Source organism: Lepus europaeus, chromosome 22, assembly GCF_033115175.1.
Source record: "Lepus europaeus isolate LE1 chromosome 22, mLepTim1.pri, whole genome shotgun sequence".
Lineage (NCBI taxonomy): Eukaryota > Metazoa > Chordata > Mammalia > Lagomorpha > Leporidae > Lepus > Lepus europaeus.
The window spans coordinates 32701618-32772010 of record NC_084848.1 but is presented as its reverse complement, the minus strand read 5'-3'; the positions used below and the strand labels follow the sequence as shown (position 1 = coordinate 32772010).

General features: G+C 54.8%; 1 protein-coding gene across 1 annotated transcript; it reads left to right on the top strand.

Annotated features, from left to right (window-relative positions):
• The first annotated feature begins 42772 nt into the window (after window positions 1-42772).
• Window positions 42773-43851, top strand: LOC133751309 (zinc finger protein 296-like). The gene is given in 2 exon segments (XM_062181291.1): window positions 42773-43766; window positions 43769-43851. Coding segments are annotated over 2 exon segments (1023 nt in total). The 5' UTR covers window positions 42773-42826.
• The last annotated feature ends 26542 nt before the right edge of the window (window positions 43852-70393 follow it).

Here is a 70393-nt window from a genome sequence, read left to right as displayed (position 1 = left end):
ACCAAACGGCCAGTTCTAACTGTCCAACACTCCAAGCTAGGAGCCTCTTCCCAAAGTTCCCTGGGAAGCCCGTGGGTCCCGAATTCCAGAGCCGACCCAGTGTGGACTGTCTCTACAAAGACATGATCCCTCCCACTTGAAGACGTACCCTGCCTCTTTAAACGAGTCCCATGGTTTGCAATAACTTTTGCTTACACCACAAAATTGTCATAGATTCTGGAAACACAAAGGCCTTGGAAAAAGAAAGACCCCGCGTCCCTGGAAGTCATTAGTTCTTCGTTTAGCAATTGCTGAGTTAAGCACCATAAATATGGTTCCCATCCTGCTCCCTCCCCCCGGCCCGCCACGCGTGCGCCCGTGCACACACACACACACACGCACACACACACGGTCTGCTGGGCATATGTTCAGAAGAAAGCAGAGACGCGGGGGTGGGAGAAGAAGATTCACATGTCCTCACTCCAGAGCCTGTGCATTTGAAGAGAAAAGCGGGGGAAGGGAGGGGCCGCAAGGCCGCCCTGGAAATGGAATGGTCAAAGGATTTATGGCCTTGGAGGTTCTCACAAGGCATTAGTTTTTTTCATAAAAATCTGTAGCTTATGGCATTTTTTTCATATAGGGCAGTAAACAAGAACCCTGAAAGGGGAAGGAAGCCAGGAGAAAGCCAGCTCCATTAGTCATGCAGCTGTGTATCCTGTCACAAAGGACCCCAGTTGAGTAATCGCCCAAAATATGCCTGTTATTTTTTTTTGTCGGAAAAAAAAAAAAAAAAAACAGGGCCTGCCAAAATGTACTGTAAAGAAGAAGAAGAAGAAGAAAAAAATCTGGTCTCACAGCCCCAGAGGGGGAAAAGGAAAATAAAAAAGAAACAGCTGTAGCTGCTCAGCACGCCCGGGGCTCCCCAGTTTCTCTTTGAAAGGAAAGGCCCTCAGAAGCTACACCACGGCGGAGCCCGCCAGCCCGAAGATAGCAAACAGCAAGAGGGTCCCGGGTCTCCGCGCCCCTGCCATCCGCAGTGCCAAGGGCTCAGAGGACGGGAGGAAGAGACGGTGCGGAGAGGGTATGCAGGGGAGAAGGAGACGAGACCAGGGCACCGAAGTCCCTTGATGGACCTAGGCAGGTGAGCTCCTGGTTCCAGAAGAATCCCGTGGCAGCCCACCCCGGCTCCCGAGCAGCGTCCGAGCCCTGCACGGCCCCCTGACCCCAGAGCTGGCCCAGGCTCCGCCGTGCCCCCGCAAGCGTGGGGAATGTTTTTCCTGCCCAGATGTCTATCATCATTCAAGGGCGCTGCTATAGATTGATGGAATTGTGAGTCCCACCTGTGGTTGCCTTGACAGGGCCAAACCAAACGATTTCGTGGTCCTTAAGCAGCCCACGGGCTGGACACTCGTTGCCCCGTGGGCCTAGAGTGAGAACTGTGTGTGAGGATGTCCGCCTTGGGCCGGCAGGGAGGGACTGGACGGGCAGAGCTGCCTGCAGCCCCAGGTGTGCTTCCTGGATGGATTTCCCAATAGTCCCGGGGGACAGGCTCCTGGTGGGGAAACTGAGGCTCGGCAAAGAGAGGTATTCCGAAGTCACCACTTCCACCCCTCTGCCCATGGGTTTCAGAACCAGGATGTGAGGGATGTTCAGTCCAAGAGCAGAGCACTCTGGAAAGTCACAATTGCTCCGCCTCTATCATTCTAACCAGTCAGATGTGGCCTCGGGGAAGGAGAATTTCCATACCCAAATAACTGGGGAAAAAGCAATGGAGGGCTCGGCATTGTGGTGCAGCGAGCTAAGGACGGCCTGTGAGGCCAGTGGTTCATACGAACTCAGGTTCGAGTCCCGGCTGCTCCACTTCCTGTCCAGCTCCCTGCTAATGCGCCTGGGAGAGCAGCAGAGGAAAGCTCAACTCCCAGATGGATTTCCTGACTCCTGGCTTCCTTGCAGCCATCTGGGAAGTGAACTAGCAAATAGAAGATCTTTCTCTCCCCTTCTTGCTCTGTAATTCTGCCTTTCAAATAAACAAATAAATATGGGGGGAAAAAAGCCAACAGAGGGCAGGTTAAGCTGCAGCCCAGGGACACTGGTGCCTGATTCAAGTCCTGGCTGCTCCACATTTCCTGGGAGGTAACAGATGGTGATGGTGGGAAGCTGGGTTCCCAGCATCCACATAGGAGACCTGGATGGAGGTCCAGGCTTCAGGCTACTGCCTGACCAAGACTTGGCTGTTGTGGGCATTTGGGGAGTGACCCAGTGGATAGAATCTCTCTCTCTCTCTCTCTCTCTCTCTCTCTCTGCCTGTCTGACTGCCTTTCCAAGTAAATGCATAAGTCTTTAAAAACAACAAAAGACAACAGAGGAGGAATAAGTCAGATGCCATTCTGGGGCTCCCTCCAAGGGTTGCTAGTCCCAGTCCTGCCTGCACTCCACAGGGCCGGGCTGGGAGAAGACCTTTCCTGGGAGGCCTCCAAGGACTTGGGTCCTAACACGTGGTGGCTTGGCCATTATGGGTCAGGGGAACTCCTGCCCCAGCCCTGGAACCAAGTCGGTGCCTGGGCGGATTGCTGGAGGGAGGCCTGAGTTTACCAAAATCAGGTCCTCTCCAGCTCTTCTACACCTTCACACCTACCCAGCCTGTCGGAGGCGAGGTCCCAAAGCCAGTCCTGCGCTCCAGGACTGGGGCCTTCCCTGGCCACTGCTTCTCCTGGGGGCGTGGCTTCCTGCATCATGGGAGGGCAGATTCTCCCCCTTGCTTGTCCCTCACTGATTCGCTGGGAATTTCAGGCAACTCACATGAATGCCCTGTGACTTTTTTTTTCCCTCCCTTCAAGATTTATCCACTAGGGGCCGGCGCTGTGGCGCAGTAGGTTAAGCCTCCACCTGCGGCGCAGGCGTCACATATGGGCTCTGGTTCAAGGCCTGGCTGCTCCTCTTCCCATCCAGCTCCCTGCTAATGACCTGGGAAAGCAGTGGAAGATGGCCCAAGTCCTTGGGCCCCTGCACCCACGTGGGAGACCCAGAGGAAGCTCTTGGTTCCTGGCTTCTGATAGACCCAGCTATGGCCACTGTGGCCATCTGGGGAGTGAACCATTGGATGGAAGGCCTCTCTCTCTGTCTCTACCTCTGTCTGTCTGTAATTCTGCCTCTCAAATACATCAATAAATCTTAAAAAAAAAAAACAGATTTATCAATGAGTAATCAGAGGCTCTGAAGGCCATGGGCAGGGTCCTGAGGATTCAACAGTGAACAGAGCAGATATAATAAAGCCCAGGCATCCATTTCCATTCCTTCTTCCTTTTTTGTTTTTGTTTTTGCTTATATTTATCTATTTTATTCATTTGAAAGGCAGAGAGGAGAGAGAGAGAGAGATCTCCCATTTGCTGATTTACTTCCCACATGCCTGCATCAGACACAGTTGGGTCTGGCCAAAGCCAGGAGCCAGAAACTCAATCCAAGTCTCCCATGTGGGTGGCAAGGACTCAGCCACTTGTGCCATCACGGATGCCTCCCAGAGCCTGCGCTGGCAGGAAGCTGCCACTGAGAGCAGAGCTGGGACAAGAACCCATGCCCTTCAACATGGGATGTGAGTGCCCCAAGCAACGCCCCGCCCACTGTGCCAAATGCCTGACCCCTTCCTTCTCCCTTGGCTTCCTGATGTCAGCTCCTTGCGTGGAGTTAAGCTGGCCAGGATTGGGAGGGCGGGGAGTAAAAATAAAAGAGAGCAAAATATGAACCCACACACACTGCAGAAAGCCATGTGCTAACGCTAGTGTTTCCAAAATGCTTATAGATAGATGACAGCTCCTTAGCAACCAGACCATAATGAAAATTCCACAAGGGCACCTGGAATTGACTCTCCCAGACATTCCAGCTTATCAGGAAATGGAGAGCACCGGGACTGTCTTAAAGTGCACAAGCCAGTGTCAGGCTCATGCCTGTCACCCAGCTTATGTCAAACCGGCTACAGCACTGACCCGGGCCCCTCCCGGACACAGCCTTACTCGCATGAAGTCCCCAAGGGCTGTTGTCCTGCTGGAACTGTCGGTGCAGGCCTTTTGAGTCTCATTCTTGGGGGACAGACCTCTTGCCCTTGAACCCCCAAATCGCTGGTGAGTAAAGTCACAGAAGGTGCCCCCAGTACGGGCCTTTCCCGTTCACTAGTGTGTGGCTACAGTTTAGGCTCTACCCCTCCCTCCCCATGCCCTGGAAGGGGCCAAGGGTGGGTGCTCAGAGCAGAGAGGACCCCACTTGTTCCAGACCAGGCGCTCTGGCCGTGTCAGGCCTTGCAAGCCTGCACTAGCGGAGCACCCCGGGGTGGGGGGGGGAGGTCTCATTTGCTGGCCTTGTGATGTTTCAAAGCTAACAAGGTCAACCCCTTCCAGGCTGCAGGGAGCAGGCCTGCTGGGCACACATCTCAGGCAGCCGGGTAGTAGGCTCCGTCGTCACTGGGCAGAGCTGAGAGTCGGGGCTGCTCTGCCACTGCGCCTTGGGAACGCACCTGTCAGCAGGTGGCCTTCAGCTGGTGGGTACACAGGTAGAGCAGGAGAGGCTGCAGTGGGCAAGGACTTAGCGCCCTGACAAAGCGCTCGCCGACCAAGGAACGCCAACGTCAGGTGCAGCAGGAAAGGCCTGGTACCAAGAATGTCTGGGCTTCTGAGACACTGGAAAAGATTGCCTAATCATGGAACGGGCTCCTCTCCCTGGAATTATCTGAAAATAGGATAAGACTCTCCAGTCCCGGCCGGGCCAGCGCTGCCTGAGGGAGGGCTCACCGGCAGCTCTGAGTCTAGGAGAGGCTTTATTTTCACACAAAGACAAGACTGTTCACTGTGGTGACATAACCAGACGATAAAAGTGCTCTTCTTCGCTGTGTCTAAGTGCACACGTCGGTGGCACTCAGAGCACTCACATTGTTCTACGACCATCACCACCGTCCACCTCCAGAACACTTTCATCTTGCCAGACTGAAACTCCATTCCCATTGACCACTCACTCCCCAGCCCCTCCGCCAGCCTCCGGGAGCCACCATCCTGATTTAGTGTCTTTATGGCTTTGACCACTCAAAGGGGCTCATGTAAGTGGATGCAGGCAGCGTTGGTCCTGCTGTGACTGGCTCGTCTCACCTCGCACAGGATCCCCAAGGTTCAGCCATGTTGCCACTTGTCAACATTTCCCTCCTGGGATGGGCATTTGACACGTGGTTAAGACACACCTGGGGAGCCGGCGTTGTGGCGCAGCGGGTTAACGCCCTGGCCTGAAATGCCGGCATCCCATATAGGCGCCAGTTCAAGACCCAGCTGTTCCACTTCCAATCCAGCTTTCTGCTGTGGCCTGGGACAGCAGTAGAAGATGGCCCAAGTCCTTTGGCCCCTGCATCCACATGGGAGACACAGAAGAAGTTCCTGGCTCCTGGCTTTGGATTGGCCCAGCTCCAGCCATTGTGGCCAATTGGGGAGTGAACCATCAGATGGAAGACCTCTCCCTCTCTCTGTCTCTCCTCTCTCTGTGTAACTCTGGCTTTCAAATAAAAATAAATAAATCTTTAAAAAAAAAAGACACAGGGGCCAGCACCGTGGCTCAATTGGCTAATCCTCTACCTGCGGTGCCGGCATCCCATATGGGCACCGGGTTCTAGTCCCAGTTGCTCCTCTTCCAGTCCAGCTCTCTGCTGTGGCCTAGGAAGGCAGTGGAGGATGGCCCAAGTTCTTGGGCACCTGCACCCACATGGGAGACCAGGAAAAAGCACCTGGCTCCTGGCTTTGGATCGGCGCAGCACCAGCTGTAGCAGCCAATTGGGGGGTGAACCAATGGAAGGAAGACCTTTTTCTCTGTCTCTGTCTCTCTCTCACTGAATATAACTCTATCTGTCAAAAAAATAAATAAGTAGGCCGGCGCCGCGGCTCACTAGGCTAATCCTCCACCTTGCGGCGCCGGCACACCGGGGTTCTAGTCCCGGTCAGGGCACCGATCCTGTCCCGGTTGCCCCTCTTCCAGGCCAGCTCTCTGCTGTGGCCAGGGAGTGCAGTGGAGGATGGCCCAAGTCCTTGGGCCCTGCACCCCATGGGAGACCAGGATAAACCCCTGGTTCCTGCCATCGGATCAGCGCGGTGCGCGGCTGCAGCGCGCCTACCGCGGCGGCCATTGGAGGGTGAACCAATGGCAAAAAGAAAGGCCTTTCTCTCCGTCTCTCTCTCACTGTCCACTCTGCCTGTCAAAAAATAAATAAATAAATAGATAAATAAAAATCAAATAAATAAATAAATAAATAAGTTAAAAAAAAAGACACACTTGGTACCCAGCAGCCCATAGCAGAGTGTGTGGGTTCAAGTCCCAGCTCCACTCCCAATTCCAGCTTTCTGCCTGTGTGCACCCTGGGAGAGAGCCGGGATAGCTCAAGTGGTTGCATTCCTGATACCCACGTGGGAGACCCCGATTAAATGCCTGACTCCCTGCTCCCAGCTTCAGCCTGGCCCAGCCCCAGCAATTGCAGATATTTAAGGAGTGAACCCGTGGGTTTTCTCTCTCTCTCAAATAAAATAAAATAAACATAGAAAGGAATTCCTTCCTCTTTCAGGTAGGACAACATTGCATTGAGGTATATATCACATTTTGTTCGTCCACTCATCTGTTGGTCAATACCCAGGTTTATTTGCAACTCTGGACTATTACGAATGATGCTGTAAGGAATGTAGTTCCTACAACTATCTGTCCTGTCCATTCTTCAGGGTATACGAAGATACTTCTAAAAGCTCATGAAAAATGGAATTAAAAGATAAGCTTGCTCTGGGCCAAAAATTTTGAAATCCATGCTTGTGAGGAGTTTCCCAAAAGTTTGTGGAAAATTCATATTATGAAAAAACTGTGCAAGGAATTCAGATTTTTTTTTTTTTTGGCACCCAAATCCATTCATCTTTTCATTCCATTTTTCTACAAACTTTTCAAAGTACTCTCTTATTCCCAGAAGTGGAGTAGCAGAAAGAAAATTTTTAAAAGACAAAGGCATTGTGACCCCAGGGGTGGGGAAAGTGGCAATGTACTCCCATCACAATCCAATACGGAGGACAGATACCTCCACTCAGAGCTACAACAAAACTCAGTGAGCAGGGCTGGGGAAGCAGGAAGAGGGGCTGGCTGCTTCCTGGGGCCATCAGAGGAGGAGGAGCTGAAATGTCAGCTGGATCCTGATGGATGACTGGGAGTTCCCCCAGCAGACAAACATGGAAAAGGCCAGGAAGAAAACAACCCTTTTTAAGAAAAATTAGACCAGTGTTCAATAGATCCTTTGACTCAGCCATTGTTCTTTTTTTTTAAGATTTATTTATATTTATTTATTTGAAAGTCAGAGTTACACAAAGAAAGGAGAGGCAGAAAGAGAGAGAGAGAAAGAGAGAGAGAGAGGTCTTCCATCCGCTGGTTCACTCCACAGCTGGCTGCAATGGCCGGAGCTGTGCCAATCTGAAGCCAGGAGTCAGGAGCTTCCTCCAGGTCTTCCGACACGGATGCAGGGGCTCAAGGACTTGGGCCATCTTCTACTGCTTTCCCAGGCCGTAGCAGAGAGCTGGATTGGAAGTGGAGCAGCCGGGACTCGAACCGGCGTCCATATGGGATGCTGGCACTGCAGGTGACAGGCCTTACCCGCCACACCACAGCGCCAGCCCCTCAGCCACGGTTCTAATAGGAATTCTTCTGCATGTTCTGCACTGTGTACACCGTGGAATACGCCTAAAGCTTGTGGCAGTGATGTTTAGAAACTGGAAGGAGTGACAGGCGTTCGACCTCGTGGTGAGGACGCCAGTGACGACACCTGCATTCCACATGGAGAACCTGGGCTCCATCATGGCTCCAGCTCCTGACTCCACTTTCCTGCTAACGCAGACCCTGGCAGGCAGCAGGCGACAGAGCTCAAGAACTTGGGTTCCTGCCACCCACGTTGGAGACCTGGATTCGGTCCTCGGCTCCTGACTTCGGCTTACCCCAGCCCTGGCTGTTGCGGGCATTAGAGAATGAACTAGTGGATGGGACCTCTGTTCCTCTCTCTCTCTCTCTCTCTCTCTCTCCCTCTCTCTCTCTCTCCCTCTTTCTGCTCTCAGAGGAATGATTTACTTTTTACAATAAACTGAAAGCAGCCTATGTGTATATCCATTATTGCAGCACTGGTTAAATAAACTACAAAACAACCATACTCTGGGTTCCTATTCAACCACCAAAAAGAACAAGAACAGGCAGAGGCGATGGCAGCAGTGGGGGAGAGGTGGGGGGGTGCTCTGTGCATCAGTCAAGATGCAGCTTGGGACACTCCCATTCCAGATCAAAGTGCCTGATTCCGGGGCCAGTGCTGTGTCACAGCAGGTTAAAGCCCCGGCCTAAAGTGCCAGCATCCCATATGGGTGCCGGTTCTAGTCCCAGTTGTTCCTCTTCCGATCCAGCTCTCTGCTATGGCCTGGGAAAGCAATGGAAGGTGGCCCAGGTCCTTTGGCCCCTGCACCCGCATGGGAGACCTGGAAGAAGCTCCTGGCTATTGGCTTAGGATCGGCGCAGCTCCGGCTGTTGCAGCCATCTGGGGAGTGAACCAGCAGATAGAGACCTCTCTCTGTGTCTCTACCTCTCTCTGTAACTCTGTCTTTTAAATAAATAAAATAAATCTTAAAAAAAAACTGCCTGTTTCCAGTCCTGGCTGCTCCACTTTTCATCCAGCTTCATGCTAATGAGCACCCTGGGGGACAGCAGGTGACGGCAGAAGTGTCTGGGTCCCTGCCACCAAGGGGGAGACCAACAAGGAGCTCCAGGCTCCTGGCTTTAGTCTGGCCCAGCTCTGGCTGTTGTGGGAATTTGGGGAGTAAACCAATCAGCACATGAAAGATCTCTCTATCTGTGTGTGTGTGTGTGTGTCTGCCTTTCAGATAAAGTGAAAATAAATAAATAAAAATTTGAAAAATAATAATAGCAACAAAGAAGGTCTCTGTGGGCTAATGGGGCAAGGATTCCAGACTTATTTTTAATTAAAACAGGGAGATGTCCGTGTAGACCCAGATCCTGTCCCTGGAAGAATGCACGCGACGCTGTTGGCAGCCATTACCTTCTAGGGGAGCAGCTACAGTTTCGGGGGAGGGAAACCGAAGTTTCACCTTGTGTATTTTAGTGCGCATTTCTTAGCCCCGTATATGCATTGCATTAAAAGACTTGTTAACCGGGCTCTGAGGCTGATGGGATTATGGGCCATTTTTATATTCTTTATGCTTTCCTTAGTTCAAATGTTTTAAAAGGGAAAGCCACAAATTTTCTGGAATTGTTTAGTCCCAATGGCTCCAAAAGGCAGAGGATGGAGTTGATGTTTAAAGGGCCAGTTCTAGAAGTTTCTCTTGAACTTTGCAGGGATTCCTGTTGGGCCAGCATGAGGTCGTCATTCTCTGATACCAGAAACTGAGGGTGGTGATAAGAGGACCAGGCTAAAAGCCAGGGAGGGGCCAGAATTCCTGTCCAGCCATCTCAGGGACCTCTGCACTCTTCTGCACTACTAACCGTGGGGACCCAGCGCCCCGGCGCAGAAACCCAGCCACACAGGGTTAACCCTTGTGCCGTGCTTCACCGAGCAGGCTGGAGGAGGGGGTGGTGAGAGCAGAGGGGCCTGCCCAGCCCAGCCGCAGCCCAGCCCCAGCCCTGGGCGGCATTAACAAGATGCAGGTGTTTGTACAGTTGCTGTAGAGAGGAGGAAGGCGGAGGCATGGGAGCCTGCAGTCCTGAGCAAGCGTTTTTTTTTTTTTTTTTTTTTTTTTTTTTTTTTTTTTTTTTTTTGCAAGAGGCTGGCTTTTGGGGGTGCAGAGGAATGCGGCAGTTTCTGGCTCAGGCCTACGCGGTGGCTCCCCCTGGGTGCACGTGTGTGTGTGTGTGTGTGTGTGAGAGAGAGAGAGAACAGGAGAGTGTGCACGTGCACACACATACACACATACACTCTGTCACCATAGATCTTTTCCCAGCAACACCTTAAGCACCATGAATTTGGCCTTCGCTGGCCTTGACCCAGGACTGGCTCAGACATCGCCCTCTGCTACTCTGTCTTCCCTGTCCTGCCTTCCTCTCTCCACACTCCACTCCCTGCACCACCACCATCACCCCCATTACCCCTCTGTCTTCCTAGCATCAGTTCTGCCCCTTGGGGTCTTGGCGGACTGGATCTCCTGCTGGGCCCGCCCCCATTTCTTAATTCCCTTGGGCTCCAGGTTCAAGTACGCATTTTTGGAGACTTCCTCCCATCCACCCTGCCCCAGCCCCAACTTTCTTACAGTCAAGGAGGGAGAAGTCGCACACAAGGGCCTGTCTGCCCTGGAACTCAGTGGGGGTGCCCAGCTCCTGCCACTGAAGCTCCTGGGAAATGGAGCCATTAGAGATGGAAGGTGAGGAACACAGGATGAGGGAAGCCCGGGAGCGCCTCTCCTTGGCCACCCCAGGGGCAACAACACGAGCAGCAGCGAGGGGGCTGCCACTCTGTGGGGAGCTGGGCTCTGTCCAGGGCCCTTTGCCCTCCTCTTCACATCCCCAGGGAGATGAGATAGGCAGGGAGCCATGGAGGGGACAAAGGAGTTGAGAGATTTCCAACAGTTTCTGTCCCTGGCCCTGCACCCCTAACTCCACCCCCTTGCATGCTAATTTAGCCCACTTAATTTCCCACGATGCACCTGAGTCTCATGTAAACCACCATGATGAGCAGGTGCACACTGAGCTCTGCATGGTGACGCCATGGCAACCTTCCAGAGGTCATCACCACACTGAACCCCACACAAACTCCACCCTGCTTGTATACTCAACTAGGGCACTGCCCGCTACCCAAAGTGGACCACTGAACTGGGGGCCCTCTTTCTCATCTTGTCCCCTCTCACTCTGCTTTGCACAAATCTTGCTCCCGTCCTGGCACTTAACCCACATCTCTGCTTTGAATCCTCATCTCACACAGGGGCAAGAACTGAAAATACAACAGCCAGGGACCCTGTCCCCACAAGACAGGGAGGAGGGAGGTGACAGACAGGCCCTGTCCTCTTGGGGGCAGAGGGTTACTCTCCATCTGCCCAAGTTGAAGATGTTCAGAGCAAGTTACTTCCGTGGTTCATTCAGTTTGTCTGCTGTGTGAGACCTACTAAGGAATACGACAGCAAGCAAAGACTTCCAATGGAGGAAAAAGATCTGGAAGACCTGGTGGACCCCCTACATGCTGCTGGGCCTGGGCACGCTGGCATTTGAGTCTCGAGTGCAAGTGAGGCACCTCCAAATGGAAGTGAGCGTGTGATGCCCAAGATGGCGGAGAGAGGTCAAGGCACTGGCTCCAGGTTGACCCCAGGGTTGCGGCAGGCAAAACCCCAGCTCCTGGAGCCAGGGCCTGTGTGGGACAAAAAGCCAGCCCATGTATGTACAGGACAACTGTGTTCCCGAGAACCCAGCACCCCGAGATCAGAAGGGAGACAAGAGCTGGCAGGAGCTCTGGCCTGCCCAAAACAGGAGGGCCAAGGGGATCGGGAGTCAGCTCCCATCCTACACACCCCACTTGCCTCCCCAGGCCTACGCCCCTACACACAGACTGAGCAGACAGTACCCCGGCTGTCGGCCCACAGCCACAGCAGCTGTATAGGGAAGGAGGCAGGACGGGGCACCAGCACTGGGTGCCACATTTGGAAGCTTCGAAGTATCTCCTTTTGGAGGACAGCGTCTGTGGCTGCCGGCCCCACATCCAAATTGGAGCATCCTGTTCCACCAGGCCGAGACGCGGGCTTGTCACCGTCCACAGTGGCAACCTCCGAGGAAGATCCGGGATGTGGGGACCCCTCACTCACACTGAGGGTCCTTGGGACTCCCCATGTCCCACATCCAGTCTCAAGTTGGGTATCCTCCCTGTCTGAAAACCACCTGGCACCTCCCCCACAAGCACTGGTCCTCCAGCCCACTCTAGGACCCGGCCCGCCCAGGCCCGGCTGGAGGTAACAGGCCAGCCCCATGGCCCTGGCTCCCGTGGAGGGGCTGCAGCCCCCAGACCTCTGAAAGCACAGGCTGCCCCGTGAATGGGGCTCACACTCGAATTCTCAGCTCCTTTCAGGAAATTGCCAAGTGAGCCCTTGGCTTTCTCCTTCCCAGCGCCCGCCCCGTTTCCATAGCAACCGCCTCCAGAGCCTCTCCCGAGTCCCACCCAGCCCCCGCCACCCTGGGCGTCTCATCTGTCTGGGTGGGAACCAGGATTAGAGTTCATCGGGCCGGGTGCTTTTCCCAGCGCCGCTCTGCCCCCGTGATCCCTTTGCGGCCGCCCGGCCTCTGCCCCCGGCTTTTCAAGTGCCCCAGACTTAATGACCGGCCCTGGGTTTCCTCTTCTTCCCTTTCTCTGCCTCCAATAAAGCCGGAGAATTAACCCGGGTTTTAAGTGCCCCGGTTCCAAGCTGCATATCAAAGAGAGCCTCCCCAAGCCGCTTCTGCATTTCAAAGGGGCTGCTCTACGCCTTTCACTTTAACCCGCACGTTTTGGGGGACGGGTTTTATCCAGAGGTCAAACTCTGGAAAAACAAACGGGCCCCCCTTCACCCCCTCCTGGGGTGCTGTGGCCATTAATATATAAACCGCGGGCGGGGTGGCTGGGAAACCGGCCGCACGCCTCTGCCACCCCCTGGGCCCCAGGGAGCAAGAGAGGCAAATGCACACCACGGTTCCTGGGCGCAGCTTCCAGGCTGGGGGGGGGGGCTGTTTCCCTGCTCCCCGGTCCCCTCTGGAAGCCCTACCTGGGCGGACCTCGCCACTCAGTCTCTCCCAGCCCCGGGGCCTGGGCCCCCACTCCCTTCCGTCAGCAGCTGTCACTGCCAAGCCTTGGTAGGCACTCGGCGTCCAGTGGCCCTACAGCTGGGCCAGAGTCCAGGGGCCGCTCTCTCCTGCCCTCCCGCTGGGAAACCTCGCCCTGCTTCCTACCCCCAGATACCCCCGCACACACACACACACCACTGTCCCCACCCTCAGCTCCATGTGCTCTTGCCATTATTTCCACTCCCCTAGTACCCACCACCACCACCAAGGACTCACTGTTGAGCTTGGACCCTCCCCTTCCTCCCTGGGTGGCACCTTAGGGCCCCCGGCGCGGACCCCACTCTCACTGCAGTGGACTGTGAGGTTCTTCCTCTGCTGTAGCCCAGGCCCGGTCCCCAGTCTTTCTCGGGCGTTAAGTCCCTGCCCAAGGTGCAAGGCCTGCCCCCCCCCACCCCCCACCCCCGGTTGACCAGAAAGCACTGGTTGGAACAGCGGGCAGAAGGCACAGCAACTTCATGGAACTTGCTACCCAGCACCAAGTGGGGAGAGGGGAGGGGAAGTGGCACTCGCGAGGGGCACAGCCAGTATCCCCTTCTCACCCTGCCACCAGCTCATTCCTTCATGGCTGTGTTCTCACACTCATTCACTCGCACGGCCCACAACGTGTGGGGGGGACGAGGTCATCGGGCCAGCAATGACTGACAGTGCAATGACACAAACCCTGTCCTCCATGGGGCTCCAGGGCAGACTACGGCCTCTCTCTCTCTCTCTCTCTCTCCTTCTCCTTCCTCTTCTTCCTCTTTCTGCCCTCCTCCCCCCCCATTCTGCCTCTCCATCGTCCCCTTCCCCTTCCTCCTCCTCTTCTTCTCCCTCTCCTCCTCCCCTTTATTCTCCACCGAACCCCCCTCTCCTGCTCTTCTTTGAGGGGCTGAGAGCAGAGAGCCCCCATGCACTGGTTCCCACCCACTTAATGCTCTTGATGGCCAAGGTTGAGCCAAGGCTGAAGCTGGGAGTCAGGACCAGAAGTGAACCCAGGTCTCCCAGGTGAGTGGCAGGGACCCAGCTACTTGCGCCATCGCCTGCTGCCACCCCGGGTGCACAGCAGCAGGAAGCCGGAGTCAGCCCAGAGCTGGGAAGAACCCAGGCACGTGAGTTTGGGATGCGGGAGACTTAACATCACCTTAAACGCTAGGCCCAACACCTTCCCCTCCAGGTCACTTTTAAGGCCATGCAGGCACAGGGCACCTTTGCCTAGGCACTCATTTCTGGGTTTAGCTTTTCCTCCTTCCAGCTTATGGGTGGGTGGGTGGGGAGAGAACGTATTCTTGCTCCAGGATCCTATTTTGTGTCTTTTCCCTCGAGGCTTCCACCAAAACACTGCCCACATTCTCGGCTCCCCATGTGCTCCTCTCCGTTTCCTCTCTCGTGGACCAGCCCCCTCCCCACTGCTACCTTCGCCTGCTTGTCCCACCAGCCTTTCTGTAATCCACATGGCGCAATCTCTAACTGGTCCTTTCCTCTACCTGGTCTCTGCCCGCAGTCAAATCACAGTGCTCCGTCCTCCGCCGACCAGAGGCCACTCCTGGGTTCATCTCCAGAGGCAGGTGTTCGGGGCCGTCGCTGTGACCCAGTGTCACATCCGCGTCCTTCATGGGTCTCTGTCTTCAACTCCTTAGGACTCTGGCTTACTGTCTGCTGTGGGCTCAACACCCAATACTCACCTTACCTCTGAAAAATGGAGTGAGATAGTCAGAGAGGTGCCTGCCTCCTCCGAGTATCTGCCTGGGTCTTTTTTTTAAAATATTTATTTATTTGAAAGTCAGAGTTACAGAAAGAGAGAGAGAGAGAGAGGTCTTCCATCCGCTGGTTCACTCCCCCTATGGCTGCAACAGCTGGAGCTACACCGATTCGAAGCCAGGAGCCAGGAGCTTCTTCCGGTTCTCCCATGTGGATACAGGGGCCCAAGAACTTGGGCAATCTTCTACTGCTTTCCCAGGCCATAGCAGAGAGCTGGATCAGAAGTGGAGCAGCTGGGACTAGAACCAGCACCCATATGGGATGCTGGCACTGCAAGTGGTGGCTTTACCTGCATGCCACAGGGATGGCCCCTGCCCAGGTCTTCTGGTCAACCCTGAGCCCTGTTTTCTGTGTTTTACACCTGGAGAAAACATCTCCTATAAATTCAAAGAGTCCTGGAGGAAAGGTGGAAGCCCCGCGTGGGGTGGGTGTATGCAGGAGACCGGCCCAGCCCTCCCTCACCCACCGTCTTAAGCTTCTGTGGGCTAGCCCAAAGTTATCCTTGCGGCCAGCGCCATGGCTCACTAGGCTAATCCTCCGCCTGCGGTGCCAGTACTCCAGGTTCTAGTCCCAGTTGGGGCGCCAGATTCTGTCCCGGTTGCCCCCCTTCCAGTCCAGCTCTCTGCTGTGGCCCGGAAGTGCAGTGGAGGATGGCCCAAGTGCTTGGGCCCTGCACCCGCATGGGAGACCAGGAGAAAGCACCTGGCTCCTGGCTTCAGATCAGCACAGCGCACCGGCCATAGCAACCATTTGGGGGGGTGAACCATTGGAGGGAAGACCTTTCTCTCTGTCTCTGTCTCTCTCTCTCACTGTCTAACTCTGCCTGTCAAAAAAAAAAAAAAAAAGCAAAATGGGGCTTCAGAAGGTAAAATGCTCCAAAGAGAGGGTGTGGCATGTTCAAAGGCCCTGTGGAGGCTGCCACTCGCAAAGGAGATCCCGACTGAGGTACTGCCTTCTGGGTAGGGCCTGACCCAGTCCAGGCTGTTGCAGGCATTGGGGAATGAACCAGGGAGTAGACATTCTCCCACTCTCTCTTCTCCCTCCATCTCAAATAAATTGAAATAATTTTTTTAAAAAGAAAACTAAAGTTCTCTAAGGTTTTTTTTTTTTTTTAGATTTATTTATTTAATTTGAAAGTCAAAATTACAGAGAGAGAGAGAGAGATCGATCTTCTATGCACTGATTCACTCCACAGATGGCCAACGCTGGGCCAGGCCAAAGCCAGGAGTTCCATCCATGTCTCCCACATGGGTGGCAGGGCCCAAACACTTGGGCCATCTTCTTCTGCTTCTCCCGGTCATTAGCAGGGAGCTTGATGGGAAGTGGAGCGGCCGGCACAGGAAGCAGTGCCCCCATGGGATGCTGCTGTCACAGGCGGCGGCCTTACCTGCTACACCACAGCCCGGCCCCAGTTCTCTGAGTTCCAGCGATTGCATGCGGCCTCAATACAAACACAGAGCAACCCCATCACTCTCTCCACTGCTTCTAATAGTCCTTTCCCCAGCCCAGCCCCTAAAATTCACCCATTAGGGTTTCTGTCCCTACAGTTTTGCCTTTTCCAAAATGTCATACCAAGCGCACTCTCCATAGCCCCCGGAATCTGCCTTCTGTCTCTTAGCCCGATGCACGAGAGAGGGAAGTCCATTTCCACTGACAAGTGCACTACCCTCTGTGGCTGGACAGTCTGTCCATTTGGTTGGGGAAGCATAAGGGGGTTGTTCCAGGTTGGGGCCTTTTTGCACAAAGCTGCTATAAACATTCGTATGCACCTTTTCCTTTCTCTTGGTAAACACCCGGATCATCTGATACGCGCCTGCTTCTCGCTCAGCCGCCTGTTTCCCCACGTGACTGCGCCGTTGGCATCGCCACCAGCCATGGGTGACTGCTTCGCCACCTCTTCCTTGGGATTTGACTTTGTCCCTTTTGTTGTTGCTGTTTTTCATGCTTTTTGTTTGAGCCGTTCCAACGTGAATGAGTGGTTTCTCTTTAGCATGTGAATTTTGGTTAATGAATGACGCTGCCCATCTTTCCATGTGTTGATTTGCCATTCCTAGTTCTTCTTTGATGAACTGTATGTTCAAATATTTTGCCCATTTCAAAAATTACTTTCTTCTGAACAAGTTTTGAGGTTTTTATATATTCTATTTCAAAGTCTTCTGTCATATATAGATTTTGGAAATATTTTATTTATTTATTTATTTGAAAGTCAGAGTTACAGAGTGGCGGGGGGATCTTCTATCTGTTGGGTCACTTGCCAGGCCAAAGCCAGGAGTCAGGAGCTTATTGTGTATCTCCCACATGGGTGCAGGGGCCCAAGCACTCGGGCCATCCTCTGCCGCTCTCCCAGGCACATTAGCAGGAAGGTGGATCGGAAGTGGAGCAGCGCCCTTACTGGATGCTGGCGTCACAGGCCATAGCTTTACCTGCTACGCCACGCGCCAGCCCCTGCAAACATCTTCTCCCAGTCTGGGGCTTGTCTTTTCATCTTCTTAACAGCGTCTTCTGGAAAACGTGTTTTTAACTTTGGTGAAATCTAATTGATCAACTTTTCCTTTTAGAGATTGTGCTTTGGTTTTGTATTCAAGAAATCTTGCCTAACTCATATCACAAAGCTCTTCTCCTTACGTTTTCTTCTTTTATACTTTCTCCTTTTTTAAAAAGATTTATTTATTTATTTGAAAGAGAGAGGAGAGGCAGAGAGAGAGAAAGATCTTCCATCCAATGGTTCACTCCCCGATTAGCCGCAAAGCTGGAGCTGTGCCGAACCGAAGCCAGGAGCCAGGAGCTTCCTCCGGGTTTCCCACATGGGTGCAGGGGCCCAAGGACTTGGGCCATCTTCTACTGCTTTCCCAGGCCACAGCAGAGAACTAGATGGGAAGAAGAGCAGCCAGGACTAGAACCGCCGGCGCCCATATGGGATGCTGGTGCCTCAGGCCAAGGCGTTAACCCGCTGGGCCACAGCTCTGGCCCCCTTTTACACTTTCTCAGAAGAGGCACCGGGGGAACCAGTGTGGCCTCCCCCAGGCAGACGGGACAGCGGCAGAGACAGACTCGGGAGCCAGGCTGCCCAGCCTTGAATTCCGAGTTCCAGAACCTACTACCATCAACGCGACTGGGGCTTCTCTGAGCCTCAGCTGCTCATTTACAAATGGGGAAGAATCCAAGTACCTCTTCTTTGGATTGTTGAATGGATTAAATGAGTGATGCCTGTACACGGACTTACTTACATACAAACATACTATAAATAAGTATAACATAATACACCCAGTGAACTTTGGCTGTTACCGTTATTTGGAGATTGAGAAGTCTTGCTATTAAGAAGATGGGGGGGGGGGGGCGGTATTCAGCCTAATGGCTATCCACCAGTTAAGGTGCCTTTGTCCCACGGCAGAGTATCTGGGTTTGAGTCCCAGCTCTGGCTCCTGACTCCAGCTTCCTCCTAATGCAGACCCTGGGAGGCAGCACTGACAACTCAAGTAGTTGAGTCCCCACCAGCCACATGGGAGACCTGGACTGGGTCCCGGGCTCCTGGCTTCAGCCCAGCCCAGTCCCAGCCATGGTGGATGTTTGGGAGAGTACACCAGAGAGTGGGAGCTCTCCATCTCCCTACCTCTCGCATAAATAAATAAAAATGTTTACAAAGAAGGAAAACATGTGACTATAGCGTCTTCCCCACATCTTGACACCCCCACCAAGGAGGGGTCCGGGCCATCTGAGCAGCAGGATGGCCACTGTCCACAGTCTTTGCCTCGGTGACCTCCTCCTCCGTGGTAGACCAGCTGCTTCCGGGAGCCACGAGCCAGGGAACACATGACAGCCAGTGCTGGGGGGCAGGGGACAGGCAGTCCCTGCCTCGGTGCCCGCTGTAGCTCTCAGGGACCCAGCAGTGAGCGTCCCTGGATGCCCCGGGCTCCTCGGACAGCGCTATGGCAGGGACACTGGCAGGCCTGAGCCACGGGGCCGACCAGCTGCCCTGCAGGGAGGCAGCCACTTGCTACCCGTCTCCAGCTCTGGGAAGCAGAGTCCAGTTTGCCACTAAAGTTAAGTCGCCCTAAGGGGAGGTCAGGAAAGGACTAGCGCACCTCCAGTTTTGTTCCAAGGCAGAGGGGAGCCCTTCAAACAAAGCAAATCACTGAGGGACAGAAGGAGAGGCAGGGCATGGGGACAGATGGGGTACAAGCACCAGCTCCCCCACTGCGTGAGCTGCGGGCTCCTGATGCTTGTGCAAGGACAGTGCCACCTCCCTCGGGGGCACCTGCTGCTGCAGGGCGCAAATGGGGGAGCAGGACCGAAGCCCGGTGCACCGAGCTCTCTTATTGGATGGAAGCCGCAGGCCCCAGTCTCTGCTCTGCCCAGGGTGGGATGGAGCAAAGCTCTCTGGGAAACGAAGAAGCAGAAAGAGGAAATCGGTGTCCGGTCCTTGGACAGCGGCCGCCCAAGCCCCTGGAGACCGGCCTGACTCAGCCCTGGCCTGGGAGGGTCTTCCTCCCCCTTGCTTCAGGGGTCCCTCTCCTCCCAGCCCCGGGCAGAGCCGGGCGCCTCCCCGTGCAGCTGAGAGGAGAGGGTGGCCAGTGCCGGCCCAGAGCCGCAGGGAGGAGGACGTTCTTGCGAGTCCATTCAGCTGCTCAGCTATTTCCTGCCCAGCTCCAGCACTCGCAGGCTCCACCTGCTCCTACTTAACCATTTCCTGTTAACCGCCTGCAGCCAGCAGGAGCACCCCGGATAGACACCAGGGCAAAGGGCTAGACTGGGGCTGACCCGTTTCCTGAGCAGGCAAGGATGGGACCACGCTGCTCCCTCCTCTCGGGCAGCTCCGTCAGTGCAGGGGCAGGAAGCACCGGCCAGGCCTTCCCCAGGGCTGGGTCTTTGCACTGGCAGGTAAAAGGAGATGTCTCCCGGGCTCAGGGTGGTGTCAGTCACCCCTACCCAGGGATCGGCTGTGCCCTGCGGTAGCCTCTTCTGTCCTTGTCTCCTGCTTGCCTGCCTGGGGCGTCTCTCCTGGTGCCCCCTCCCCGCATCAGTACCATTCAGGAAGACACAAAATGACCAGGTCATTTGGCACTTCTCTGTGACACCAGCCTCCTGCAGGAGAAATCTCTGGGGAGTCCTACTGTGGCCATTCTCGCTCTGAGTCAGCACGCTCCTGTATCTGTGGCGTGGGCAAATCGCCTAACCAATCTAGGCCACCGCAAGGAGTAATTCTACTACTTATCTAGTAGGGTTGCTGTGACACTGACATCCTATAACGTATGTGAAAGGTCCTGGCACAGAGTAAGCCCTAGGGGTGGACGTTTGTCACAGTAGACACTGCTGGGGACGCCTGTGTCCCATACAGCGGTGCCTCCATTCCAGTCCGAGCCCGCTTCTGACCCAGCTTCCTCCTGATGTGCACCCCATGAGGCTGCAAGTGACAAACCCAGTGCCTGGGTCCCTGCTAGACACATGGGAGACCCAGATGGAGTTCCCGCTCCTGAGTTCAACCCAACCCAGCCCAGCCCCCACTGTTGCAGGCATCTGGGGAGTGAACCAGCAGATGGAAGATATTTCTCTCTTTATCTCTCAAATAAAAAACAAAGAAATATGGGGCCGGCACTGAGGCCCTGCAGGGTAAGCCACCACCTGGGACCCTGGCATTCTGTTATGGCAAGTGGTTCGTGTCCCACTGCTCCACTTCTGATCCAGGTCACTGCCAGGGAACCTGGGAAAGCAGCAGAAGATAGCCCAAGTCTTTGGGCCCCTGCATCCACATGGGAGACCCGGATGCAGTTCCAGACTTCTGGCTTCATCTTGGCCCAGCCTGGGCCGTGGCAGCCATTTGGGGAGTGAATCACCAGATGGAAGATTCTCTCTCTCTCTCTTTCTGTAACTCTGCCTTTCAAATAAATAAAACTGTAAAATTTTTTAAGAAGTACTCATACAAGCCGGCGCCGCGGCTCAATAGGCTAATCCTCCGCCTTGCGGCATTGGCACACCGGGTTCTAGTCCCGGTCAGGGCACCGATCCTGTCCCGGTTGCCCCTCTTCCAGGCCAGCTCTCTGCTGTGGCCAGGGAGTGCAGTGGAGGATGGCCCAAGTCCTTGGGCCCTGCACCCCATGGGAGACCAGGAGAAGCACCTGGCTCCTGCCATCGGAACAGCGCAGTGCGCCGGCCACAGCGTGCCTACTGCGGCGGCCATTGGAGGGTGAACCAACGGCAAAAAGGAAGACCTTTCTCTCTGTTTCTATCTCTACTGTCCACTCTGCCTGTCAAAAAAAAAATTTAAAAAAAAAAAAGAAGTACTCATACATAGTAATGAATACTATTGGTACATAGGGATAAAAGAAAAAAGTTCCCTTATGTACAAGAGTACTTTAAAAAAAACTCATGGGAAATGGAATTAAAGATGCTTATCGTGGTGTAAAAAAATGAAATCCATGAATAATTTTCCATACTATGCATTTTCCATGAATATTTGAAGTTCCCTTTATATTTTTTAAGATTTATTTATTTACTTATTTGAAAGCCAGAGTTACATGCAGAGAGAAGGAGAGGCAGAGAGAGAGAGAGAGAGAGAGAGAAAGAGAGAGAGGGAAAGAGAGAGGTCTTCCATCGCTGGTTCACTCCCCAATGGGCTGCAACAGCCGGAGCTGCGCCGATCCAAAGCCAGGATCCAGGAGCTTCTTCCAGGTCCCCCACGTGGGTGCAGGGACCCAAGCACTTGGGCCATCTTTCACTGCTTTCCCAGGCCATATCAGAGAGCTGGATCGGAAGAGGAGCAGCTGGGACTAGAACCGGCGCCCATATGGGATGCCAGCACTTTAGGCAGCAGCTTTACCCGCTGTGCCACAGTGTCCACCCCTCTTGTGTACTGTTTTTTAAATCAGGATCACAGATCCCTTGCCCCTTGCCCTCTGCAGCAGTGGGCTGACGTGGACACAATGAGACCAGGTAGAGGATTCTCCCAGGACTGAGTCTCCACTGGGTGAGGGACTGCCCCTCCTCCTCTCCACTGGGTAGGTGGGGCTGGGGTGGCCGAGAGCAGCATGGCCCATTCGGGGAAGTGTGGCTCTGCGCGAGACCTTGGCAGGGGCAGAGAAGGTTGCGTGTGCACCCCGAGAGCAACTCACCCCCCAGCGTAGGAAATCCACTGAGCCAGGCCTCACACGTGAGGCACCCCCTTCCCAGGCGCCCCTGGCCTCTTGTTCCCAAGGTAGATTTCTCCACCTTGCCACTTGGGGTGGGGCTAATTCTCACTGCGGGGTTGCCAGCACCCCAACCTCTCCAGCCTGGGTGCCTGCAGCACTCAGCCTCCACCAGCCGTGACGATTGAGAACCACTGTAGCCTGGGCCCTCGGTCCCCATCCACATCCCACCTCCTGCTGCCCTTCCTCCCCACCTCAGCCCACCCAGGCCTACAGGGGGTCTCCCCAGCATTCACAGGAGGAAGCAATGCCAGCCGGCCTCCTGCATGTGGGAGGGCAGCCGGGCCCTGCTAGCAGTTAGAGCCAGCGGACAGCCTGGCAGGAAAAGCCAGCACAAGGGCCGGCGTTGTAGCGCAGCGGGTTAAGCCTCCGCCTGCAACACCGTCCACATCCCACGTGAGGGCCTATGAGAGTCTGGCTGCTCTGCTTCCAATCCAGCCGCCTGCTAGTGCACCTGGGAAGGAAGGCGAGGACGGCTCAGGTGCTTGGGCCCCTGTCAGCCACGTGGGTGACCCGGATGGAGCTCCTGGCTCCTGGCTTTGGCCTGGCCCAGCCCCAGTCATTGCAGCCATTTGGGGACTAGACTAGTGGGTGGAAGATCTAGATAGATGTACATATAGATAGATATAGATATATATGTAGGTGTAGGTGTAGGTATAGGTGTATAGAAATAGATATAACGTGTCCCTCTGCCTTTCAAATAACTAACATTTTTAAAACGTCCGCACTGAGCCAGGGAGCAGTCAGCAAGGAGGCAGGAGTGAGGCTGAGGAGGGCAGGTGGGCCCTGAGCCCGGTGCTTTCCACCTGGTCAGCAGCCCCCCACCCCACATCCCACCCCCAGGAAGGCTGTTGGGAGCCAAGGAGGCGTTCAGCGCCCGGACAGCGTCACGTTGCTTCCTGGAAACCCTGCCAAGTCCAGCCCAGGCTAGCCCTCGAGTATCCAAGGGGCTCAGGCTGGGTCAGGGAGGTGACCGGTGACCGGGAGCCTCACCTGGGGCTGGCGGCTGAGCCACAAAGCTTCCAGCACCATGGCCGCCTAAGTGCTCTGCCTCCAGCCACAGGACCGAAGAGAGCCCTAAGGAGGCATCGCAGGAAACGGGCAGGCTTCGTCCAGGCAGAGAAGCAGACGGAAGACAAGCAATCCTGAGAAAGGACACCTGTGCCCATGTGCAGGTGAGCTGTGCCCTGAGACCAGGCCATGCCGGCCGCTCTCCGCCACCGGTGCAACACCCCGGGGCGCAGCACCTGAGCCCTGGGCCGTGGGAGTAAGGGGGCTGTGGGCCTGTCTCTCAGGACAAGTGGCTGGCTGGCACTGGGCAGCTTGCACAGTGCCCCCCCAGTTTCCTCTCCCCTGAGGTTCAAGGTACCTGGAGGCCAAGGTCAGCATGGGCTGGCGTGAGCTGGCAGCCATTGCTACAGCAAAGACCTCAGCCCAAGTACACCGTGGCCTCGGTCAGCTCCATGCTGAGGCATTGAGGTTCCCCTGTGCCGCCCAGGGACAGAGAAAGGCAGCTCTCTCCTGGCCCAAGAGCTGCTGTCAGAAGGTTGCAACTCTGGTGCTGACATGGGGCCTGCATCCCTTGGCATTCATACATCAGTTCCCCAGCTGTTGTTCTTCCTCTGCCCAGTGCCCTGGCCACAGGCCACACCTTCCCTCCAGGCCATTCAGGGAAGACCCCATGGCTGTGAGCCCAGCCCTCAGTCACTCTGGGGTGGGCTGGGGGGACGAAGGAGAGCCAGAACCAGGTACCTGGGCCCAGCCCTGGTGGAGGAGACTCCTGGCCCTGGGGGGTCTCAGTCGCCCCACCCAATCTCAGGAAAGGGCTGGAGCTACTTCCCTTCCCAACCTGTCTGGGCCTCTCCTGTCTCGCTCAGGTGGCTGTGCCGGGAAAACCCAGAACAGCTGAGTGGGCTTTTCAGGACTGGCCTGACGCCAGGGATGAGAGAGCCACACAGCAGGCATCGCTCGTGCTGTCCACAGTCCTTTCCTTGAGGACCCTCGGGACTTTTTACCACAAATCCGGGCTGTCTGAGCTCTGAGGAGATCCAGGGAGGAAGGGCCACACGCCACCCTGCTAGCAGCTCCGGCAGCAGAATGGTGTCCACGCTTCGCTCAAAGGACGCAAAGCAGCAGGAAGCAGAGGCCGACACTGCAGCCCGGTCAACAGTATTCCGAGTTAAAACAGGAATTCACTTTTTACAAACTTTCACTTACTTATTTTTAATTTTTACATTTTTATTTTTTACTGTTAGGCAGAGAGAGCACCCATCTATTGGTTCACTCCCCAAATCCCCACAATGGCCAGAGCTGAGCTCGGCCAAAACAGGGACCCGGGAACTCAACCTGGGTCTCCCCTGTGGGTGGCAGGGACCCATCTCCTGGAGCCATCACCTGCTGCCTCCCGGGGTGTGCTTTCGCAGGCAGCTGGAGTCGGAGTGGAGCCTGGAATGCAATCCAGGCTCACTGATACAGGATGTGGGCGTCCCAACTGTAGGCCAGACACCTACCGCAAGAGTTCGCTTCTGGGGCCAGCACTATGGCATAATAGGCTAAGCCTCCGCTTGCAGTGCTGGCATCCCACATGGGTGCAGGTTCGAGTCCTGGCTGCTCCACTTCCAAGCCAGCTCTCTGCTATGGCCTGGGAAAGCAGTGGAAGATGGCCCAAGTGCTGGGGCCCCTGCACCTGTGTGGGAGACCCAGATGAAGCTCCTGACTCCTGGTTTCGGATCAGCCCAGCTGATGGACGGTCTTCCATCCATTGCTGCCATGTGGGGAGTGAACCAGCAGATGGAAGACCTCTCTCCCTGTCACTCCCTCTCTGTCTATAAGTCTGCCTCTCAAATAAATAAATAAAAGCTTTAAAAAAAGAATTCACTTTTTATGAAAACCCTATACAAACCTAACAAGCATAGAGTGGTGAACATGTGTGTGAGTGTGGGGGTGGTGTGTGAGTGTGCATTGGGAGTGGGGAGTTGCGTGTGTGTGTATAAGTTTGAGTGTGTGTATGCATGTGTGAGTATGGGGTAGTGTGTGTACATATGCATGTGAGAGTGTACGTGTGTGAATGTATGTGTGTGCATTTGTGGGGGTGTGTGTATGTGGGTGGCTCTGTGTGTGTGAGGTTGTGCATGTGTGAGTGTGAGTGTGTTTGGGGGTGGTGTGTGTGTGCATGAGTGTGTGAGTGTGCATGTGGGGAATGTGTGTGTGAGTATGCATGTGTAAGTGTGTGTATGTGGGTGGCTGTGTGTGTGATTGTGCATGTGTGAGTGTGTTTAGGGGTGGTGTGTGTGTGATTGTGCATATGTGAGTGCGAGTGTGTGTGGGTGGTGGGTGGGTGTGTATGCATGTCTGTGTGTGTGTGAGTGTGAGTATGGGTGGTGTGTGTGTGATTGTGCATATGTGAGTGTGAGTTTGTGTGTGGGTGGTGAGTGGGTGTGAGTGTGCATGTGTGTGTGTATGTGGGTGGCTGGATAGTGTGTGTGATTGTGCGTGTGTGAGTGTGTGTGTGGTGTGTGTGTGTATGGGGTAGTGTGTGTGCATATGCATGTGTGAGTGTACATGTGTGAATGCGCATATGTGAGTGTGCATTTGGGGGGTGGGGGTATGTGCATGTGTGTGAGAGTGTGCATGTGTATGCATGTGTGAGTGTGTGCATGTGGGTGGCTGGGTGTGTGCGTGATTGTGCGTGTCTGAATGTGTGTGTGGGGGTGGTGGGGGTGGTGGTGTGGGGGGTGGAGTGGGTGGATGGGTGTGGGTGTGAGTGTGCATGTGTGTGAGTGTGTGTATGTGGGTGGCTGGGTGTGTGCGTGATTGTGCGCGTGTGTGGAGGGTGGTGGGTGTGTGTTGCAGGCAGCAGCTGGATAAAACAAGCCAGACCGTCGAGCCGGGCTGCCTTCTCCCCCTGCCAAGCAGGGCCCAGCTCTCCTGCTTAGGAGGCAGCCAGTGCAGGCCACCGTCCTCTTGGGCGCCTGGACAGCCTGCCCGACCAGGCCAGGCCTTGGGAAGTCCTCCCAGTCACCCTCCTGTCCCCTGCCGCAGCCTCTCACCACCTCCCGGTCAGCTGCCCAGCCCTAGTCCACCCGTCCTTGCTGTCCATTCCAGATCTGCCCTCCTGGAGTCCTGCTGCAGTTGGCCCCCGGCCTTGTCCAGACAACTTTGTCCATAGCCCCTGGCAGAGCACCCAGGACCCTCCCAGACAGATCTACTCTCGGCCTCGCCAACAGGAGGTCTTTCCTAGATGTTTTCCGGCCTGCTGCTGTGCCCCTGTGCCTTGAGCCTCCCTCCTGCCCCCCCCACCCGATCTCGCCCACCCATGCATGGGAACCGCCGCTGGTTCCTGGTTCCTGGAAGCCTTCCCATGCAAGGCCCCTTGGAGAGTCCGTTCCCCAGGAGACCCTATAATCCTCAGCTTTACATCTGGAATGCCCCCTCCTCCACCCAAAGGCCTCGGGATCTGCGCTGTTCATCCTGCCCTTGCTAGCACCCTGGGATGGGAACTGGCTCCCAGATAAGCACAGCAAATACAAATCCTAGTCCCCCGGGGAAAGGTGAACTCCAAATAAACAACAAGAGCAAAACTCGGTGTTAGTCTGTCCCGTGCACTATCTGGAGCGTATTTGCACTAAATACGTGTTGGTGATCCAAACTGCAGCTTTGCTGAGGAGACACCCCTACAAAGAAAGCAGCAGGTCACCTGGGGCTGGGACTCAGCGGAATCCCTCGGGTCCTGTATCGGTGATCCATTCGTAGCCCTGCTTCGGCAGAGAATCATCAGCTCTGATCTGCTGTGGCCCCAAGACCCAGATCCGTCCTAAATGCCTTTGGTGCGGCCTGAACACCTGTACCAAGCTCCGAGGAGGCCGCCTACGGGACTCCTGCTGTCCCAGTGCTACCCCGTGTTCTCCATGCCCGCCCGTGAGACTGCACTAGGAAAAGACGGGCATCAGACGGTGAAACCCCGCGTGGTCCCCGCCAGCCTGCTTGGTTTGCAAGCTCGGGTCAGCCCTGGAGGCTTCAGGCAAGCGATGCAGCACCTCTGGCTCTTGATGTCCCCCTCTCGAAGTCAGCGACACTAACAGTGACCCCCCACCCCCGTATGGGACTGACGTGAGAATCAAACGAGCATGGGGAAGTTGAGTGTCTACCCTGACTTGTGTGGAACCCGGCGTGGTTGGCGATGCTGGAAGCCAGTCGGTGGCTGCTGCCCTTAGCAGAGGCTCCTTCTGCAGGCTCGCTCTCTCTCACTCTCTTTTTTTTTTTTTTTTTTTTGACAGGTAGAGTTATAGACAGAGAGAGAGACAGAGAGAAAGGTCTTCCTTCCGTTGGTTCACTCCCCAAGTGGCTGCTATGGCCGGCACTTCGTCGATCCAAAGCCAGGAGCCAGGTGCTTCCTCTTGGTCTCCCATGTGAGTGCAGGGGCCCAAGCACTTGGGCCATCCTCCACTGCCTTCCCGGGCCACAGCAGAGAGCTGGACTGGAAGTGGAGCAACCGGGACTAGAACCCGGCGCCCATATGGGATGCTGGTGCCGCAGGCAGAGGATTAGCCAAGTGAGCCACAGTGCCGGCCCCCTGCAGGCTCTTTCATGAGCTGCTTGCCCAAGGGATGGCCGTGTGTGGATCTGGGTAAGCAACAGAGCGGCCGCAGAGACACAGGAAGGGCCCTGCAGGGAAGGCAGGAGGTTCTCACGGGGACCCCCTCCCCCGCAGGGCCACGTCACAGTGGCTCCCTCTGAGCGTGCAGGCTTCCCTCCTGTCTCCAACGCAATTGCAAATGCATGCCAACCCGTCTCAAGCTCCCAAAAAGAGTGAGTTTGACATCGTTAAAGGACTGGTGGGAACAGCTTTCCCCGGAGGGGAAAAGCCTCCTCAGGGCCCTGCAGGTTGCACCAGGGCCTCAAGGCAGCTGTCTCTGCGTCCCGAGGGCCGCCGGCAAGCTCCGGAGCCTCAGCAGGGGGACAGGACGGGTGGTGGAACTTGAACTTTTTTAAAGATTTTTTAAATTTATTTTAAAGACAGAGTTACAGAGAGAGGTAGATACAAAGAGAGAAGTTTTCCATCTGCTGGTTCACTCCCTAGATGGCCGGAGCTGAGCCGATCCGAAGCCAGGAGCCAGGAGCTTCTTCCAGGTCTCCCACATTGGTGCAGGGGCCCAAGCACTTGGGCCATCTTCTGCTGCCTTCCCAGACCACAGCAGAGAGTTGGATCGGAAGAGGAGCAGCCGGGACTAGAACCGGTGCCCATATGGGGGGCCAGCACTTCAGGCCAGGGCTCTAGCCCACTGAGCCACAGCGCCAGCCCTGGAAGTTGAACTTTTTAAGGGGGGTCTCTGGATCAACTCAACCCAAATCAAATCCCTCAAGGATCAAGCTGATGAAGGGCCATTGTGTGCGACCACCAAATTCGCAGATTTCACAAGGACTTCGTGAACAGTCTCAGTGACTCTGTTTCTCCTCACAGCCATGAGAGGGAAGATTCAACATGTCAAAAGCTGGGAAGCCTAGAATGATTCGATGTTCTTATAAATACATTCTTCCGAAGTGGACTGAGTCCTAGGCTGTGCTATAGCCATTTGGGAAGTAAACCAGCTATGGGAGTACTCTCTCTCGCTCTCGCTCTCGCTCTCATGTCTGCCTCTCAAATAAGTAAAAATCAGAATTAAATGCATTCTTCTTATGAACATATTTTTAACAACATGTTACTTTCCTTAAATATTTCATTTACCTTCTGAGTATGTATTCAGGGAATATACTCAGGCAGAACAGGTTGAACCGAGTGGAAAGGCATCCTGACTCACATGCGCTAAACATATTCGGGCAGGACGCGATCAGATGCTCCCGGAGAAGGCGTGCATCGACTATATTTCAGGAGACTGCTGCTTCAAACCGTGTTCTGGCAGTGGGACGTTTGGTAAATCCAGAGAATTGGGCTGTTTCTCATGGGAGGGAATCAGTGCCTGCCTCTTGGGGTCATCTGCTTACAGTTTGATTCTGAGAACTTAGAACAGAGGCGCTCAAACGCGAGTGTGTGTTGGAGCCACTGCCAAGCCCGGCTGAATGCGGATTCTTGGCGCACAGCCCTGGGAGGCTCTGGGGCAAGGTGGGCTGGGGCCCAGGAACCAGCATATGCAATGCAATCCCAAGGTCGCTGCACACTTCGCTGCGAGAACAGGTTTTGGGGTGGTGAGCGCTGAGTCATGAGGAGTTACTGGAATATTCTAAGGTAGGATTTTTCTTCTTTCAACATGCTTTAAAATTACATCCAGCACTAACGCTAATTGTGTATGATAATCTAATTATCTATGTCCCATCATTCTAACACAATTATCTTTTTGTAAATAGCCTTCTACACACATGCGATTGCCAAAACATACATGTTTATTTATGTTCTACCTTAAAATGCACATGTGTGTTTATCTTCCCTTTAATGCCACGTGAGAAACATTTTCCATCACTCTGCAAAGGCATGACCGCAATGGTTTCTCAAGAAGACACACATTACACCACGTACAGAGTTACTATCATTTGTTTGGCTTGTCCTCTAATGGTTTCTGTCTCCTAAGTGCTGAGCTGTTTCCATTTTTCCTGGCAGTGAACAGCTTCAAACAGGCAGTTTTTTGCTGCTGTTGAATAATTCTCTTACAACTCATTTCCGGGACTGGAATTAGTGGTGTAGTAGGAATCTCCAGTGGCTCCCCACAGTGAGCAGCACACAGTCAGAGACTGACACCCTCCAGGGCTGATCTGAAACAGGAGCCCAGTCTTCCAGGAAGTCACCCTCAGAGAGCCCTAGGACGCGGGGCACAGTCGTTCGTACAGAGCAATGTAAGATCAGGTCACGGAAGAGGTTGGACGAGCAGGGGTTATGAGCTTCTTCCAAAATCAGGGCTGCCAAGGACCCATCTCCCGTAGCGCTAAAGCCCCAGCTCATATTCTGCAACAATCAACACACAATAAGGGCAGAGCTTTGGTCTCACCAACTGCAGATCAAACAGCCAGCATGGGGGAGCCACCGCCCCCCCACCCCCCCACCCCACCCAGCTTCTGCTCCCTCTGCCTGGGATTCTGGATCTCAGGTACAAGGTAGAGAGGAGAACTTCCTGTCCCAACCCAGCTGTCAGGAGATGAGCTGGAGAGGGCGGGCTCAATCCAGTTGGGTCAGGTTGAGGCCCAAACAACCAGGCGCCTCCTGGTTCCCACGCTCGGCAGCAGGCCTGAAGCAGAACGGGTTTCATCATCCATAATCTCACCTCTGCCTGTGTGCTCTTTGCATAATGACCTGCTGCTTGGTTCCCACATCACAATCACTGTATTTATCTATGCAAAACAGCACCTCATTAAAAAGAAGAAACACATCACTATTGGCCCAACCCCTCATTAGAGTATAATGCACAGGCCCTGGGCACACCCGGGGTGGAACCTGGCCTGGTCAGGCTTTCAGGCCCAGAGCACCAGCTCTGCCCCCACCCTTGTCCCATTCCTCTTGAGTGAGCTCTGCTGCTCCCCAAAAACTGAGAAGTGGGGGGATGACTGACAAGGAGCCCAGTGGGACTGAGAAATGGGCCCACTGGGGGGCCTTCTTCTCCGAGGGATCTTCTCCCAAATAGCTATTGCCATTCAAAGCCCCTCTGAGTGCCATCAGCCCAACTTGTACCATGATCTTTGCTGAACACTGGCCTATTTTTAGCTCTGTTTCCCACTAGAATGAAAGCATCATGGACCATAACCAGTGCTTGGCACACAGTAGGCCTTCATTAAATATTTACAGACTGCTCAATTTCATTTTGCCTCCGTAATAAGGAATCCCACGACGGTTTCTCCACTGAATGTTCTCGTCCCTTCTCACTACACGGACGCCAGCCCTGGGGTTGCCCTTACACAACCCTTTCTCCCCTTGTGAGCCAGGTTGCCCACACTGCAAGTCCAAATGCCTTCATTTTAAACAAAAAATTGTTTTTAAAATAATACAATAGTCATTTATCTTATTTAAAAGGCACAGAGATGGAGAGAGGGAGAGAATCTCCCATCTACCAGGTCACTCCTCCAAATGCCTTCAACAGCCAAGGCTGGACCAGGCCCGAGTCCAGAATCTGGAACTCAATGCAGGTTTCCCACGTGGGGAGCAGGATCTCACATACTGAGTCATCATCTTCTACCGCCTCCAGGGTGCGCATTAGCTGGAAGCCGGGTCAGAAGTGGAGGAGTCAGTACTCGAACCAGGTCCTCTGATATGAGATCTGGGTGTCCCAAGGGGGAAACTTAAGCTGCTGTGCCAAACACCCACCCCTTGAATAAAGATCTTATGCTGCTGTATTGTCTGAATGACTTTAATGTGCAGTATTTAAGATATACACGAAAGAAATAAAGAAAAATACAACAGCCAGGCACACAGTACCCCACTTCAAAAAGGCCCCAACAGTGCCACTGCAGTGAAAGCCCCACGCCGAGCACCCAGCCTCCCCTCCACAAGAATGCGGACCCCCAACGTTGGTGCCTCTCTGGGTTTCACAGTCCAGGGGAGCTTTGCCATCAGAGCATCCTGCAAGCCGGGGTCAGACCTGCGTTCTCAGCCTCGGCTCCACCCACACACCGCACCTGTTCCGCGGCCCAGTTTCTCTATCTGTCAAATGGTGATAATAACACCCGTCTCTTCCCCACTTCTCAGAGTGTGCAGATGGCTGAGATAAATGCAAAGTGCTGGGCGCATCAGGGAACAGAGGCACCCAGGGGGCTGGGTAGCACCGCAGGCACCCAACCCTAGCTTCTTACTGTCCTGTGCCCGGGCCCCCAAGGCCAGCACATCCACACCACCTGCCAGCCCTGCCTGTCCCCAAGGGGAGGCCAGTGCTGGGGCTTGCAGGGTCCCGGTGCTGTGTCGGGAGATTGTCGGCACCCCCCCACTGAGCACCGGGGACTTGTTTACTCCACAGGACAGGCAGCTCCTCACCAGAGTGCGTCAGGGCCCTTCCTGGCTCCCTCCCTGCCTCTCTGTGAGCCGGAGCTGGGCTGCCCACACGGTGAGCTCCTGGACCGTGGTGGAGGTGAGCATGTCAGCTGCGCTAGCCAAGAAATGGGGTCCCTGTGCTGCTGCTGTCCGCGTGGTGTCCCCCTAGCAGCAGTGTCTGGGCAAGTGTGAAGCAAAGAGATCTACAAAGGTCAAGACTCCCTGCTTGAAGAAACAAGGTTAAAAACAAGAAAAAACACCTAGATAATTGCTCCTGCGGCCATCTGGCCACCTGGCCCCAGACACCAGGGGGCTCCTTCCAGGGTGCGGATGGTGCACAGAGGAGCAGAGCGTAAGAGGCTGGTGTTGTGGAGAGAGGGGCAGCGGCCACTGTCGCTGGTCTGAACCGGGAGAGGCCTCCACAGCGGAGTGGCAGAGACGTGCAAGCTTGCAGGAAAGAGAGATGACCAACACAGAGGCTGTGCCCGGGGGAGCAGTCGCTGTCTGCAGAAGCCGCTCCCCTTGTGTGCTAAGTGCTTTGGGTGCGCAAGCCAGAGGCCTCAGAACGCCAGTGTTGCAAACGGGGGTGAGGAGGGGGCAGCTTGGGGCTCCCAACCTTGACTCTCAAGGTTTCACTGCCAATTCCAGCCACTCATCCTGTGGCTGATACAGGATCTACCTCGGAGTAGAATGGCGCTCCAAGCAAAGTCCTGAAGAGGTGGCCCACAAAGCTGACCAGCAGCAGGGGTGCCGGTGGGGGACCTGGAAGCTTGGCTCTCTGCCCTGAGACACCAGGAGCCGCCATAGAGGAAAGCTGAGAGGGTCAGCCCCGGCCAGCAGGGCTGGTGCTGGGAATCTGCTGAGGCCGGAGAGAGACCCTGGGGCCTGGGGCTGAGAGAGTTGACCTTTAGGCTTTAGTTCTGTCCCTTACGCTCTGCGTGACCCTGATGGAGTCCTTTCATCTCCCTGGCTCTCAGCTTCCTCATTTGTGACATAGGAGAGTGGGACTGGTTTACAGGAGCTCCCCCATCCCTGTCTGTAAGGGATACGTTCCAGGAATTCCAGCGAATGCTTGAAACTGCAGATCGAGGGGCCGGCATTGTGGCATAGCAGGTAAAGCCACCACTTACAATGCCGGCATCCTATATAGGCGCTGGTTCGAGTCCCGGCTGCTCCACTTCTGATCCAGCTCTCTGCTATGGCCTGGGAAAGCAGTAGAAGATGACCCAAGTGCTTGGGACCCTGTACCCATGTGGGAGATCTGGAAGAAGCTCCTGGCTCCAGGCTTCAGATTAGCACAACTCCAGCTGTTGTGGCCATCTAGAGAGTGAACCAGTGGATGGAAGACCTCTCTCTCTCTCTCTCTCTCTCTCTCTGCCTCTCCTTCTCTCTCTATGTAACTCTGACTTTCAAGTAAATAAATAGATCTTTAAAAAGAAAAAAAGAAAGAAACTGCAGATCGTATCAAACCCATTATATACTATGGTTTTGCTCCTAGGGAGGCATATCTGTGATAAAGTTTAATTTATGAATTAGGCACAGTAGGAGGTTCATGCTATCTGAGGAAATAGAGCAATTAGAGCCAAAGACTATAATGAGGGTGTTGTGAGTGTGGTCTTTCTCCCACTGTGCCTACCCCTGCTCTCGTGCTGATGTGAGCCATTGAGATGGAGTTGAGATGGAGTCGTGGTTGGCCACCCTGACCTGTGACATCAGAAGGAAAGCATGTGCCTCATTTCGGAGACGGATGGTGAGAGTTCAGAACACTATTCAGAACGGTGTGCATTTTAGAACTGATTTATTTCTGGAATTTTCCAAGCAATATTTTCAGACTGCTGTTAACTGCACGTACCTGAAACTGTGGGACGTAGACCCATGGATAAAGGGGACTCCTGTGCCTCCAAGGTCCAATCTCATTAACATCCCTAGGACAGCAACAAGACAGGGAAGGGGCCACACTGGGACAGCCCTAGAAGTAAGGCTTAGGGTATCCTGAGCAAAATCGAATGTGGAGTTAGGACTCATGTGGGGGGGGGGGGGGTGGGTGTAGGTGATGGGCCACATGGTAAGGACGCCACTCAAGAGGCCTGATCCCACGTCAGGGTACCAGGTTTCGATTCCTGGCTCGGGCTCCTGATTCCAGCGTCTTGCCAACGCAGGCCCCAGCAGGCGGCACACGATGAGTCAAGTAGTTGGGTTCCTACCACCCAGGGGGGACTGAGTTCCCAGACTCCAGCTCTGGCCTGGCCCAGTCCTGTCTCTTGCATGTATTAGAGAAATCAGCGGATGGGAGCTCTGTCTGTATGCATCCCACATCCCCAGTCCCCTAGCCCCATCTCGCTGACTCTGAAAGTTTTTACAAGCATACAACAGAAACAAACAAGGACAAAAGAGGTTCTAGAAAGTTGAGTTCATGGGTCCACGTTTTGCAGTGGGTTAAGCCATTACCTGTGACAACAGCATCCCATATGGGCACCGGTTCAAGGTTCAGCTGCTCCACTTCCAATCCAGCTCCCTGCTAATGTGCCTGGGAAAGCAGCAGAAGATGGCCCAAGGGCTTGGGCCCCTGCATCCACATGGGAGATCTGGACAGAGTTCTGGGCTCCTGGCTTTGGTCTGGCCCAACCCTGGCTGTTGCAGCCATTGGGGAGATGAGCTAGCAGATGGAAGATCTCTCTCTCCCTCCCTCACTCTCTCTCTCTCTCTCTCTCTTTATCTCTATCTCTATCTCTATCTCTTTCTAATTCTGCCTTTCAAAAAAAAGTCAAATAAATATTAAAAACATATTGCTCTAGTGTGTGGGGCACATCAGAGCAGGCTGGAAGTCTCCCCTCCCCAGGGACACACAGCATCCTGACCTCGTTGCCCTACAGAGGAGCGTAAAGCAATGGACTCCAAGTTGGGCAACCGCACCCCGGGCCCAGGGCTCCTGCTGACCGTGACTTTGGACAAGGCAGTCATCTGCCGCCGTGCCTGCTTTCTCGTCTCTAATCGTCCTGGCCTCCTCCCTGCCCCACGAGGAAGCTGTGAGAATCCCCTGAGGAATGTCCACAAAGCACTTCGCTCGCAAGGGGAGGAGAGTCCCACACAAACAGAAGGTGATGAGGATTGCCATGACAGCTGCTCCACTCCCCAGCTCTTCCCCAGCCCCTCATGGAAATGAACCAGCTGTGAGTCACTATCATCTCCAGTTCAAGGTTCAGTTAGGAGAATTCCCTTGGGCATCCTGTTCATGTCTGCCCCGTGGCCGGACGAGAAAAAGGCAGAGAACAAAGTCAGGAAAACACGATGCCACCGCGCCCCCAACACCCGACTCCACTTTGCTTTCTACCCACTCTGCGCATTTCAGGAGGACAGGGATCTCTGCGCTACCGGGTTGCCCGACGACAGAGGCACCATTGGCCGGCATTTAACTGACACTCAGTGAACATTTGTTGAAGAAATGGATGAGGCCGGCCCCGCAGCTCACTAGGCTAATCTTCTGCCTGCGGCGCCGGCACACCGGGTTCTAGTCCTGATTGGGGCACCGGATTCTGTCCTGGTTGCTCCTCTTCCTGTCCAGCTCTCTGCTATGGCCCGGGAAGGCAGTGGAGGATGGCCCAAGTGCTTGGGTCCTGCACCCGCATGGGAGACCAGGAGAAGCACCTGACTCCTGGCTTCGGATTGGCACAGCACGCCGGCCGTAGCGGCCATTTCGGGAGTGAACCAACGGAAGGAAAACCTTTCTCTCTCACTGTCTAACTCTGCCTGTCAAAAAAAAGAGAACTGGATGAAAGAATGAAGGGCATAAACTGCCCAGTTACCTTCGGGTGAAAGGAAACCGATGGTGCATTTGAAAAGCACCGTTCTCTCACCTCTTCCTTTCAGCAGCCTTCTGGAGTCAGGGTTGTTCTCCCATTTTATGGCTGGACAAACTAAGGCTCAAGCATTAAGTCATCACCAAGGTCTCACACTGTGTAAGAAGTAGACATAGCATTTGAACTCCTGCCTGTTTGTGGGTTCACAGTGCCTTACGTACAGGCATCAGGAGTCAACGAGTCCTTTACCCCGAGAGAAACTGAGATGCTGTCTCTAGCAGGCATTCCAGCCGGACTCACAGGGTGACGGTGTGAGAAACAGCTCCCCGTGAGCCGTGGGAAGGCCTTGTCCAACCCAGGCTTTCAGGTCCCAAGCTCTGGTTGAGAAACAGCCCGGTTCCCGTAGCTTCTCAGACCTCTCCGGGGAGCCAGTGGAGCCAGGGCTGGCCTGCAACCGCCCCATCCCCAGCACACAGAAAAGCCCTACCTCCTCCGTCCCCCTCACCCAAAACATAAGGGAGCTTCAAAAAGACTGCGGGAAATGGAATTAAGAGATAAATTCCGCTGGGTTCCAAAAATTTCAAAATGCACGCACGATTGTTCGGAATCTGCGCTTTGCATTGCCTTTTATTTATTTATTTATTTTTTTGACAGGCAGAGTTAGTCAGTGAGAGAGAGAGAGACAGAGAGAAAGGTCTTTCTTTTTTTTATTATTATTATTATTTTTTTATTTTTGACAGGCAGAGTGGACAGTAGACAGAGACAGAGAGAAAGGTCTTCCTTTTTGCCGTTGGTTCACCCTCCAATGGCCGCCACAGTAGGCGTGCTGTGGCCGGCGCACTGCGCTGATCCGAAGCCAGGAGCCAGGTGCTTCTCCTGGTCTCCCATGGGGTGCAGGGCCCAAGCACTTGGGCCATCCTCCACTGCCTTCCCGAGCCACAGCAGAGAGCTGGCCTGGAAGAGTGGCAACCGGGACAGAATCCAGCGCCCCGACCGGGACTAGAACCCAGTGTGCCGGCTCCACAGGTGGAGGATTAGCCAAGTGAGCCACGGCGCTGGCCCACTGCCTTTTTGTAAAGACCTGCTGTGTGCATAGACAGGCACACTGTGTCTGTTTTCTGTGCCCGTGGAGCTCATCAGTGCCCAACAGGCTGGTGAGAGCAGTCAAGGCCAGAGAGCGAACAGCCTGCATGACACCCGGAACATTGTGGGTAGGAAGTCGCCCTTAGCCTCCATTCCCTCTCTGGGACGTGTCCTCCAGGCCTTTCCCCCAACCCAGGCCCAACCCCTCCACTCCTGAGCAAGGTTGGCCTTTGCCGTAGGAGCCTGGCTCTCCCCGAGAGCCCCTGGGAAGGCCAGGAGCCCTGGTTAAAGGCCTTCCTGACAGTGGAGAGAGGCCGTTCGGCTGAATGTGTATCCCAAGGTGCAGCAACTCCCCTCGCCTGGGGCCTGATAACAGCAGGGTGGCTAACCCAGCCGGAAGGCGAGGACGTGAGCTCATAGCATCCCGCTCCTTCCTCCCAGAACCCACCTTCTTCAGCTCTTCCAACCTCCAAGGGACAGGGGTGTCGAATAGGGAACTCACACCAGAGATCACCACTCACTGAGGGGAGACCTACAGGAGAACACCGCTGATCAGGGTACCCAAAGTTTCGTTCTTGAGCTTGTGAGCACAACCCCCACTTGGCCAGCACCTGCTCCGTTGTTTGGCTAGGATTGGAGACAGCAGCAGTAGCATATGGTCTCGCGGTTCTGGAGCCAGCGGCCCGAGACCAAGGTGTCAGCCCACAGGTTTGTTTTTTATTTTCTGAGGCCTCCGTCATTGGAGCAGAGGCAGCCACCTTCTCCCTGTGGCCTCGCATGGCCTCTCTTCTCTGTGTGTGCGCACCCTGGTGTCGCTGTGCATGTCCAAATTTCCTCTGTGCGGGAGGACATGAGCCACTCACCTGGCCTCATTTTAACTTAATCACCTCTTTAAGGGCCCCGTCCCCAAACACAGTGGGATTTTGAGAGGGAAAGAGAGAGAGAAAGATCTTCCATCTGCTGGTTCATTCCCCAAATGGCCCACCAGTCAGGTCTAGACCAGGCTGGAGCCAGGAGCCAGGAGCTCCATCTGGGTCTCCCATGTGGGTGGGAAGGGCCCAAGCCCTTGGGCCATCATCTGCTGCCTCCTCAGGTGCATTAGCAGGAAGCTGGATAGGAAGCAGAGCAAACGGACTTGAACTAGCCCTCAGATAGGGGATGCTAGCATTGGAACTGGAGGCTTAGCCTGGCACCATCACACAGGTCCAGAGTGCACCAATCTTAACAGCTTGGAAGATCTTTGCAAATGTGTACACCTATGAAACTACCACGCAGATTGAGATACACAACATTTTTTTTGTCCCACCTCCCAGGCACTACCCCCCAACTCAAGATAACCCCTGTTCTGCATCACCACATGTTCATTTTCCTACTCTTGAATTTCATGTACGCAGAACAACAGAGTATATACTCTTTGATGTCTGGCTTCTTTCACTCAAAAATAGTTGTGTATCAATTGCTTTTTCTTTTTGATTCCTGTATAGGATTTCATTGTATGAATATTTTACAATCTAAGTATTCATTCTTCTATCAGTGAACATTTGCGTTGGTTCCAATTTGGGGTTATTATGAATAAAAAGGCAAGAACGTTCTTCTGCATTTCTTTAGGAAGACATATGAATTCATTTCCCTTAGGAATACAAGGCTAGTCACACATCGTGAAACTCACCCTCTTAAAGTGCACCACTCAAATTTCAAAAATGTTGGGGCTGGTGATGTTGTGGTGTGACAGGTTAAGCTGCTGCTTGAGATGCTGGTAACCCATATGGGCACGGGTTCAAGTCCAGCTGCTCCTCTTCTGATCCAGCTCCCGGCTAATGTGCCTGGGAAGACAGCAGAAGATGGCCCAGGAACTCAGGTCTCTGCCACCCATATGGGAGACCCAGATGGAGTTCTGGACCCCTGGCTTTCTGCTTGGCCCAGCCCTGGATGCTGTGGTCATTTGAGGAGTGAACCAGCAGGTGAAAGATCTTTCTCTCTCCGTCTTTTCTCTGTGTGTCATTCTGCATTTCAAATACGTAAATAAATAATCTTAATTTTTTTTTCAAAAAGTCCGTGGAAAATGGTATGGAAAACATAAGTTTATTTTGATGCAAAAACGTCTTGAAATCTATGCATGTGAGGGGTCTTCAAAAAGTTCATGAAAGATTTGTATTATGCAAAAAATGATAGGGGCAGGTGTTGTGACACAGGGGATTAAGCCACGGCTTGAGACAGCTGCCTCCCATATTGGAGTACCAGTTCAAGTCCCTGTTCTTCCACTTCCTACCCAGCTTCCTGCTAATGTATCCTGAGAGACAGCAGAGGATGGCCAAGTACTTGAGCCCCTGCCACCCATGTAGGAGATCCAGATAAACTTCCTGGCTCCTGGCTTCGGCCTGGCTCAGCCCCGGCTGTTGTAGGCATTTAGGAAGTGAACCCGCGGACGGAAGATCCTTCTTGTCTTGTCTTTCTTTCTTCCTCTCTCACTCTCAATGCTCACTCTTGCTCTCTATGACTTTCAAGGAGAATGAATAAACATCTACAAGTTTTAAAAATCTCTAAAATATCTTATTTAAAACTACACACGGCGGGGGCTGGCGCTGTGGCGCAGCAGGTAAAACCGCTGCCTGCAGTGCCAGCATCCCATATGGGCGCCGGTTCGAGTCCTGGCTGCCCCACTTCCGATCCAGCTCTCTGCTATGGCCTGGGAAAGCAGCAGAAGATAGTCCAAGTCCTTGGGCCCCTGTACCCACGTGGGAGACCCGGAAGAAGCTCCTGGCTGCTGGCTTCGGATTGGCCCAGCTCCGGCCGTTGCAGCCATTTGAGGAGTGAACCAGTGGATGGAAGACCTCTCTCTCTATTTGCCTCTCCTTCTCTTTCTGTGTAACTCTGACTTTCAAATAAATAAATAAAACTTTAAAAAAATTTTCTGCAACAAAATAAATTTATCTCTGACTTCTATTTTCCATGAATGTTTTTGAAGTCCCTTTGTATACTTCAGGGTGAGGTTATTGGATTGGGTGGCATTAGCTTAGTAGATTTTTCCAAAGTGGTTGCACCAATTTACACTGTCCCTGCCCCCAACAGTGCACCAACATCCAAAGGGGCTCTGCTTCCCCTCCGGTTCTGGAATATGTGTCAGTCTATTTAAGTTTTCAATTTGGGGCTTGGTGCTGTGGTGTGGCAGGTTAAACCCCCACCTGCAGTGCCGGCATCCCATATGTGTGCCCTTTCAATTCCCAGCTGCTCCACTTCCAATCCAGCTCCCTCTTTTTTTTTTTTTTAAGATTTATTTATTTGTTTGAAAGTCAGAGTTACACGGAGAGAGAAGGAGAGGCAGAGAGAGAGAGAGAGAAAGAGAGAGGTCTTTCATCCCCTGGTTCACTTTCCAGATGGCTGCAATGGCTGGAGCTGCATTGATCCGGAGCCAGGAGCTTCTTCCAGCTCTCCCATGAAGGTGCAGGGGCCCAAGGACTTGCGCCATCTTGTACTGCTTCCCAGGCCATAGCAGAGAGCTGGATCAGAAGAGGAGCAGCCAGGATTAGAACTGGCGCCCATATGGGATGCCGGCACTACAGGCCAGGATGTTAACGGGCTGTGCCACAGTGCTGGCCCCCAGCTCCCTCTTATCATGCCCAGGAAAACAGCAGAAGATGGCCCAAGTCTTTGGGTCCCTGCATCCACATGAGAGCTCCTGGATCCTGGCTTCAGATCTGCCCAACTCCGACTGTTGCGGACATTTGGGGAGTGAACCAGCAGATGAAAGATTCTCTCTCTCTCTTTCTCTCTCCCCCCACCCTTGTAATTCTGTCTTTCAAATAAATAAACAAAAAAGCTTTCAATTTTAGTTTGGAAATATGTGATCTCATGGTGGTTTGAATCTACATTTCTCTGGCCACTAATGTTAAAACCTTTGTTCATTGCCTTTAGCTTGGAAACTTTGCTAAATGGAGGTGCTATAGCCAATTCTTACCTCTTCTGGTAGCTGCTGGAGGAGTTAGGGATTGGGGTACCCCAGAGGGCCCCTTCAAGGGTGAGATATTTATATTCCCAATCTTTGATCACAAGCCACTAATTGGAGGGAAGTTTAATATGAAATCAGGTCATAGGAACTCAGTTGTTCATTTTCAAATGATCAATCTTGTATATCTAAATTCTAGAACTCTCCTTGCAATATATCCTTAACCCAAAACAGGGAGAGAGAGTATTCTAAAGTAATTGTAAAAAAAAAAAAAAAAACAGTAGGGGTGCACATTGTCACAGTGGGTTAAGCTGCCCTCCAGACACCCACATCTTGATTCAGAGTACTTGGGTTTCAGTCTAGCCTCTGCTTTTTTAAAAAACAAAAAATCGATTATTTATTTGACAGTGCCAGAGCAAGGGAGTGGGTCCCTACCACATATGTGGGGAGCCTACATGCAGTTCTGGACCCTGGCTGCAGCTTTGCCCAGCCTTGGCTGTTGTGGGCGGTTGGGGGAGTGAACCCTGGGATGGAAGAGCTCCATCTTTCTGTCATCTTGCCTTTCAAATAAATACAAATTCTACAATAAACATAAAAATACCAGTCAAGCTTCAGGGCAGAGTTGGCTATGTTTAAACAAAATAGCTTTGCATTTAAAAGTTAAAGTTATGGGATCAGCACCGTGGCATAGCAGGCTAAGCCTCCTACGGCACCAGCACCCCATGTAGGCGCCAATTGGAGTCTCGGCTGCTCCACTTCTGATCCAGCTCCCTGCTTTTGGCCTGAGAAAGTAGAGGAAGATGGCCCAAGTCCTTGGGCCCCTGCAACCGCATGGGAGACCTAGAAGAAATTCCCGGCTCCTGGCTTCAAATCAGCCCAGCTCCTGCTTTTCAGCCAGGCTTACTGTGTCCTTAAGGAAAGGTGAGGAGAGAGATAGGAGCTGCAGAAGATCCCTTGGGACAATCACTTCCTACAGGGCCCTGGGAGGGGGACTCTGCATCTCTCACCCAGGGCAGGCATAAAATGCCCAGGACCTTTGCATGGAGGAATTTCAAAGACTGGATGCGAGGCAAGATCCCGAGTTCCCAAGCCCTCCATGCCAGCGGTAAACTCCCATCTCTCCTGCTGATGTGTTTATGTCTTGGGAAGCCATGGGGGGTGAAGGAGTGAGCCCCACGCTAAAGCAAACAGAGCAAAAACCATCCCACAACCTTTATCAAACACCGAAAACAATGTTCACTGTGGTAAGTTTCTTCTAAATAGGGCCGTGGAAAATTCCGGATATAGAATCCTATAACCTCGGGGCTGGAAGGGACTTCGGAGGTCATCGGCTGAACCTGGCGCCTGCTCTGGAATTCATATCACAGCCGCCCAGCTGGCCCCTGCTCGCGCAGCCCTGAGCCTGGGGCTGCCACAGCACCTCCAGGGAAGTTTTCCATTGGCTGCCGGACAGTTGTTAGGCGGCTGTTCCTAGGTTGAACCAGAGTGCTCCTTCCGGAAACTTCCATCCTTCAGCCACTGAGTACATCGAGTCCGTCTTGTCCTGCGTGCCCTTTGAGGGTTGTAAGGGTGACTCTGGTCCCCTCTAAGTCTTTTTTTTTCCCCTCAGAGTGAGCACTGCCAGTTCTTCCAAAAGCCGTGCCCGGCAGCACATCTCTTCTTGTTGCTTTTCCCCATCCTCAAGACCGGCTCCCCGCCCAGGCCTGGGCCACCTCAGCCACGCTCCCGAAACACAGACGGTGCCTCTGCAACGTCTTTGTACCCCCTCTCGGTGCGCGAGGGATCGGACCAAACACAGCAGCACTTACTTTTTAAGATTTTAACCAATGTTGCGCATTTTTAGAAAATAAAAGCTCCCCTGTTGACCCCATGCAGACTTCCCAGGAGAGGGCTGGGCTCTTGCTAATCCAGCCCCAGGCTCTAAGTCCAAGTATTTTCCAGATGCCCCTGACAACCGCAGAGCGGGACCCTCAGGGAATGGCCAGACGCTTCCTGGTGTTTGTCTGCCCTGGCCAAGTGGCCCGGACCCCGCGCAGGTGAGAAAGAGGCCCTGGGCCCTTCAGAGCGAGAGCTGGCTGCAAACAGCCCGTGCCCAGGCTTTCCCTGATATGCCGGTCAGCTAGCCAGCCCGGCCCAGCGGGGCCACTCGCCTGGCTCCGTGCCCGCCGGGGTCGCCCTCCACGCGCTCGGTGCGCGGAACCCCTGGGCCCTGTGGACGCAGCTGACCTCGAGCCCTCCCGACCGCCAGCCCTGACCCGAGAAACAGCCGGATCTGTTGACCTGCGGCCGCTGCCTGCAGATCTTCCCGCTGGAGGCCATCACTACCTTTATGGACCACAAGAAGCTGGGCTGTCAGCTCTTCAGTGGCCCCGGTCCCAACCAGGGCTCAGAGCCTACGGCGCTGCAGGCCCTGAGCTGCCTGCGCTGCGGCCGACAGTTCACCAGGGCCTGGAAGCTGCTGTGCCACGCCCAGTGGGACCACAGACTGTCCATCTACCAGACGGAATCCAAAGCCCCCGAGGCCCCGCTGCTGGGCCTGGCCGAGGTGACCGCGGCCATGTCGGCAGTGGTGGGGCCGCTGAGGCCGCCGGCCGAGACCAAGGGCCCCCGGGGGAGCCCCACCTGCTCAGTGTACAAGAAGACCCTCAGCTCCTTCAGCAACCTCAAGGTGCACATGCGCTCCCACACCGGCGAGCGGCCCTACGCCTGCGACCAGTGTCCCTACGCCTGCGCCCAGAGCAGCAAGCTCAACAGGCACAAGAAGACCCACTGGCAGCCGCTGCCCCAGAGCCCCTGCGTGGCCCCGACCGGCCAGGAGCAGGCCTCCACTGCCCCGCCGGAGCCGGCCGCCCACGCCGCAGCCCCAGCCAGCACGCTGCCATGCAGCAGGGGCGTGGAGCCTGGCGCTGCCGCCACCGCAGGTGTCCAGGAACCTGGGGCTCCGGGCAGTGGGGCCCAGGCCGGTCCCGGTGGGGACAGCTGGGGAGCCATCCCCGAGGAAGAAAGAACTGACCGTGCCGAGAGCCAGAAGACGTCACCCAGGAAGATGCCCAAGCCAGCGGGCAAGAGCCGCGGGCCCGGGGGCAGCTGCGAGTTCTGCAGGAAGCATTTCACCAACAGCAGCGACCTGACCATGCACCGGCGCTCCCACACCGGCGAGCGGCCCTGCGCCTGCGACCAGTGTCCCTACGCCTGCGCCCAGAGCAGCAAGCTCAACCGGCACCGCCGCATGCATGGGCTGGGGCCCGGCGGCACCCGCTTCCAGTGCCCTACTGCTGCGTGCCCTTCGGCCTGCGCGCCACGCTGGACAAACACCTGCGGCAGAAGCACCCCGAGGCGGGCAGGAAGGCCTGAGCGCACTGTCAGTGCCGTGCGTCCCTCCCCGTACCCGTCCCCTATGCCCACACCCGTGTTGGTCTTGTTATCCACCTCCTGTGAGTAAACCATCCTCCTGTCAAAAAAAAAAAAAAAAAAAACCATCTGGTGATTCGGCACACACCGGTCCTCAAGGCCTCGCCTGCAGCCACCGATCAGGGGCTGGAAATCAAAACCAGGCCAAAGAAGCTTGCGGGACAGGCAATTTTTTTTTTTTTTTTTTTGGTTATTTATTTGACAGGTAGAGTTACAGACAGTGAGAAAGAGAGAGAGAGAGAGAAAGGTCTTCCTTCCGTTGGTTCACCCACCAAATGGCTGCCAAGGCCGGTGCTGCGCCGATCCGAAGCCAGGAACCAAGAGCTTCCTCCTGGTCTCCCATGCGAGAGCAGGGGCCCAAGCACCTGGGCCATCCTCCACTGCCTCCCCAGTGCCACAGCAGAGGCCTGGACTGGAAGAGAAGCAACCGGGACTAGAATCCGGCACCCATATGGGACGCTGGCGCCGCAGGCAGAGGATTATCCAAGTGAGCCACAGCACCGGCCCCCGGAAGAGGACAATTTTGATCAGCCGGCAAGAGGAGACGAAGGGCTTATTTGGTTAGTCAGGCCCAGGTTACGCCCATTACTCAGTGGGCCAAGCAGCGTTAAGCAGTACCAGGACCTTTGAACAGAATCTTGCTAGATAATGGAGCGGCGGAGTTCTGTTTCTGGTGGGGAGGCTACCTCGCTACGATTTTAGGCAATAATCTTCCCCTCCCCAGAAAACGGGGAGGGATGCCTGCTCCTGAGAGGCACGTTTTTAATGCTTTGAAGGGAAATCTATTAGGATACAACCAATTGCCTAAATAATGGAGCTCTCTGGAAAGAAGACACGGTGAATAAAAGTCCCAGGACACAGCCTTCTGGCCAGATCCTTTTCACATTCCCGTGCAAACACACAAAGGGAAAATGGCACATTTTTAAAAGCCAAGGCGGGGGCCGGCGCTGTGGCATAGAGGGTAGGGCCACCGCCCGCACTGCCAGCATCCCATTTGGATGCAGGTTCAAGTCCCAGTCTTCGGATCCAGCTCTCTGCTATGGCCTGGGAAAGCAGTGGAAGATGGCCCAAGTCCTTGGGCCCCTGCACCCATGAAGGAGACCTGGAAGAGGCTCCTGGCTTCAGAAGAGCACAGCTCTGGCCATTGCGGCCAGTTGAGGAGTGACCCAGCAAATGGAGGACCTCTCTCTCTGCCTCTCCTTCTCTCTCTGTAACTCTGACTTTCAAATAAATAAAATGAATCTTAAAAAAAAAAAAGAGCCAAGGGATCCTATCGAAAAAGAAAACTCACATAGCAAAATTCGAGGGTACAAAGGAGGTCTAATTACAGCACCAAGGGGATGGGTATGACATACCCATAATGGCTGACAAACGCTCAACTTCTTCCATGAAACACACACACGTAAACCTTTGGCCAGCAGCACAGCCGTTAGAAGATCCCTATATGGGTGTTAAGGCCTGAGAACACGCCTCTGACAAGGAGGAAGGGAACCAGGGCCAGGTGTCCCCCCTTGGATGGACGCGCTCTCTGCAGAACCAGCTTGGGCGGGCACTGGAGATGACCAGCCGCTGTTTGCAAAGGGCCTTCCTTGACCTTCTGGGCGTATTGGGCAGCTGCTCCCGGACCCCAGACTGTCCATCCTCCCTCCAGGCTGCACAACAACCATTAGGAAGAGGCGTTCTCAGAACAGTGTGGTGCTCTGTGCAATATGAAAAAGGATCCTCCCCAAGGCCTGGGAAGAAAGGGAGAAGCAGATCTCCTCTGTCTTCCCGATAAAACTTTAGCACCAGGGGGCTTCCAAATGTTCTTGGAAAAATTAAATTAAAAGTTGTATATTTTGGTGCAAAAAAAAAAAAAAGTTGAAATTCAGGCACAGTTTTTCAAAAGACACAATTCCCATGAGCTTTTCAAGGTCACTTCACATAAAGTCTCACAAGGACTCCAAGTGTGTTGCTGTGGATTCATTCTGAGGGGAGGAGTGTGATGGGGGCAAGCAGCGCGGAGTCACCACACAGACACTAGGAGTCGGGTGAAAGCAGGCCAAAGGTGAGCAGCCCACAGACTCATTTATTTCAGTTGGTACAGCAGCTTATATAGCCAAGACAGCCAATCCGGTCAAGGGGCAGTTTATGCCCTAACCAATCACAGCCTGTTGCCAGGCAGTTTCCAAAGCCATCCAATCACAGCCTGTTGCTAGGCAGCCTCCATTGTCATGTGGTTTCAGAAGCCATTCCTGAGTAACTGATGCTCTCTTGCCAGCGGCCATCTTGGCATGGCCTTCTCGTTCCACCATGTGAGTGCAGGGAGGTTTGACAGGCACATGGGAAGGGCTTAGAAATGTAGACCCTTGGCCTGGAGAGAAACTGCCCACATCCCAGACCACAGCGCCCGGGTTCCGTTCCCAGCTCCACTCTCAACTGCAGCTCCTTGCTAATGCAGGCCCTGGGAGGCAGCAGGTGCGGGCTCAAGTACTTGGGCCCCTGCCACCCACGTAGGAGACGCAGATGGAGTCCTTGACTCCTGGCTTTGGCCTGGCCCTGCCTGTTGCAGGCACTTGGGACTCTATTTGGTTCACTTAACCAGTGGATGGGAGATCTGTGTGGCCTACAGCCCAGTGCAGAGCCGGGTCGCAGGGAAATCACCCAGGATGTGAACACTAGGACCCACCTGCTCCTTCCCACAGCCTGGCCCCGGGGCTCCTTAGCTTCCGTCCACTGCACCCGCAGGCCTTCATGAGTGTCAGGGCAGGACAGGAGTGGAGACTACTCATGAGCCCACCGAACATTGCCAGCTCCTGCGGGGCAAACGGCCACGCCCCCCGTCTTTAAGTGCCTCTTGCCTCCTCCTAGGATGTATTCTGGCAATGTCTGTCACTTTGGGGAGGAGGTTTTCCATGTGGTAGTTTTTTTTTTTAAAAAAAAGATTTATTTTATTAGAACGGCAGAATTACAGAGGAAGAGACACACATGTACACAGACAGATCTTCCATCTGCTGGTTCACTCCCTAGATGGCCACAACATATGAGGCTGGGCTGGATACAGCCAGGAGCTTCCTCTGGGTCTCCCATGTGGGTGCAGGGGTCCAAGCACTTGGGCCACCTTCTCTTTCCCAGCTGCATCAACAGGGAGCTGGATCGAAGTGGAGCAGCCGGGTTTAGAACCATATGGGAAGCTGGTGATGCAGGCGGAGGCTTGACCTGCTACACCGCAGCACCGGCCTCTCCACGTGGAGTTTGCACGTGAGAAGCCATCTCTGTGCACAACCATGTACCAATGACCGGTGCACACACTGACCTGGATTCACACAAGTTGAGGCATCAACTAAGAGGTCCTGTCCAGGAAGTGGCTGGGCTATGAAATCAGATTTGGGGAGGAAGTTTGCCCGTGACTCAGAAAAGGGTCTGCCGGGCCTGGGGGAGGCAGGAGCCCTGGCTGGGCTGAGGGGCCACCTCCAGGGGTTGAGAATGTCCTGTTCAGGTGTCGCCATGAGTCCAGCAAATGGACAGACTCTGTCCATCTTAAGGAGTAGGGGTCAGGGGGAGGGTTGTGGTTCTGCTGTTCTTCATGTTTTAGTTCACCGGCAATCGTCTGGAATAAAACTCACCGGTGAGCGCATTGCCTTCACAACATGCACCTCGACAGCTGGGCGGGCAGACACAAGGCTGGGAGCTTATTAAAAAAGAAAAAAAAAAAAAGCCCCTTGAGGGGTCAGCGCTGTCACATAGCGGGTAAAGCCGCTGTCTGCAGTGCTGCAGCCGCCATATGGGCTCTGGTTCGAGTCCCAGCTACTCTACTTCCAATCCAGCTCTCTGCTATGGCCTGGGAAAGCAGCAGCAGATGGCCCAAGTGCTTGGACCCCTGCACCCGCGTGGGAGACCCGGAGGAGGCTCCTGGCTCCTGGCTTCGGATAGGCCCAACTCTGGCCATTGTGGTCATTTGGGGAGTGACCCAGCAGATAGAAGACCTCTCTCTCTCTCGCTCTCTCTCTCTCTCTCTCTGCCTCTGCCTCTCTGTAACTCTGCCTCTCCAATAAATAAATAAATAAATAAATCTTTTTAAAAAAAGCACCGTGACTTCTTAAAACGGATTGGTTTTTCCTTCCCTTCACTGCTTTGTTCTTGCTCAGCCCACAGCCAGGATTAGCCGACTGTCTGAACAAACCAACGAGTGTATGGCAGATGTCAAAGTCTCCTGAGAAACCGGTCCCTGTGGGGAAGCCCCCGGAACAGGCCCGGCAGCACCGCATCCAGGGGTGTGGGACAAGTCACTCAAACTCCAAGGCCTCCCAAGCCTTCGCTGTAGATGCAGTTTGGAAAACCAAGTGAGATGTCGTTCACTGGGAGCGCTTGGATTGAGTGTTGTTGTGCAGAACCAGGATCATCAAACGGGATTCCCAACCCAGCTTTCTCCATCTCCAGCCACGTGATGGGCTCGCATTAGTGAACCGAACCAGGCCTCAGTTTTCTCATCTACAAAATGGGAGTAATAATGACACCAACGTCATCAAATTGTCCTAAAATTTAGAGTATGCACCTGCGAAACAGCAAAGGTGAGCTTACAGCTCCTCTTCTCTGTGTTGCTAACCTTGGTGCATAAGGACACTTCCACAGTCCTGGAAAAGGGGAACGGAAAGGTCAGTTTATTTGGGTGCGAAAGAATTTTGAAATCCCCGTGGGTTCTGTCACAACAAGCATTTTGTGCGGACCTTTTTGAAGACCCCTGTTATTTTTCCACCTGGGTTGTTGTTCTGCTGTTGCCCTGACTTGTAAGTAAATTAGGTGATAAGTGATCCCTTGATCCTTTTATTATTATTATTTGATTATGATGATTAAAGCAGATGGCTGTCTGTTGGGCCAAAGGTCATGTGTGCAAAGCAGCCCCGGGATCACCTCAAGAGGTCGCTTCATCAGGGACCTGCGCCCAGCCACCTACCGCCCAGGTGCTTCCTCCCTCACCTTGGAGGAAGGGACCAGCACGTGCGCGTGAGGAAGGCAGCCACCCTCTCAGGAAAACATGCAGGCCCTCCCCCCACAGCCTCTCCCCACCCCTACACCCACAAAGAAGCCAGGAGCCCCAGGAGTAGAGCCCACACCACAGAGGGGTTTGCTTTGGTTTTCATTTTAAGATTCCCTAATAGGGCATTGATAGACGCCATTCACCGCTCTTCCTAAGCCTCCATAGCAACTTACTCTGCTTCCTTTGTCGGGGGTGGGCGTTTAGCTCAGCAAGGGTGGGACTCTCCCGCCCCACATCAGAGTGCCTGGCTTTGAGTCCCAGCTCCAGCTCCGGGCTCCAGCTCCCTGACAATGCTGGGAGCCAGCAGTGATGGTTCAAGTCCTTGGATGCCTGCCAGCCGCCCGCAAGGGAGACCTGGACTGGGTTCCCAGCTCCCAGCTTCAGCCCGGCCCAGCCCCAGCCACAGTGGCCATCTTGGGGAGTGAACCAGTGCATGGTAACTGTCTCTGTCTTTCTCCCTCTTGAATAAATAATTTTATTCAAGAATCTGTCTGATGGGGCCCTGCGCCGTGGCGCAGTAGGTTACGTTTCCACCTGAGGTGCCGGCATCCCATATGGGCACCAGTTCTAGTCCCGGCTGCTCCTCTTCTCAGGCTGTGGCCTGAGAAAGCAATGGAAGATGGCCAAGTGCTTGGGCCCCTGCACCCACATGGGAGACCTGGAAGAAGCTCCTGGCTCCTGGCTTCAGATCGGCGCAGCTCTGGCCATTGCGCCATCTGGAGAGTGAACCAAAGGAAGGAAGACCTCTCTCTCTGCCTCTCCCTCTCACTGCTTTAACTCTACCTCTCAAATAAATAAATAATTTTTTTAATTGGGTTGTTTATTAAAAAAAAAAAAAGGAAAAAGAACCCGTCTGAGCCACGTGTCCTCATGGAGGAAGGGGAATAAATGAAGACCACGGAAGGCACTTGTGTGAGGGCCGGGTTGGGAGCCCTCCCAGCGCACAATCCCAGAGGCGTGACCCCAGAGGCCCACAGGTCTGGGTGCTCCTGACGACATGCTAGGCCACCTCACCGCAAAGGGACAAAGTCCCCTGTCTCTTATCACCCAGGGCCACTGAGGCCCAGCCTGTCCTCAAGCCCCTCTCGCGGCAGGTAGTGCAGGAGACACCGCGGGGCCAGGCTCTGCTCTATGACAAGGCTTCAGCAGCTCTCCTGCTCGATATTAAAAATAGCTTTGTCTCTTCCAGCGAGATGAGGCCCGGGAGACAGGCGCCTGCTATTCTAATCTCCGCCTCACGGAGAGCTCTCTGCGGGCTGGAGCATCCATCAACACTCGCAGGGTGTCCGGTTATAAAGCAGGGCCGGCCGGGCTACCTCTGAAGACAGGCTCGCAAGCACTCCTGGGCCATCCACGAGATGAATGCGGATGCCTGCAAAGTTGTGTTCCCACCGGGGACTGAGGAGCAGCGAGGGGCGCCCCCCACCCCGCCCCCCCACACACACACACAAACTCAGGGTAGCCTGTGTTTCCCAGGCCACAACCTGCAAGGGCTCCCCTTGAGATGCAAACTCAAACTGCACTGGCAATCAGGCGGGCCCTCCCCCTCCCCACCCCCACCCCCACCTCTGTTCCTCCCCCAAGCCCAGCTTGTACTCTGAAAACTCTAGACCCTGTGGTTGCCAAGGGAACCGAGCCTTTTATTCCATCCCAGTGGCTAGCTGGCTGGCCAGGGCTGAGGAGTGGGGCAACTGGTGCCCAGGCCTTTGGAAGCCCCCATGGGAGACCCCCTTTTTCCCAGGGCGGGAGGCTGGGCGCACCCCCACTGCCTTTTCACCCAGGCCCAGCTGGGTGGGACAGAGCCCTTGGGCTCTCAGGAGTCCCCCGGCTGCAGCGCATGGGGAGCCGTCCTCCGGGGCCCTCCACTGGCCCTGGCCCTTGCTAGGGGACAATAGCTTCCATGCAAGGGAAAATTCCATCGCCCAGGGTTCAAGTCTCCAAGGAGTTGCTGGGGCCTCTGTTTGGCCAGGAGTGGCTCAGAGGAGCCGCTGCAGCTGCCTGGCTGGTTTCCCCCTCACTGTGTTTTGGTTTTAACCCCTGAGCTGCCAGGGATTGTTTCTCCCCAGCCAGTGCCTGGGAACGAAGAGAGGAAAAGAAATGAGGCTTTGTTCCCTTTGGGGAGCTAATTGGGAGAGACAGGCGGTGTGGTCGGCTCAGCTCCACCGGGGTGGGAGGGTCCCAGCCCTGGCCGCACAGGCTTCCTCACCCCAACCCACACCCAGGAGGCTGGGAGCCTGGGGGTGCTCGCGTCGCCCGCAGGGGTTGGCGGGGGTGGGGGGCGGGGGGCAGCACTGCAGGGACAGCTGAGAGCCATTTTCTGGGGCCCAAAGATCTCCGGAAATGAGATGCTGGGAGCTGCTCCTCCACCACGCAAGCCCCACAGAGCGGCTCCTGCTTTTCTCCCCCTACCGTTTCTTCCCAGTCCTGCAGAGGCAAGAAACGGGAACATCAAGGAACATCCAGACCTACGCTTGCACATGCTGAGTTAACACAAGAGGAACGCGTAGCAATCCCACTTGTCAAACAGTTCTTTCTACTTGGCAATTTCATTACATTGCAAATCATGCAAATTGGCGTAAAAGTCTGGGCCACTGCTCTTTTAAGACCAAGTGGCTTCCAGGTAGGGATCCTTAAAGAACCTAGGGATTGGCCGGTGCCGTGGCTTAACAGGCTAATCCTCCGCCTTACAGCGCCGGCACACCAGGTTCTGGTCCTGGTTGGGGCACCAGATTCTGTCCCGGTGGCCCCTCTTCCAGGCCAGCTCTCTGCTATTGCCCGGGAATGCAGTGGAGGATGGCCCAAGTGCTTGGGCCCTGCACCCCATGGGAGACCAGGAGAAGCACCTGGCTCCTGGCTTTGGATCAGTGTGGTGCGCCGGCCACAGCGGCCATTGGGGGGTGAACCTATGGAAAAGGAAGACCTTTCTCTCTGTCTCTCTCTCTCACTGTCCACTCTGTCAAAAAAATAAAAAGAACCTAGGGATTATCTGGATCCCTTGTAAGAACAGCATTCGCCCCTTCCCAATGTCCAGCTCATTCAAGTACGGACTGCCCGTGATTTTTATATCGTCCAGCTTATTAGTAAATTTTAATATTAATAATCTTCGCGGGTTCTTGCCTTTTATGCAGAGAAGAATTCTGCCTGCTGGCTCACGTAGACCAGACAACATGGTCATTACATGGTCTGATTGGCAGGTGGGCGCCCAGGTGAGATCAGGTAGGAGCATGGGATCACTCAGGGGCGTGCTCTCCAGCTTACAAATCTAATCAATTTGATCCTCTCTGTCTGCCTATATCAAGTTCATCAAGAATAATAGAGAGGGGCCGGCGCCGTGGCTCACTTGGCTAATCCTCCACCTGCAGCGCCAGCATCCCATATGGGCCAGATTCTGTCCCGGTTGCCCCTCTTCCAGGCCAGCTCTCTGCTGTGGCCCAGGAGGGCAGTGGAGGATGGCCCAAGTGCTTGGGCCCTGCACCCGCATGGGAGACCGGGAGAAGCACCTGGCTCCTGGCTTCAGATAGGCGTAGTTCCAGCAGTAGCGGCCATTTGGGGGTAACCAATGGAAGGAAGACCTTTCTCTCTGTCTCTGTCTCTCTCTCACTGAATATAACTCTATCTGTCAAATAAATTAAAGAAAAATAAAAAGTAAAATAATAATAGAGAAAAGAAACTACTCTTGGGCAGCAAACAATAATGCAAAGGGTGTCTCTGTTACCTACGCACACCTGTCTCGTTCCCAGAAAGAGGACGCCTGAGCCAGGGCTGTAGCAGCTGGGGAAAGAGAACTACCATGGACTGACTTGGGACACGATGCACGGTCGTGTGCAACAGACAAAAGCTCCATGCCAATCTCACACGGGCAGCCGTAGCTCTGGCTCAGCCCTGCCTCAGGTTCCGCACCGTGACCCGCCAGCCGGCCCTGGCTGCGGCAAGACTGTTTTTAGGAGGCTGTGGGACATCCTGGGGCAACCCCATGCTCAGGAGAGACATATCGTGTGCCTTTTGGAGTTGGGGTTGGGGTTGGGGTTGAGCCCCTGCCAACTGGCACTCAGGAATTTCCCGGCCTAGAGACAAAGGCCTGGAGAGTCAGGTGCAGCGGCTGGAAGGAGGAGTCAAGTTGGGACTCAGCCCCCTTGAACCTGCAGCGGCTGCCACACCCACTCCCACTCAGTACCAGTGATGCCGAGAGGCAGCCGTGCAGCGTCTTCCGGGGGTGGGTGCTGCACGCAGCCCCAGAACAGGCCCACCACAAACGGGGCTCTCTCTCGGCGTGCAAACAGACGCCCCTAAACCCTATCAGTGTCCACTCCACCCTGCACCCTCTATTATTTCTTTCAGCTTGGAAGAAAATTGCTGGCTGGAGAGGAGTGGCCAGGGTTAAAAATGAAGCCTCATCGTGGCTGCTTTCACAGCCCCAGAAAAGCCCCTGGTTGGTGCCAAAGTCTTGAGGAATTGAAGAGAGCGAGGGGAGAGCTAACCAACCCACCAGAATAGTAATAGCTGACGGCGACAGGGCGGGGGCGGGAGGGGAGCAGGTGTCACACACCACGGCGGGCTGAGTGTTTGATGTGTACCCATTTGTTTTAACCTCATGATAACCCCATGAGGTAAGAACTCTTATTTTCCTATTTTATAAACAGGAAACCAAAACTAGGTTGCAAACCAGATGATCCGAAGGGTAGCAACTATCAAGGGGAGGAAGCCAGGGATTTTGCATTTGCTCGGGATCCTGTTGCACGCCACTGATGGCAACATCGCCCGGCTCGTGTGCAACAGGAAGAAAGATGTGGGGGTCCTCCGGGGAGCTTAAGGAGGTGGCTTGGGAAGTGGGAGACCACCCCCCAACTCCATCCTGGCTCTGCCCTTCTCCCCATGAGCCCCACCAGCCAGCCCTTCCAGCTCCTGGCTCCACGCTCCTCCCCGATCAGCCGCAAGTTGCCCAGATCTCTGAGCCGCCTGCCCGTGCTGGCGGGAGGACAGGGCCCCCAGACAGAGCAGAGCTGAGGAACGTCTGCTCACTCCGCACCTGAGCCTCCGTGGGCATGTTTCGCTGTTTTGGGAAACAGGTGCTGATTTTTGTGTTTTTTTCCAGTTCGTGAAGGGAGGCCGCGTGGAGGAAGAAGCCTTTCTTAGTCACATTTCCTGTTTCACAGTGACATTTTCGGAGGAAACCCACAAGTCAACCTGTGCTAAGGCTGCTTGCCAGATGCACCCACAGGTGTCATGAAGATCCAAACAGAGGCCACAGCCGGCCCAGCTCAACACGAATCAGTGGAAGTAAGATCGCTAAGGGCTGATGGCCTGATAAGGTGCCCCAGAAACAGCAAATGACAGTGACATATGAGAGAGACCAGAGAGATTATTAAACAGGACTCCCAGCCGGGAGGCAGAGAGAGGCTGGGGCCGATCTTTCCACTCCTCTCTGTGTACTCCCAGCTTAGCCTCTGGTTAGGATGCAGAGAGAGGCTTGGGCGATTGCAAAAGCAGCCATGATGACTGGGTCATAAAATTAATTGTAGGAATCAGGATTCTTTAACAAACCCCAGAGATAACTGATAACTGAAGAGCCTTGAAGTTGCCCTCACTCAACTGACCCCAGGACGACAGGCCGGCAGCAGATGGGGCACACGCCCACAGGGCCCTGGGGCTGGCAGGCAAAGGATGCCGGGAATACCCCGAGGAGGCAGGAGTGGGCTGCCGGAGCCAGGACGGCACAGTTTAGGTCCTGAGCACCGGTGTCTCCGTTACCATCGGCTCAGGGAAGACTCCGCGGAGGTGACGTTAAGTCTGGAGGGCTTCGTCCCTTTGTTCTGTTTCCTTTTCCGCAGAGAGGCCTTGTGGCTAGGATGCCCACTGCCCACAAGTGCGTGGGTTCCAGTCCCCGCTCCAGCTGCTGACTCTAGCTGCCCGCCCATCAGATCCCGGGGAGGCAGGGGTGAGGGCGCTATTACTTGGCTTCTTGGCCACTCAGCGCAGGAGACCAGGACGGCGTTCCCCGCTCCCCACTTCTTCAGCCTGGCCCAGTCTTGGCTGTTGCAGGCATTGGGGACGTGAACCAGCAGCAGGAAAATTCTCTCTATCTCTCTCTCTCCATCTCTCTCTTTCTCTCTCTATCCCTCTCTCTCTTTCTCCTTCTGTCCCTCTCCCTCCTTTCTCTCAAATAAATAAAAATTTAAACAACGAGGCCTGGAGTTGTGTTAATGTTAAAAAAAAAAAAAAAAGCAGCAGTAGCCGCAGCAGCAGAGTGGGAGGGACCAGAGAAAAAGCAGCGTGGGTAAAGGACAGGGGACACCGGTGGTGACCCTCAGAGTTAGGGAGGCCGCCCCACCCCCACTCCGCTGCGGCAGAGCCCCCCCCCCCAAGTCCCTCAGGCCCCTCCCCTTTGGCTGGCTCCCTCAGTTCTCCTCCACCTGACTTGGCCACCATTCCTTTCACTCCCACCCCCAGCGTGCTCCCCCAGCCCCTGTCCCCACTCACAGAGTCCAGCAGCCTCGAGGAGAAAGCCCCACGCACAGAGGCCCCCTTGTCCACACACAGTCCCTGAGCCTCGGCGGCCAGAACCCAAGCGTTAGGCCCAGAACAACTCTTCCCGGGGCACCCCCACCCCAGCTGCCCCCTTGGCCACCTGAGCCCTGCCCCATCAGAGCCCACCCTGCCTTCCTCCTGCCCTGGCCAGCCTGGATGCTGGAGGGGAAGAGGTGGCCATGGGGTCAGGCGGGCCTTAAGAGCAGCCCCACAGCATCCACGGGGCCAGTGGTCCTCAGCGGGGCCTCAGGGGTGCAGGGGGAGGCGCGGGGAGGTGAGCGGACACCTCCACAAGGCCCCCACTCTGCACCTCACACCTGCTCTAAGGCAGCTCCCCAACCCCGCCTCCCCTGGAACACCCATGCCGGCTGCTCCTTGCTCCCAAAGCGCCTCCACCCCACCCTCACTGTTTGGTGGCTCCCCTTGAAATAACATTTCATAGGGGGCCATGTATGTGGTGGCTTATTATTATTTTTTTATTTGAAAGGCAGAGAGACAGATAGACACCCCAGATGCCCACAACAGCTGGGACTGGGCCTGGCCAAAGCCCGGAGCTAGGAACCCAATGTGGGTGGCAGACACTCCACTCTCGAGCAGCACCCGCTGCACAGTGGCAGGAAGACGGTCCACGTGGTGGTGAGTCCGTGTCCTGGCTCTGCCCCTAACAGCTCCACGGCCTCCATCAGCCCCTTGCCTTCTTGAAGTCTCCATCTCCTTCCCGCCACATCTGTAAGGTGGGAAGGAGATCGGGGCCTTCCTGTGAGGGCTAGAGCTGGCACTTCTGTGAAGAGCCCCACCAGTGCTTGGCACAGTGCCTCCACGAGTGACCACTGGTTTCTTTATTTCTTTATTTGACAGCTAGAGCAGCAGAGAGAGAGCAGGAGACAGAGACAGATGGAGAGCTTCCATCTGCTGGGTCAACTCCCCAGATGACTGCAGAGGCCCAGGGCTGGACCAGGCCAATGCCAGAAGCCTGAAGCTCCATCTGGGTCTTCCACAGGGGTGGCAGGAGCCCAAGCACTTGGGCCGTCATTCCGGGCGTGTTAGCAGGAAGGTGGATTGGAAGTAGAGCAGCCGGGGCTCAAACCATACGCCAAGAGGCAGCTTAACCCACTGTGCACGCCCCCGGCCGCCATCACCGTCTTTTCCCCACCTGCCCAGCAGAGTCCGACACCCTGGCGTTAATCCCTGGCTGGCTCTGGAGGGTCTCCCATGGGTGATAGCCACAGGTGAGGCAGCTGGCAGAGCTGGAAGTCTCAGCCTCCACTCGGTCTTCTCCCTCCCAAATTTCAGGAGACAGGAAAAGCCCACATGCTCCATGCTTGGTGTCTCCCCAAACACTTCCCCCAGGGGAAACAAGTCCACACAGCCCAGGGGGCAGGCCCAGAGGGGCCTTGCTTTCCAAACCAGCCACTGCCGGCTCTGTCGGCCACTGTCTAGATTCTTCTGTAGCCCAGGAATGGGGGGCTGGAGGCAGATCAAGTCTGGCTCTGGCATCGGCTCCTGGTGAACTCTGAAAGGGGGCAGGGGGCCAGTCGAGGGTCTGCACTGGCACCAGTGACAGGCCTCCTGTCCTGTCCAACAGCGTTCCTGCCCCACCAGGCCCAGACCCAGAGGGCCACATCTGTCTGAGACCACCCCCACCTCTTTTTTTTTTTTTTTTTTTTTTGACAGGCAGAGTGGACAGTGAGAGAGAGAGATAGAGAGAAAGGTCTTCCTTTTTGCCATTGGTTCACCCTCCAATGCCAGCCGCGATTGGCGTGCTGCGGCCGGTGCACCGCGCTGATCCGATGGCAGGAGCCAGGTGCTTCTCCTGGTCTCCCATGAGGTACAGGGCCCAAGCACTTGGGCCATCCTCCACTGTACTCCCTGGCCACAGCAGAGAGCTGCCCTGGAAGAGGGGCAACAGGGACAGGATTGGTGCCCCGACCGGGACTAGAACCCGGTGTGCCGGCGCCGCAAGGCAGAGAATTAACCTAGTGAGCCGCGGCGCCGGCCCACCCCCACCTCTTGTCTGGGGATCCAAATGCGGCATCACCTGTGAGTGTGCCAGGCCCACTCTTCACAAGCAGAAGCAGTCAGGAGAACCCCAGCCCAGGGCTCTTCCCACGGGGTCCCCAGTGTGTGTGTGCAGTGCCGTAAGTGGACTGGACGCTGGGGAGGCCCCAGCTGGACCCGAACAGATGGAGTCCCGGTGTCCACAGGTCGTATTAGAAACTGTCTTGGCTACACTTACATCCTGTCCTGTGTTGGTGTCTTCAATTAAGTCCATGAACCAAGGTGCAAAACCTTAGCCAGAGCCAGCCAGCCTCTGAGCTGTCAAGGCAAGGAAGCAGGGTAGACCCTCCCAGGGTGCCAGCTCCTTGTCACAGCTCTCCTCCCAGGGCCTTGGAGAACCCAGCTGAGGTCCCCACCCACGGGCCCTGGACCACACCAGCCCCCACACAGTCCCTCTGATAGCTTCTTCCATCTCACCCAGCTGTGCCCCTCACCTGGGGTCTTCAGCCCCTGCCTTTGCCTGGCGACCCCCCACTCCACCTGTTCTTTTACATTGCAGTTTGAAACACTGAGGGAGAGATCTGGTTGGCGTCTCATCTTGGCAGTTGAGAGCTTTGATCCCCCAGTGCCTCTCCCGCCCATCTCGATCTGTGACAGCCACTGTTTCCCTCTAAGCCTTTGTTGTTGCCCCCAGTAAATAGCCATGAAAGAGACTGGACAAGACTGAGCCATGCAGCCACCGCCAGGACCTGTAGACGTTGACGCCGATCCCGTGTCCCTGATCCAGCCGTCTTCATGCTAACAGCAGAGCCATTCTGTTTTCTAGTTACCCAGGGCCGTGCGACAACCACTTCAAACCAGCTGCTATAAAAACCAACCATTTTCTCCTTTTCACAGGGTCTCGGGACCCAGGGGTATGGATGGAGCGTGGTGGGGAGGGCTCCTTTCTGCACCACCACGTGCAGGTCTGCAGCTGGACGACAGGGGTAGGGCAACCAAACAGCTGCTTTGGTCACGCGTCTGCTACCTGCACTGGGATGACACAGCCAGCACGGCCACACGTGGAACCACACATGGCCTCCTCATGTGGCCTGGGTTTCTCCCAGCCTGGCAGCTGAGTTCCAAGAGTGAGTATTATGGGCAAAGGCTGTGGGGTCTTTTGCGACTGAGCCCCAGAGTCACAGAACACCACGTTCCCAGGTCAAGGGCAGGAGCCCAAGTCCTACTTTCTGATGGGAGCGATGTCTAAGAATTTTTTAAAAGATTTATTTTAAAGTCAGAGAGTTACAGAGACAGGTAGAGACAGACAGAGAGGTCTTCCATCCGCTGGTTCATTCCCCAGATGGCTACAACCAGGAGCCAGGAGCTTCTTCCAGGTCTCCCACATGGGTCCAGGGGCCCAAGCACTTGGAACATCCTCTGCTGCTTTCCCAGGCATATTAGCAGGGAGCTGGATCGAAAGTGGAGCAGCCAGGACTCAAACTGGTGCCCATATGGGATGCTGGAGTTGCAGACCAGGGCTTTAACCAGCTATGCCACAGCACCGGCCCCTGCCTAAGAATTTTTAAGGGGCCAGCATTGTCTGTGATGCCAGAATCCCATATGGGTGCTGGTGCGTGTCCCAGCTGCTCCGCTTCTGATCCAGCTCCCTGCTATTGTGCTTGGGAAAGCAGCAGCAGCTGGCCACAGTGCTTGGGCCCCTGCCACCCACTTGGGAGTCCCAGAGAAGCTCCAGGCTTCTGGCTTCCATCTGGCTCAGCCCTGGCTGTTGTGGCCATTTAGGAAGTGAACCAGCAGATGAAGGATCTCTCTCTCTCTCTCTCTCTCTCTCTCTGTGTGTGTGCATGTGTCCCTCTCTGTCTACCTTTCAAATGAATAAAATAAATCTATTTTAAAAGGAATTTTTAAATGTTAAGATAGAAAGGCAAAGAGGCAGAAAGAGAGAATGAGAGACAGATTTTTCCATCTGCTGGTTCACTTCCAAATGTCTACAACAACTAGGATCAGGCCAAGCCAAAGCCAGGACCCTGGAACTCAATCTGGGTCTGCCCATGTGAGTGGCCAGGGCCCAACCATTTGAGCTGTCACCTGCTGCTTCCCAGGGAGCAGAGCCGGGACTTGGACCCAGACACAACAACGCAAGATGCAGGTGCACCAAGCGGTATCTTAATCACTACGCCAATGCCCACCCCCATGTCTGAGAATTTTAGCTACAGCTGCACTGGAAGGCTGCTCGCAGGCAGGAAGAGAGAGTGCAAAGCCGGACAAAGAAAGTTAACACTGATAGGAGGGGGAGGCAGGTGCAGTTTTCCTGTGAAGATGGTTCAGTAGCCCAGGGCATTGTCATTTACCCTAGGACACCTACTTTTGGTCTCTGGCCTACACAGGTTTTTTTTTTTTTTTTTTTTTGGTTTTTTAAGATTTATTTAATTGAAAGTCAGAGTTTCACAGAGGAGAGGCAGAGAAAGACAGAGGTCTTCCATCCACTGGTTCACTCCCCAGATGGCCACAATGGCCAGAGCTGTGCTGATCCAAAGCCAGGAGCCAGGAGCTTCTTCCAGGTCTCCCACGTGGGTGCAGGGGGCCAAGGACTTGGGCCATCTTCTGCTGCTTTCCCAGGCCATAGCAGAGAGCTAGATCAGAAATGGAGCTGCCAGGTCTTGAACCAGTATCCATATGGGATGCCGGCACTTCAGGCCAGGGTGTTAACCTGCTGTGCCATAGCGCTGGCCCCTGGCCCACATAGTTCTAGAAGGTCAGGGCCTGATGGTGCCCCCTCCAAGGACATCTAGCCCAACCTCCACGTTTTAGAGCCTATGTGTGCCCGTTACATAGCTGCTTCCCTGTGTTCCCCTGCCTGCCGTGCAGTCAGCTGGGCGTTACTGTGACCTCCCTCATCCCTCTCACCCCCTGCCACTGTCACCTTACAGCCCACATACTTCAGGGGAATGGCTACAAGGTGCAGGGGGCCCTGTGCATTCTCATCGGAGCCAAGGTAGAAGGCTTGGCTGGGGGGAGATGCTGGAACCCAGGGGCTTCTTTGTCACTGCAGCATGGCCTGGCTACGCCTGCGGAGTTCAGAGACCGAGGTCTGGAGAGCAGTCAGCCCTGGGGACAGAGGGAGCCCCATGGGACTCCCTCCACCAGGAAGGCAGAGTCAACGCAGGCACAGTGGAGGGACTTTGTGCGCCAAGGTGATGAGCAGGCAGAGCCATGCTTTATCATATGCAAAACCTGCTCGTGCATGCCGTGTTGCTCAATTCCCGCCCCAGCTGGGATGGCAGGCCCATCTTGGCCCCATTGTATAAGCACTTTAAGAATCATGTTGGGGCCAGCACTGTGACGTAGCAGATAAAACTGCTGCCTGCAGCGCCAGCATCCCATATGGGCGCCGGTTCAAGTCCCAGCTGCTCCACTTCTGATTCAGCTCCCTTCTAGGGCCTCGGAAAGCAGTAGAAGATGGTCCAAGTCCTTGGGCCCCTGCACCCACGTGGGAGATCCGGAAGAAACTCCTGGCTCCTGGCTTCAGATCGGTGCAGCTTTGGCTGTTGTAGCCATCTGGGAAGTGAACCAGCAGATGGAAGACCCCTCTCTCTTCCCTCTCACCACCCCGCCTCTGCCTCTCTGTAACTCTGCCTTTCAAATAAATAAATAAATCTTTTAAAAAAAAATGGAAGAATCATGTCAAAGTCAGGAGATAAGGGAGCCAAGAGCAGAACCCCAGGCTTTCCACAACACTGGCTGGTGGTCTCACATTTCTACTGGCCAAGGAAGGAAGGAAGGAAGGAAGGAAGGAAGGAAGGAAGGAAGAAAAATTTATTAGAAAGGCAGAGTGACAAAAAGGTAGAAACAGGGAGAGATCTTCCATTTGCTGGTTCAGTTCCCAAATGGCCACTGTAGCTAGACCTGAGCCAGGCTGAAGCCAGGAGCCCAGAGCTCCTTCCAGGTCTGGATGGCAGGGGCCCAAGCACGTGGCCTATCCACTGCTGCTTTCCTAGGTGTATTAGCAGGGAGCTGGATTGGAAGTGGGGCACCCAGGACTCAAACTGGTGCTCACAGGGGTTGCCGACATCACAGGCATTGGGCTAACCTGCTATGCCACAAAGATGGCTCTGAAAACCGGCAGCTTTGAAAAAGGATGATGGGGCTGTCGCGGCACAGCAGGTTAAGCCACCACCTGCACCACGGGCATCCCGAATGGGCGCTGGTTTGAGTCCCGGCTGCTCCACTTCCAATTCAGCTCCCTACTAATGCATCTGGGAAAGTAGCAGAGGATGGCCCAAGTGCTTGGGCCCTTATACCCACGGGGTGCACAGCAGGATGGAATTCCAGAAACCTGGCTTCCATCTGGCCCAGCCCCAATCATTGTGGCCATCTGGGGGAGTGAAGCAGACAATGGAAGTTCTCTCTCTCTCTCTCTCTCTCTCTCTGTCTCCCCACCCCCCACCCCATCACTCTGCCTTTCAGATAAATAAATACGTCTTTAAAAAAAAAAAAAATTACTGATTATCAAAGGCTTGGTTTTTTCCTCCATAAGTTTATTTTTGTAGAACGTCCATTTCAGTATTGAAATGTTGCCTCGAGCAGGTTCCAGAAGCCCTGGTCGATAACTGGAGGCCCACAGAGAGTCACAGAGCCGAGGCCGGGAAACTCCACCCTCGGGAGCTCCAGGCTGAGAGTCCCCTGGGACGGTCCCGGCAGAGTGACAGCCGCCCACAGTCCCAGTCTGACCGGCAAATGAAGAAGCTGGATGTGGACCACATCGAGCAAGATTTCTTCAAAAAATCCAAATCCAATTCATGTTCCCCTTCCGCAGGCCACAGAGCGCGGGGCTGCTTCCTCTTTCAGGAGAAAGGGGAATGGCTGCAGGCCGCGGGTGCTCGCTCACGTGTGGGAGGAGGCGACAGCCAGAGGCCAGGGCCAGGGATCCCTCTGCTCTCCGGAGCCCTGTGCCACAGCCACAGGGAGCCCAGGCCCAACACCCCTCTGTCTCCCCAGCCCTGACTGCCCACCTGGGCCCACCCATACCCTCCCTGTGCCCCCGACCCTATGGACATGTGGCTGGGTAGCCCACCCACTCCCAGGACCTGAGAGTCAACCAGGCCCCGTCACTACCAGTTTGTGGCCTTGAGCAAGTTAGTTCTTGCCTCTGGTCTGAGTGTCCTCATCTGTGAAATGGGGACAATAATGAGAGCTGCCCGGTAGGGTTACTACGTGCATTCAATGAGGTCGTGTTGGTAAAGCACTTGGCAAAGTGCCTGGTTCACGTGGGCCTCGCACATGACGAATACAAGTTAACTATCCATCTGAGACCCTTGGGACCAGAAAGCAGAGTTTGCCTTATTTTAGGAGACAACCTGGTGCTTGGACCACTCCTGACAGGTGTTCCCTCCGGCAGGCAATGGGCAGTGCCCTCCGCGAGACCTGTTCATGGCTCTGCATGGACGTGCCAGCATTCGCTTGAGAGTGCCGTAGCCTCTACAGTTCAGCTAAGATTTTGCTGCCAAATGAAATTTGCCTCAAAGCTGATTCCCCCCACACACACCACCACCACCAAAAAAAACCCAGAAGATGCTCCTTGGGTCTCACACTTGAGACACAGGTTCATGAGTTTGGATTCATCTGACTCCTATTTGCATGTTTGGATTTTTCTGTCTTCTTGGGGTTTTTTTGTTTTGGTTTGTTTGTTTTTGTTTTGTTTTGTTTTTGACAGGCAGAGTTAGACAGTGAGAGAGAGAGAGACAGAGAGAAAGGTCTTCCTTCCGTTGGTTCGCCCCCCAAATGTCTGCTGCGGCCGGCGCATCGCGCTGATCCGAAGGCAGGAGCCAGGTGCTTCTCCTGGTCTCCCATGGGGTGCAGGGCACAAGCACTTGGGCCATCCTCCACTGCACTCCTGGGCTACAGCAGAGAGCTGGACTGGAAGAGGACAGAATCCGGCGCTCCAACCGGGACTAGAACCCCGGGGTGCTGGCGCCGCAGGCGGAGGATTAGCCTAGTGAGCTGCGGGGCCGGCCAGGATTTTTCTGTCTTCTACGTCACATATGTTCCACGTCTCTTTCCCAGCAAGCCTTGACTGCAGAGTTTTTCCTAACTAACCCCCCCACGCTAACTCACCCCTTTCCATCCAACAGCCCATGGGGGGTCAGTGCTGTGCAGTCTGAGATGGCTTTATGCCAGTATCTGCTACGCAGCCCCCATGAATCTCAGCCTACCCTGTGAGGGCAGGAATAGAATTTTCTACTTCTCTGATCTTCGTGGTAACAAGTGCAGAGCCGAGTATACAGCCGGTGTTTAATGCATGCCTCCTGAACAGATTGCTGACCTCTCCGTGATTCTTCTAATCTTGGCCCACATGGTGCTAGAAAAGACAACACGGAAACCACGTGGCTTCTAGGCTCACACAGTCTGAGGTTTTGGCCTGCCCAGACCCCTCTCCAGCTAGGCAGAAAATGCATATTAAGAAATCAACGTGGGGGCTGGCGCTGTGGCTCACTTGAATAATCCTCTGCCTGCGACGCCTGCATCCCATATGGGCACCGGGTTCTAGTCCCGGTTGTCCCTCTTCCAGGCCAGCTCTCTGCTGTGGACCAGGAGTGCAGTGGAGGATGGCCCAAGTGCTTGGGCCCTGCACCCGTATGGGAGACCAAGAGAAGCACCTGGCTCCTGGCTTCGGATCGGTGCAGCGCCAGCCGTGGCGGCCATTTGGGGAGTGAACCAGTGGAAGACCTTTCTCTGTCTCTCTCTCTCACTGTCTAATTCTATCTGTCAAAGAAATTTTAAAAAATCAATGAGATTTCAAAATTTGCACATTCATTTATCTTTTAATTCCATGTTCCATGAACTTTTTGAAGTTCCTGTATATGGTTTTCGTTTTGTCTTGGTTTTTGCCCTTAAGGCTCAGCTCTGCAGCTGTGGCGCGAACGTCGCACTCCGCCTTGCAGGGTTTCCCCGTAAGAAGCCACGTGGGTAAAGTCCCTAGCACAGCGCCCGGCATTCTGGGGGAAGTGGTGGTTCTGGCTTCACCGTGACAATTCCGTGAATGAAAGCTCACGGGGATTTATGAAAGCTTCAGCCCGTTCTACATGCTTAATACATCTTCTTCCTTTCGTGTTTCCTTACATTTTGCCATAATAGAGTTTCTCCATGTTGTTATTATGCTAAAATAAACATAACAGAAAATTTCCTGTGTAAAATTCTGTTGTGCAGCCATCACCAACATCCATCTCCGGAAGTTTTCCCACTCCAAAACTACATCCATTTAACAATAACTCCCCTCCCCTGCTCCTGCCGCCCCAGGTCGGCTCCCTGTTCTAGACATTTCGAACGGGTCAGACGGTCTTCGTTCGTGACTGGCTGCTGTCACTTGGCGTAATGTCCTCCGGGCTCTCTACGCTGTAGCGCGTGTCACAGTCTCCTTCCTTCCCAAGGCTGAGTGACACAAGTGTTCCGTGGCGTGTTTGTGCCACCTCTCACTGCTTAACACACAGTAGGCCCTCAGGGACCAGCAGCCTTTGCAGGTGCGCACACCAGGCCTCGCCACTGCTTCCACGCCCCATCTCACGGTGCGGTCACTCCCACCTGACAAGGCCTCTGCCTCCTGTCTGGGTGACTCGGCCTATCTAGGCCCCCTCCTCGGTCTCACTCCCGTCTCCATCACGGTTCTCAAGCTCCCTCCCGCGTCTCCAGGCTGAGACACACACAGACACACACACACACACACACACACACCCGCCACCGCTCTGGCCTTTCTACCCTGAAGACTCCTTTGAATCAAATCCCCTTTCTGGAACTTCCAGAAGCTCTGGGCTACCATGTGACGCTCACTCGCCAATCTCGGACTTCCAACCTCTCTTTGCTGCCGTCTGGTCCCCTGAGCAGCTTCCTGAGCCTCCTCATGCCCCCTGGCCTCTCATCCATTCCTCTGTCCATGCATCTCCCCAGCCGCCCCTGGAGCCCGCCTGGCCCCAGCTTCCTCCCAAGCTGGATTTGCCATCAGAACTTGGAGACGAAGTCCCCTCCTCTGGGGAAGCCTTTCCACACGACAGCCACCCTGGAGCTTCAGCTGCTGCCTATGCCACAGAGCCAGCCTGGTTTTAACAGATGTCTGGGGTAGGGGGCTGTGGGGGCAGCTTACCCATCACTGACCACCACTATACATTGGAAGAGGGGTCTGGAAGAACATGAGCTCACGGAAGGGCACACAGCAGCCTGTGGGGGCAAACGTGGTCCTCACCCCAAGGGGGGTCCTACTCCCTGGGGACGCCCAGCCTGAGTCCTGGGTCACAGGAAGGGCTGTTGTCCACTCCTGACAGCTTCACGTTAGGCCCCTCGACCCGCGCTGGCCGGGAACGCAGGCTCAGCGGACCTGAAACACTGGCATACCTAAAACCCACCCTCACCCTGCCTGCCTTTGCAGGAAAAGCAACCTACAGCACCACCTACAACCTCCAGAACACTGGGGAAGAGGGCAGTGGACAGGTGGCCCCTGCAAGGCTGGGAGTGCGGGTGGGGGCGGGGACACACATCTACTCCTTATTTTTAAAACATTTTTTTCAAGTGAGAGAGTGGTTAATGAAGTAACCAGGCCTGTGGTATGGTAGAGTTGTCTTATACCACTAGTGTTTCTGCCTCATTTACCCAATTCTTTTTTTTTTTAAACCAGAGGAATTTTTCCGTAGTGGGGAATCCCCTGACCTTGCCTTCAAAGCCCTCCAAATTTAGTTCCCCGTCTCTCTTTGTCGTGTCTTGGTCTGTGGGACACAGCCAGGCTCGGAAGGCACACTTTGGCATGCTGGGGTAAAACGGGTGGTGCCCACCGTGAGTGATGCTTCTCTTGGGTTCAGATCTTGCACCATGGAGGACCCTGGTGGACCAGGGTGAAGGTAAACTTGCTGGGATTCAGATCTCAGCCCTCTTGTGTGTTCAGTAGGTAGCTACCACGTCTGTGACGTCACTGCAGGAACCCCTGGCCCCATCCTCTGAGCCCCAGAGCTCCTGTAAAGCAACAACCAAATTAAACCTTTGCCGTTAGCTGATGTCCCCTGTCACCCGGCTCACAGCCCCCCAAGGCACACGCTGACCCGCACATCGGCTCCTGTCTCCCAGCCTGCACCGGCAGCAGAGGCTGGTGGCACCCAGGGCACAGATGCCCGGAGAGGCCCTGAATTTAGCCCCCTGGCGTGCAGGCTCCCACTCTCAGCAGCTCTGCTATGATCTCAGTTGACAGACTCCCAGGAGGGTCGCAGGGGGCAGTGCCCATCAGCCCCCCTGCTGCAGCCCAGGCTTTTACTCCTGCTGTGTGCTCTCTGCCCAACCTCTTCCCCTCTCTCCTAAAACATCGCTGTCAGGGCACAAACGAGCGCCACCGCTCCCGTCTTCAGAAACAAAGCAATCCTTGGGCACCGAGTCTCCAGCTACCACCCGCTTTCCCTCGCACTTTCAAGAATTCTTGGTTATGGCAATCCCTGCCTTCTCCCAGTTTCTCCTGACCCTTCCTTGCTGGGTCGTGCTGCTCACCACCCCTGAAGTGGCCCTTGTCGCGGATCTCAAGGATCCCCACTGGCCCGTTCGCAGCCGCTCCTCGAGCCGCCGACCCCGGCAGGTTGCTCCTCCGACACCCTGCCTGACTCGATGGCGTCATCCGTAAGGCAGAAGGCCCCAGGGCTCCACGGGCGGCCTGTCCTTCGCCCACGTGTCCACCCTGCGTGCTGAGGGGTCTGGATCCCGGCCGCCACTATTCCTGGCTGGGTGACCTGGGCCTGACTTGTGTCATCTGTGAAAGGAGGGTGTCCACAGTGCCCAGCTACAAGGGGGTGAGGAGGAGAGGAAGAGACAGCCGGGCGGGCGCTGTGACACAGGCGGCCAGGCTACCACTTGGGGCGCCCGCACCCCACCTGAGCATCTCCGTTCAAGCCCCGCCTCTGTTTCTGATCCAGCTTCCTGCTGACGCACAGCCTGGGAGGCAGCAGGTGATGGCTCAGGTACCTGGACCCCTGTCACCCTCGCAGGAGATCCAGGGACAGGTTCTTGGCTCCTGGCTTCAGCCTGGCCCAGCCCTGTCTGTTGCAGGCACGTGGGGAGTGAATCAGCAGATAACAGACCTCTCTCTCTCTCTCTCTCTCACTCACTCGCTTTGCCTTTCAAATAAATAAAACTTAACATTGGCTGGCAAGTGTATTACATAAATGCTCTCCCCCACCCCCCATCCCACGCCTGGCCCCCTCTAACTCACCCAGGAGGCCCCCAGGTGAGCGTCACTCGGGTCTCTGCACACCTTCTCCTTTCTCGGTCACACTCAGGACACCGGGGTCAGTGCCTTCCCTCTGGGGCCGGTGCCCCTAGCTGCCTTCTCCCGGAAGCTCCCACAGCGTCCAGACCCGAACTTCCTTCCTTCTGACTCTGGCCCCCACCCCATGCCCGCAGTGATGGGGAAGACGCAGAGCCCAGGTGAACGGTCACTGGATGAGCCTGTGGCACAGCTGCCACCCCGGCCCCGCGGGGCTCTGAGGGGAGAGAGTCTAGCTCAGCAAGCAGCTGCAGATATACCTTGACCCGGACACCCCGGCCAGGCCGGCCACGGGGGAGGCTGGGAAACGCGCATCACCCATGACCACCACGAGGGCCTCTTTGTCCGTCTGTGCCCTGGGTGACACAGCTGCGTCCCCTGGCAGTGATCGGTGCCCTGGAGACGCCTGATAGCCAGTGCTCTAATAAAGCCCGAGCTAACCTGCAAGGCATGGGTTCAGGGAGTTCTGAGACTCGGTGGACTAGACCACCTCTGGAAACCGCTCACCCTGCAGACAGGAGGCGAGCCTGAGCCGCGTCTGTAACAGGCCGGCCTGGGTTGGAATCCCGGCTCTGGCCCTTGTCATCTGAGTCACCCCTGGAAGAAACAGTTGGAACTGTTTGGGTTTTTTCAGTGATAAAACAGTAATAGTCCCAGTGCTACTGAGAAAGTACAATGAGGCAGCATGCATAGCACTTTGTGGAACGCAAATTTTCACTCATGGAATAGGACTTTTCCATAGGGAATGAAAATGGTAGACATAAAGGCTGGCGTTGTGGCGTAGCAGGTAAAGCCACCACCTGCAGTGCCGGCATCCCATGTTTGAGTCCCGGCTGCTCCTCTTCTGATCCAGCTCTCTGCTATGGCCTGGGAAAGCAGTAGAAGATGGCCCAAGTCCTTCCGGAAGAAGCTCCAGGCTCCTGGCTTGGATCAGCACAGCTCCAGCTTTTGTTGCCATTTGGGGAATGAACCAGACTTTTCTCTCTCCGCCTCTGCCTCTCTAACTCTGCCTATCAAATGAATAAATAAATCTTTAAAAAAAAAAAAAAGTTTAAAAACTGGTAAACATTAAGAAGCTCCAGGAGGAAGTAAGCTCTTGTTTTTTGCCCGTAAGGAATTGCTTGTATTTGACTGAGTAGGGTGAGGACAAGTACGTTTGACTGAGTCGACTTATTTCAATGAAAAGCTGTTTGTAGGTAAGTACTTCAGAAAGTGTGTTGGGGCATGCATTTGGCACAACCGTTAAGCCATTGCTTGGGATGTCCACACCCCCTGTAGGAGTACCTGCGATCGAATCCTGGCTCCACTTTGGGTTCCGGCTTCCTGGATTCCGGCTTCCTGCTCTTGTGCACACCGCGAGGCACAGGTGACAGCTCAGGTAGCTGGGCCCCTGCCACTCACATGGAGGACCCGGATTGCGTTCCAAGCTCTTGGCTTTGGCCTGGCCCAGCTCTTGCGGTTTCAGGCTTTGGGGAGTGAAGCAGCATAGTTGAGGTCTCTCTCGGTCTCTCTGTCTCTGTCTCTCTGCCTTTAAGTAAATAAATGTTTATAGAAAAATCAAATCAAAAGACAAGGTTTATTTTGGTGCAAAAAAGGTTTTGAAATTTATGCGTAGTTTTGTTTTGTTTTGTTTTATTTTGTTTTGTTTTTTTGACAGGTAGAGTTATAGACAGAGAGAGAGAGAGAAAGAGAGGAAAGTTTTCCTTCTGTTGGTTCACTCCCCTAATGGCTACTATGACCGGCGCTGCACCGATCTGAAGCCAGGAGCCAGGTGCTTCCTCCTGGTTTCCCATACAGATGCAGGGGCCCAAGCACTTGGGCCATCCTCCACTGCCCTCCGGGGCCACAGCAGAGAGCTGGACTGGAAGAGGAGCCACCGGGACTAAAACCCAGAGCCCATATGGGATGCCGGCATCGCAGGCAGAGGATTAACTAAGTGAGCCACAGCGCCGGCCCCATGCATAGTTTTCTTATAACACACATTTTACCACAGACTTTTGGAAAACCTCTTAACGGCTGTATAAACTATGGCAATATCTTTTGGTTAGATTTATTGCAGGCACAGATAGGAAGATAGTAAAACGCTAATTTCACAGTTCTCTCTTCTTGTTTTTCTAGAACTTTGTACATATAGCAGCAAAGGACTTCTTTAAGTCTTTAACATCCTGCTCGACGGAACACACTTCTCAGGGGGAAAGGGAATTACTACTGCTCGCGTCTCGGCTCCGCTGGGGGCCTTCCCATGCCTTATCACGAGGCTCCGTCGGGCCCCTGTGACGTGGATGTTCTCCACAGACCAGTGAAATGAAGACCCGGCTCTCGGGCTGCAGCAGCAGGGGCCCGAGCGACTGGAACATCTCAGAGCCTCAGGGTAAACACACTGAGCCCTCGAGCATCTGGTGGGGAGGGGAAGACACAGCCAGAGCGTGAGAAGACCTCAGCCCAAAGACACAGCCCGGCTGCACGGGACTCGGAAGTAGAGCTCTCTCAGCCCGTAAAACGCAGACCTGGCACGCAGACTGAGACTACGGTTCTTCTTTCTAGATGTTTCCGAACACAGCATTCTGGGTAAATGTATCAGTGCTGCGTGTCTCCTTGCTTTGGGGCCCCTGCTTGAAGCCTGAAGCCGGTCAGCCCACTGTGCTAAGCCACAGAGCCAG